General features: G+C 42.2%; 2 long non-coding RNA genes across 2 annotated transcripts; both read right to left on the bottom strand.

Moving 5' to 3' along the window:
• Window positions 1-25,907: 25,907 nt before the first annotated feature.
• LOC122892068 lies at window positions 25,908-43,235 on the bottom strand. The gene is made up of 6 exons (XR_006381355.1): window positions 43,104-43,235; window positions 32,199-32,269; window positions 31,048-31,230; window positions 30,747-30,797; window positions 29,739-29,867; window positions 25,908-26,098 (listed from the first exon to the last, which is right to left on the bottom strand). It is a non-coding gene; the product is annotated as an uncharacterized LOC122892068 (long non-coding RNA).
• A 429-nt stretch (window positions 43,236-43,664) lies between these two features.
• On the bottom strand, window positions 43,665-47,181 carry LOC122892069. Its single transcript, XR_006381356.1, has 3 exons — window positions 47,132-47,181; window positions 44,234-44,241; window positions 43,665-44,144 (listed from the first exon to the last, which is right to left on the bottom strand). It is a non-coding gene; the product is annotated as an uncharacterized LOC122892069 (long non-coding RNA).
• Window positions 47,182-72,089: the final 24,908 nt, after the last annotated feature.

Raw genomic sequence — 72,089 nt, 5'->3', positions numbered from 1 at the left:
GCACCCAAGGGTGTGCACAAGACATTGTAGGAAGAGAACTGACCTTGAGATCCAGAATGATTTGCCAAATTTCCTGGATCTGTGTGTCCAACAGCACAGTAATGTTTCTAATAACATGACTCACAAAAATCTAACATTTCTTCAAGTCTTGCCATGAACGTATCTGAAAAAAAAAATAGCCACATTAATAGAAATCAGCCCTGGAAAGATCTACCCAAGGTCGTTTTAAGGACATTCAGGTTAGGGAGTTTAGGAGAGTTTAGACCCTTAAACAAAATTTTCTGACCAATATTAGGCAGCCCCCAATTGCTAAATGAGACCCCCTAAACTGTCACGGTCCTGAGCAAGAACTCGTGGCCCCAGGGGCCATTTTCAGCCTCAGGGTGAAACAAAGAGGGGGATCTCTGAGCCCCTGACCCCTTCCCAACCCTCCCTCTGCTCATGCTGGTTGGCAGCTTCATAAAAGCCAAGCACACATGGTGCCAGCTAGTTAAACTTTGGCCAAACAGTAACCTTAAAGTGGGCACATTCAGCATCTGGGTATGAACACATAATCGTTTCTTTTAAAAGGTTTCAAACCTGAAGGATACTGAATAAACAGGTATTTAAGAGGAGTGGGGAAGAGCAGATCTTAATGCCAACCTTAGCTTCAAAGACAATCAGTAAGCTCATACATGGCAATGTTCTACTAGTCACGATACAAAACAAGATGCGTATACACATAGTAGTCTAAAGTTTTAATTCTAATAATTTGGATCTTTTCTTATTTCAACAGGAATACATGAACATAATACAGACTTTGGGGAAATACCGACACACAAAAAAAGAGGAAATTGTTAACAACCCTAATCTTAGGATACAGAGGAACCCAGTGTTAACATTTTGATGTATGCCATATATTCCTTAATCCCTTTATTACTCTTTTTTTTTTCTGAGAGAGAGAGAGAGAGAGAGCATCAGTTGGAGGGTGGGAGGAGTGGGCACAGAGAGAGAGCCTTAAGCAGGTTCTGCAATCAGCATGGAGCCCAACACAAGGCTTGATATCACAATCCTGAGATCATGACCTGAGCTGAAATCAAGAGCTGGACACAACCAACTGAGCCAAGGCTCCCCAATTACTCATTTATTTATTTAGCATCCATTACGGGCCAGGAACTGTGTGTATCCTTTCTGTCCTTTGCCTACACATAAATTTGCATACTTTTTAAACCTGATTTGTACTACTATATCAAGAACATTTTATTTCATCATCGATTTTGTGCCATATTATTCCAGATTTATCACTGTTTACTTATTTATTTTTTGAAAGATTTTATTTTTAAGTAATTTCTACATCGTGTGGGTCTTGAACTCACATCCCTGAAATCAAGAGTTATGTGCTCTACTGACTAAGCCAGCCAGAAACCCCAACAATAGCTTATTTAAGCAGACCATCATTGTCAAGTATATGTCTTTTATGTAAATATGTAAAGTACCATGCTAAGTAGAAAATTTTACACATATCTATGATGGGTGTATGATCATAAATTCTTATAGGTAGATTTATGACGTCGAAGAATACATTTTTTAGGACTTTCCAAACTTATTGCCAAATTAGCCACCACTTTTTTTTTTTAATTTTGTTTATTTATTTGACACAGAGAGAGAGGGAACACAAGCAGGCGGAGAGGGAGAAGCAGGCTTCCTGCCGAGCAGGGAGTCTGATGTAGGGCTCAATCCCAGGACCCTGGGATCATGACATATCCTGAAGGCAGACACTTAATGACTAAGCCACACATGGGCCCTTAGTCACTACTTATATTTTTACATTCCCATCAACAATATATGATTTCTTGTACTCTTGCAAAGACTATGCTTTTTTAAAAAATTTTATCAATTTGCTAGGTAAAAATAATACATTGTTTTGATTTGCAGTGTTTTTAATTATTAGTAAATTTTTACTTTTTCTCATTTCACAAGCTTGTTGCTTCGATGAAAAAGGAAAGATATTTATTGGGCCTGCTATGTTACAAACCAATCCTAGGCACTGGGAAAGATAAACAGTTTGCAAACCACGTAAAGAATAACCAAATACCAGGAGGCATAATATGAAGAAAATAAGACTTAGAAGCGACACTCATTTCAATAGCTACAATAGAGAAAGAAAGTTAGAACAAATGTATTTCTTTTCTCCTTGTATCCTCTATTTTTAAACTGTTTTGTATATATACTATACACCAAAAAATGCATATAATGCATGTGTACATTTTAAAGAATTATCATTTAAAAATAAATGAAACAAATACCTATGTACCTATTACTCAGTTTAACAAACAAACATGGCTGATTACCCTGAAACCCTGTGAATGCCTCCAAAAAGCCACGTTCCCCTTCTTCCTTCTAAGAGGTAACTACTGAATGGGGCAAGGAGCAAGAGGGCGGAGGAGTAGGAGACCTAAATTTCTTCCGTCTGGGGTTCAGCTAGTTATCAAACCATTCTGAACACCTACACACTCAACAGGAGATCGAAGAGAAGAATAGTAGCAATTTTAGGAACAGAAAAAGGACCACTATCAGGAAGGTAGGACGAGCGGAGAAGTGCATCGGAGGCAACAGGTGGGAAGAGAAACTGCAGGGGGGGGCCGGCTCCCAGCAAGCTGCAGATCAGGGGAGCACAAAATCGGACTGAGCACTGAGGGACATTGCTCCCAAGGCTAAGGCGATTGGGGGGAGAGGGGGAGCCCTCACGGGAACAGTGTGGTCTCAGGTCCCTCGGGGTCACAGAAAGACTGGGGGTATCTGAGTGTGGCAGAGCTCCCAGGTATGGGAGTGGGGAAGCCGGCAGAGAGACAGAGCCCAGGCGGGGCCCTCGGCTGGGGCTTACCTTAAACCGTGATCCGAGGCACAGTCCAGCCTGCTCTTCAAGCAGGGACCCCACAAGTGGCAGATCCGGAGAGACCCCCTCCTTCCTCCTCCAGGAGAATCAGCGCAGCAGGAATCTGCTGGGTTTGGAGCCTCCAAACAGGGCCGCGCACCACAGATAGAAATGGTCCCAGGCTGGGGGAGCTCAGAGCGCAGCCGAGACCAGGGAGACGGGAGGGACTGACGGCTTTTCTCCGAGGGCACACTGAGGAGCAGGGGCCAAGCTCTCAGCTCCTCCAGGCCGGAGACTGGGCGCCGCCATCTTCCTTCCCATCCTCCAAAGCTCTACGGAAAGCGCTCAGGGAACAAAAGCTCCGATAACGAAACTGCCCAGAGGACCCGCAAGGGCGGTCAATTCCACCTGAGGCAAAGACATTTAAGAATCACAGCAACAGGCCCCAGAAGATCAGCAAGAACATCCAGCCGAGCCCAAGTTCACTGATCAATGAGAACTGCTAAGGAAAAGCAACACATAGAATTCATGGCTCTTTCCCCATGATTCTTTAATCTTTCAAAGTTAAATTTTTTTTATTTTATTTTTTTCTTATTCTTTTTTTAAAATTTTTCCCCTTTCCTATTTTAACCTCTTTAATTATTTTATCTTATCAATACCTTCTTAAAAATCTTTTGTAATTTTCATTGTTATACTCATATTCTATCCCTTCATTGTATTTTAACTTTTTTGTATGCATTTAAGTTTTTCTTTCTTTAAAATTTTGGGATATAGTTTCTTCTAACAGATCAAAGTATAACCTAAATCTAGCATATGGCTTTGTTCTAGTCTCCAGCCTGATCATATTCTCTCCTTTTTTTTTTTCCTTTGTCAACCAACTTCATATCAATTCCTTTTTTAAAATCTTTTTTTTAATATTCATCTCTATAGTCATATTCCATCCCTTCATCGTGTTTACCCTTATTTTTGTATATATATAAGTTTTTCTTTCTTTAACATTTTGGGAGGCATTTTGATAGATAGACCAAAATGCACCCAAAATCAAGTGATCAAGTGTGTGCCTCTGTTCTATTCACCAGTCCAAATATACGTACACATATATGTGTGTGTGTACATATATATATATACAGATATATATAAAAGGTAGCAATGCCCCCAGAAAATAAATACTAACCAGATCAGAAGAGATGCAAAACCAGGGGGAGAAGAAAGGGAACAAGAAAGGGAAAAAAAAAAAAGAATATAGATATATACAGATATATATATAGATATATATTTTTTTAAAATATATAGGTATATACAGATATATATCTGTATATATCTATGTTTTAAAATATATAGGTATATACAGATATATATCTGTATATATCTATATTTTAAAAAAGAATATAGATATATACAGATATATCTATATTCTTTTTTTTTTTTTTCCCTTTCTTCTCCCCCTGGTTTTGGGTCTCTTCTGATCTGGTTAGTATTTATTTTCTAGGGGCATTGCTACCTTTTTAGTATTTTGTTCTCTCATTCATCTATTCTCTGGACAAAATGACAAGGTGGAAAAGCTCACCTAAAAAAAAAACCAACAACAACAACAACAACAAGAAGCAGTACTAACAGCTAGGGACCTAATCAATACAGACATTAGTAAGATGTCAGAACTAGAGTTCAGAATGATGATTATAAAGATGCTAGCTGGGTTTGAAAAAAGCACAGAAGATACTAGAGAATCCCTTTCTGAACAAAATGACTAAAATCTAACCAACTGAAATTTTGAAAAGCTATTAATGAGGTACAATAAAAAATGGAGGCTCTTTCTGCTAGGATAAAATGAGACAGAAGAGAGAATTAGTGATATAGAAGACCAAATGATGGAGAATAAAGAAGTTGAGAGAAAAAGGGACAAACAACCACTGGACCACGAGGGGGAAATTCAAGAGATAAGTGATACCATAAGATGAAATAATATTAGAATAATTGGGATCCCAGAAGAAGAAAGACAGAGAGGGACAGAAGGTATATTGGAGCCAAAAAAAGCAAAGCTGGCAGCACCACAATTCCAGACTTCAAGTTCTATGACAAAGCTGTAATCACCAAGATGGTATGGTACTGGCACAAAAACAGACACATAGATCAATGGAACCGAATAAAGAGCCCAGAAATGGACCCTCAACTCTGTGGTCAACTAATCTTCGACAAAGCGGGAAAGAATGTCCAATAGATAGTCTCTTCAACAAATGGTGTTTAGAAATCTAGATAGCCACGTGCAGAAGAATGAAACTAGACCATTTCCTTACACCACACACAAAAATAGACTCAAAATGGATGAAAGACTTCAATGTGAGATAGGAATCCATCAAAATCCTTGAGAAGAACACAGGCAGCAGCCCCTTCTACCTCAGTTGCAGCAACTTCTTCCTAGAAACATGGCCAAAGGCAAGTGAAACAAGGACAAAAATGAACTTTTAGGACTTCATCAAGATCAAAAGCTTTTGCACAGCAAAGGAAACAGTCAACAAAAACAAAAGACAACCGACAGCATGGGAGAAGATATTTGCAAATGACTTATCAGATAAAGGGTTGGTATCCAAAATCTATAAAGAACCAAACTCAACACCCAAAGAACAAATTTCCAATCAAGAAATGGGCAGAAGACATGAACAGACATTTCTCCAAAGAAAACATCCAAGTGGCCAACTGACACATGAAAAAGTGCTCAACATCACTCAGCATCAGGGAACTACAAATCAAAACCACAAAGAAGTTCCACCTCACACCAATAATGACTAAAATTAACCATCAGGAAACAACAGATGTTGGTGAGGATGTGGAGAAAGAGGAACCTTCCTACACTGTTGGTGGGAATGCAAGCTGATGCAGCCACTCTGGAAAACAGCATGTAGTTTCTCAAAAGGTTGAAAATAGAGCAACCCTATGACCCAGCAATTGCACTATTGGGTATTTACCCCCAAAGATATGAATGTAGTGAACCAAAAGGCCATGTGTACCCCAATGATTATAGCAGCAATAGCCAAACTATGGAAAGAGCCTAGGTGTTCACCAATAGATGAATGGATGAAGAAGCTGTGATATAGATAGATAGATAGATAGATATAGATATAAACATACACACAGTGGAATACTATGCAGCCATCAAAAGAAATGAAATCTTACCATTTGCAACGATGTGGATGGAACTAGACGGTATTACGCTAAGCAAATTAAGTCAATCAGAGAAAGACAGTTATATGATCTCTCTGATATGAGGAATTTGAGAGGCAGGGAAGGAGGTCATGGAGAGAAGGGAGGGAAAAATGAAACAAGATGGGACCGGGGAGGGAGACGAACCATAAGAGACTCTTAATCTGATGAAACAAACTGAGGGGTGATGGAGGGGAGGTGTGTGGGAGGGATGGGGTGGCTGGGTTATAGACATTGGGGAGGGTATTTGCTATGGTAAGTGCTGTTAGTTATGTAAGACTGATGAGTCACAGACCTGTACCCCTGAAACAAATAATACATTATATGTTAATAATAAATAAATAAGAGGTAACTACTGAGTTTTACACAAAGCACTCCTTGATTGTCTTTATAACTAATATGTGAAGATGGGAAGGTATCCCTGTATCACATACTATTGAGTTTTGCCTGTTTTTGAAGGCTGTGTAGGTTCTCCCACAATTTAGTTTTTTGTTTGTTAGGTTTTGTTCTATTTTGGTTTTGCGCACATTGTTTTTGACTTGATCTGTGTTGAGTAGAGGCTCTTCATTTCCACTGATGTAAAGTCTTCTGTTACTTAACACACCCTAAACACTTATCCACCCTACTGTCATAAGACACTTGGGCTTAGGTTGTTTGCTTTTTAAAGCTATCACAAGCAATGTTGCTAGGAGTAATCTTTGTCTCCCGATCAACAAGTGTGAGGGTTTCTTTAGGATGTATATTAGATTGAACCACATGAAGTAGTGGCTTTTGTAAGTCAAAAGTGGTTGGATTACTGGCGTATAGGGGATGCATGAGTTCGACCTAATTCCCAATAAATCGTTTTCTTTTTTTCTTAGTAAAAAATTTTATTTATTTATTCATCAGACAGAGAGAGAGCACAAACAGGGGGAGTGGCAGGCAAAACGAAAAGCAGGCTCCCCACTGAGCAAGGAGCTGGACATAGGACTCAAACCCAGGACCCTGAGACCATGACCTGAGCTGAAGGCAGACACTTAACCAACTAAGCCACCCAGGCATCCGCTAATAATTCATTTTCTAAAATGGTTTTCTAAAGCAGTTTCACCAACCAGCATATACACAGGACTGTTTGAAAGTTCCTTTGATCCATACTCTGGACAATGTTCGGGACAACAAGACATTTTAATTTCAACCAATCTGGAGGATGTATGATGATATTTCATAGCAGACTGTCCTGATAATTGATGAGGCTGAGCATTTTTCATGTGTTTATTGGTCACTCGTGTCCTCTTCTGTGTCTTACCTGTTCATATCACCTGCCTCTTTTTTATTGGGGTATTATTGTTTCCTTATTAATTTGTGTTTGTATGTATCTTCAGAGTGCTAATCCTTTGTCAGCTACGTGTTGAAATGTTCCAGATTATAACTTGCTTTATCACTCTTACTTGATGTCTTTTGAAGGACAAAAGATCTTAATTTTATTCTGGTTGAATTTATCACTCTTTACCTTAATGTTTGTGCTCTTGGTGCTCAAGAGATCCTACTGTATCCCCAGGGTCATCAAGATGTTCTCCTATATTTTCTTCTAAACAATTATAAGTTTTACCATTTATATTTTGGATTTTAATCCACCTGGCCTTCTGGTTTCAGTATTATCGTTTGACTAGGGATGAAAGGAGAGCTGGTAAGATTCTCCCATATGCATAACCAGTCTCAGCTCCAAATGTTGAACAACCCGCCACGTCCACATTGATCAGCTGCTGTCAGCTTCCTTCATCGCTCAGATTTCTGTCTGATGGGCCTCGGGCCAGGCTTTCTCTCTTCCTTTGGTTTCTCTTGCCAACAGACACTAACTTAATTGCTAAAACTACATAAGAATACTTGACATTTTTTTTTAAAGATTTTATGTATTTATTTGACAGAGAGAAATCACAAGTAGATGGAGAGGCAGGCAGAGAGAGAGAGGGGGAAGCAGGCTCCCTGCTGAGCAGAGAGCCTGATGCGGGACTCGATCCCAGGACCCTGAGATCATGACCTGAGCCGAAGGCAGCGGCTTAACCCACTGAGCCACCCAGGCGCCCCAAGAATACTTGACATTTTATAGAGTTCTGTGTCCTGTCTGGTTCTTCTTTGTATTTTATTTCTTTAAGATTTTATTTATTTATTTGACAGACAGAGATCACAAGTAGGCATAGAGGCAGGCAGAGAGAGAGAGAGGAGGAAGCAGGCTCCCCGCTGAGCAGAGAGCCCGATGCGGGACTCGACCCCAGGACCCTGGGCAGACCCGAGCAGAAGGCAGAGGCCCAACCCACTGAGCCACCCAGGTGCCCCTCTGTCTGGTTCTTCTTAAGAATGTCTTGGTTAGAGGTGCCTGGGTGGCACAGCCGGTTGGGCATCCAACTCTTGGTTTGGGCTCGGGTTGTGATCCCAGAGTGGTGGGTTCCCACGCTAAGGGTGGAGTCTGCCTGAGATTCTGTCTTCTTCTGCCCCTCCCACTCATGCTCTCTCTCTCAATAAATAAATCTTTAAAAAGAAAAAGAAGAGAATGTCTTGGTTATTCTTATCAAATTAGTTTTCTGTTGTTGTTGTTTTTTTTAAGATTTTATTTATTTATTTGACAGACAGAGATCACAAGTAGGCAGAGAGGCAGGCAGAGAGAGGAGGAAGCAGGCTCCCTGCTGAGCAGAGAGCCCGATGCGGGACTCGATCCCAGGACTCTGGGATCACGACCTGAGCTGAAGGCAGAGGTTTAACCCACTGAGCCACCCAGGCGCCCCTCAAATTAGTTTTCTGTTCAAATTTTAGAATCTGCTCATCGAGTTCTGCAAGAAATATTCTGTTGGAACTTTAATTAAAATTGCATTAGGGGCACCTGGGTAGCTCAGTGGGTTAAGCCGCTGCCTTTGGCTCAGTTCATGATCTCAGGGTCCTGGGATCGAGTCCCTCTCTGCTCAGCAGTGAGCCTGCTTCCCTCTCTCTCTCTCTGCCTGCCTCTCTGTCTACTTGTGATCTCTGTCTGCCAGATGAATAAATAAAATCTTTTTTTAAAAACTGCATTTAATCTATAATCACTGGAGGGAAATTTGACACTTTTCTATAAATCTTTCTACCATGAACATGGTTATCGCTCCATTTATATAGTTTTTTCTTATAACCGAATAGAGTTGTATGATTTCCTACATAAAGGACCTGCGCGGCATATGTTAAATGTACGCTGGGTATTCTTTTCTCCCACCGACCTTAAGAGCACCCTCCATTCTTCCCATCATGGCCTGTGTCCATGAGACAAACTTCGGAGACTACACCAACAAGTCCCTATGTCCTGACTCCCAAGAGAGTTGGAAATAGGAAACAATGGCCAGGAAAACAGAAAGAGAGTGAGACTGTGTGTTATTCCCTAGGCCCTTCTCCTTCAAGCAGAAGAGCTGTGCTCTTCTACTGAAACAAACTCACACCTCCACCCACAACTCTTGCCTAGACCTGCAACTCTCTGCAGTTCTGGGAACTGCTCACCTTTACCCACTCAGCCCTCTGGTGTTACTTACCCTTGGAGTGTGGCCGTCTTTGTTGGTTTCTCTGTAATTTGCACACATCTTTGCAGCCATTAAAGTCTGCATTGAGAATGCTACCACCTGTTTCTTGTAGAAAGCCCACCCAATAAAGCAGTGTGTAAGTGTCTGTGTGTGTATAATTTCTCATAAGTAATAGATTATTTTCCATTTTCTTTTTTTTTTAAGATTTTCATTTATTTAGTTGAGAGAGAGACAGTGAGAGAGGGCACGAGAGGGGAGAAGGTCAGGGGGAGAAGCAGACTCCCCGTGGGCTGGGAGCCCTATGCGGGACTCAATCCAAGGACTCCGAGATCATGACCTGAGCCGAAAGCAGCCGCCCAACCAACTGAGCCACCCAGGTGCCCCTATTTTCCATTTTCTATAGGGAAAATCATATCATCTGCAAATAGTGATATTTTGTTGTTTCCTTTTTGATCCTAACACTTTTTCTGTTTGTCTTACTACATTGACTTATACCCCAGAGCAATGTCCATTAGCGGTGGTAAGAGCTGCTACCTTTGTTTTAGCCCAAATTTTAAAGGGATTGTTCTTCCCAATTCTCTACTAGTAAGATGTTCAATGTAGATCAAGGAAGTTCCACCCTAAACCTAGCTTGCTAAGTTTTATCTCGAATTATTGATGAATTTCGTCTGATGTTTATCTCGATCTATTGTGATCACAATTTTTCTCCTTTAAACTGTCAATACGATGAATTACCAAATACATTTTATAATGTCAAATTAATCCTTTCAAAAATGCATGCTGATTGATCTTTGCTAGGTCTAGTTTGCAAACACTTTATTTAGAATTCTTGTCTTTAGATCGATGGAGGAGATTGGTCTGTTTTTCCTTTTTCCCAAATGTCCTTGTCTGCTTTTGGAATCAAGATTATATTCGTCTCATAAATATGACTGGGAAGTGCTCTTTTTTTTTTCTGTTCTTTAAAAGAGTTTGTGTAAGCTTGGAACTATCTGTTCCTTAAATATATAGTAGAAACTACCTGTAAAAACATCTGGTACCAGTATTTATTCTGTGGAAAGATTTTTAACTACTGACTCAAATTCTTTAAAAATTACAGGATCCTATAGGTGCTTATTACTTCTAAAGTCAACTTTAATAATTTATACTTCTTTAGGAATTTTTCAATTTCACTGAAGTTGTAAAGTATTTGACATCAACTTGGTTATACTAGTCCCTTAAAATTTAACCTCTGCTACAGCAGTACTGAGGACCTTTATTCATTCTGATATGTTTTTGTGAATTCTCTTTTTCCCTTGATCTGTCTTGTTGGGAAGTCATTTCAAGCAACATGGACTTTGGTAATTTTTGTTTGCTATCTCAGTTTCTTCTATTCTTTTTATTTTTTTTTTCCCACTATTTGGGGGCTTATTCAGTTTTGTTTTGTTTTTTTCTGTCTTCTTGAGACAGACTCATAGCTCATTCCTTGTCAGCCTCCCTTCTTTTCTAATGTAAGTATTTAAGGCTACAAATTTCAGTCTGAGATTCTATTTTTTGAAAAATCTGGAGGGGCCTCTGGGTGACTCAGTCAGATGAACATCAACTTTTGGTTTCTGTTCAAGTCACAGTCTCAAGGTCGTGAAATGCAGCCCCACATCTGGCTCTATGCTCAGCAAGGAGTCTCTGAGCTTCTCTCTCTTTCCCTCTCCCTCTGCCCCTCCTCCAGCTCACACACACAATCTCTCTCAAATAAATAAATAAATCCTTAAAAAAAAAAAGACGAAGTCTGGGTCACATTGACTTCTTTCATTGTCTTCATGGCACATCTGAAATCATCTAGTTTATTTTTTTATTCTTTGCTTATTTTTCTTACCAACAAGAAGATGTTCCATAGGAGTGGGGACCTCTCCCTATCCCAGAGCTTGCCACTTACTAGTCACTGAAGAAATTATTGTTGAAACACTGAGTGAACAGAGGGACGATTACACCCAACTGACTGCCTGAGCAGACAGACACCCAGTCAAAACAGCTTTTGACTGAAGAAAGAACTATATGACCACTGTGTTGTTGTTGTTGCTGCTGCTGCTGCTGTTGTCATATCCTCAAACAAAAACCACCATGTTTTAACCTATAAAAGCCAAACCAAGAGTCTACCCATCAGCCTATTTCATGAAAGGGGCATCCACCCTCCTTGCTCTTGCCTAGGAAAAGTATTTGGTTGGTTGAAAATTGGATCAAGCTGTCAATGACTCCGGGACTGGTGAGGAGCTAGACTTACTGCCCATGATCGAAAATCAAAACAAACTTAGAATCAAATGTTGTCTTGTGCTGTAAAATGCATCTTTGGGAGGATGCAGAGGAATAGAGAAATGGAAATCACGTAAAAAACATTTCCTTTCTCTTGCATCCGATTGGCTCGCTGTCTATGACTTTTCAAGATAAAATAACTTTGGTTTTCAGAGTCTGTGTCACATGCCCTCCTGTTCCCTTCCCGTCCCCCCCACCCCGCCAGCTGCCTGAAGACCCCTCGCTAGCTCTGGAAGCCTGCCCGCACAGAGGCAGTCCACGATCACCCAGACGCCCAAAGCGGCAACTTCTGCCTCGTCCTCCCTCAACAGTATGAGGAAGCAATGAAGAGAACTCTTGCTTCTGGAAGAGAAAAGGGAAAGCTGCACATTCTCAGAGTTCTCACAGAGCCAAAGAGATCCATCAAGATCCACCAGTCATCGTAGGCATTTAGTGGCCGTTAACATCGACAGAAACAGAGCATGTGTCCCAGCCCTGCTGTACTTGAAGCAAAGTTACTTGTCTTTGGAACTCTGCCCTCTTCAGGCTGCCAGCTCATGAGGGAAGGTGCAATGCCTGACCCGTTTTGCATCCTCCAGAGCCTGACAAAACAGTCTTTTCCATAGAAGTGCTCCATCAACTCCCAGTCGAATTGAACCTGGGGCCAAGCAGGAGGTCGCACAGCTCATTAGTGGTAAAGCCGTGGTCCTCTGGGATCCCACTCCAGGGCTCTTTCAACTTGACCACACCCCTCCCACTCAAAAACTCCGCTGACATTCCTTCTTTTAGATGGCAAGCGTGTTCACTAGCGTTTCACCAATAACCATCTGCACCCAAATGGGTCTGGTCTCTTTCTTCCTGATTCATACCGAGCGATATCTACAAGCCACGCACACGGTGTGATATCTACAAACCATCGCTCAGCCTATAAAACACGGAGAAAATCATCTCCTGAATTAACTAGGCTCTTTGACGTTGAAGGATGCGCCACCCACAAATCATCTTCAGTGAAGGGACTTGGCTTTAAGAACACACAGAGGGGGCACCTGGGTGGCTCAGTGGGTTAAGCTGCTGCCTTCGGCTCAGGTCATGATCTCAGGGTCCTGGGATCGAGTCCCCCATCGGGCTCTCTGCTCAGCAGGGAGCCTGCTTCCTCCTCTCTCTCTCTGCCTCTCTGCCTCCTTGTGATCTCTCTCTGTCAAATAAATAAAATAAAATCTTTAAAAAAGAAAAAACACACACACACACACACAGGACTGAGGTAGCCCGAAAGCATGAGAACTGTCGTGCACGCACCGTTGGAGACGCACGCATTCTTGGAGGCGCACCCCGGGCCTCAGGGCAGCTCAAACAGTGCCGGCTCCGTGCTCTTCAAAACGTGCCCCGAGCTCTAGTCCCACATCACTTGATTTTCCTGGCCCAAGAGAATTCCGTTGGGTCAGTTTGCCTCCGTCCAGTAAGAAACCATCTTGTTAGGCAGAATACCTCACCTGATGGTTCTCCCTGATATAGATCCTTTGGTTTAGTCACTGAATCTGGACCTGATTATCTGGATAACCTAGAAAGCAGGTCTGGCTCTTAAAGGAGTCTATGACTCCTCTCCAGGACATCCTGCGTGATAAACAGAAACTCTGTTTCAACTTTCCAGTAAGCATTAATATCTGTTTTCTTCCCAGTTTTTCTTCACGTCTTCATTCAACTCTTTTTTTTTCAAGACTTTATTTATTTGTCAGAGAGAGAGAGAGCAGAGCAGGCAGAGGGAGAAGCAGGCTCCCTGCCGAGCAAGGAGCCCAATGCAGGACTCGATCTCAGGACCCTGGGATGATGACATGAGCCGAAGGCAGATGCTTATCTGACTGAGGCACCCAGGCGTCCCTCAACTCTTCTTTCTTCACATCACTTCTATCTTTTACTCTTCAAGACAACTGCTCACATTACTCTGTCTCCATTCTCCCGGTTTCAAGAAGGGCCTTCTTCCATCACGTCTAAACCAGCACCCGGAATCCCCTGGGCCTGCATCTGCAGCATTTCCTTGCCCTGCATCAATTCATCATCCATCTCGCCAGAAGCTTCTCAGAAATCTGGGGGTGGCTTCCAGCATGAAATTCCTAATGAAGGCTCTCTGGGTTCCTGTGCCAACTGGTGCTTCTGTTACCCCGGCTCACTGTCAAATGGGGAACATACTCTTCACTCTAGATAAGCAAAATTGTCTGCCACACCCTGGAGCTCACTTACTCATTCTTCTCAGAGCCCTCACGTTCAGCCAATGACCTTCCTCCCCTTCACCATTTTTTAAAAGCCTACTGAACAGGATAGCCACGTGGAGGGCCTCCCCAGGGATCTCCCATCCATGCAATAGCCAATCTGTGCAAGGCTGCATTCGGGATCGTGAGTTCTACAAAGTAACTCTACTAGCCTTCTAGTCTCTCCACCTCCACGTAAGCCCATCACCAGCTCTCTCACCCGAAGAAACAGGGAAAGGGGAGCGATGAGGAGACCTTCTCCCAACGAGGTGACTTGACTAAAGTTCCAAAGAAAAGGAAGAGCCACTCACATGGAGACCTAGGGGAAGAATATTCTAGGCAGAGAGAACACTGATGCAGAGCCCTCAGCACAGAGATGCCTGATGTGATAAAGAAATGGCAGGGGACCATGTGGCTGGGATGGAGGGAAGAAGATCAACAGATGAAAGGATGAAAGAGAGGTGAGACAGATAGATAGATAATGGAATATTACTTGGTCATGAAAAAGAATGAAATCTTGCCATTTGCAATGACACAGACGGAGCTAGAGAGTATAACACTAAGCAGAATTAAGTCAACCAGAGAAAGACAGATACCATATGATTTCACTCACAAGTAGAATTTAAGAATCAAAACAAATGAACAAATCGAAAATAAGGAGACAAACCAAAAAATTGACTCAACTATGGAGAACAAACTGGTGGTTACCAGAGGGGAGGTGTGGGGGGGGGGAGTGGGTGAACAAGGTCTTGGGGATCAGGAGGGCCCTTACCGCAGTGAGCACTGAGTAATGTATGGAAATGTTGACTCAGTATACTGTATACCTGAACCTAATATAACACTGTATGTGAAATATGCTGGAATAAAAATAGCAATAATAATAATGAAATATAATAGAAAATAGCAACAACACACACAGGAAATGAGGTCACAAAGGCCTTGGAAGTCACTGACAGGCTGGAGCAGACAAGTGACAAGATCTGATTATCACCAGAACCTTCTACTGACTGTCAGGGAGATCACGGCAGGAGCAGGGAGATCTGCTAGGACATCGTTGCAATCACTTTGGTGCTTTGGACTAAGGCGGTTGCATGGGAAGCCATAGGGAAGGGTGAAACTCTGGGTATACTTTGGAGGGAGAGCCAACACGATTTTCTGGATTGAGGACAAAGCGTGAGAGTCCAAGTCAGGTGTCAGTACAACTCCCAGGGCCCGAGATTTCGGGCTAACAGAATTGCCATCACTGCCCCATGGCAGATCGCCCCACTTCCCCATCACACCGACACTTCCTTGATTTGCAACCCTGGAAGTAAAGGGAGACAGCTCATATAAAAGAGACCCATGAGGGGTACCTGGGTGGCTCACTGGGTTAAAGCCTCTGTCTTCGGCTCAGGTCATGATCCCAGGATCCTGGGATGGAGCCCCACATCGGGCTTTCTGCTTCGCAGGGAGCCTGCTTCCTCCCCTCTCTCTCTCTCTGCCTGTCTCTCTGCCTACTTGTGATCTCTGTTTGTCAAATAAATTCTTTAAAAGAGACCCATGATCCAAAGAAACCCGAGGGAGGAGGCAAAGACCCCACAGGTTTTTCTGGCCACAGTTGCTGGAAGAAGAGCGTTGCCTCTAACTGAGGTTAAAAAGCTCATCTCCCCCTGGGAGGAGCCTTCGTCCCTGACTGCCCAATATTCAGCTCCAGAACCCACAAGCTCCAGCCCGACTTCCTAAAATAGGGGTCTGGAAGATCAATAAAGCCCTTCAGTAAAGTTCTTTTCCTTCGGCTTATTTGAGCCGGGTTCTCTTCCTTGGAATGACACTGCTTGCGAAAAGAGAGTCTGAAAAAGAAAAAAAAAAAAATGCCAGGGACGCCTGGGTGGCTCAGTTGGTTGGACGACTGCCTTCAGCTCGGGTCATGATCCCGGAGTCCTGGGATCGAGTCCCACATCGGGCTCCCAGCTCCACGGGGAGTCTGCTTCTCTCTCTGACCTTCTCCTCCCTCATGTTCTCTCTCACTATCTCTCTCAAATAAATAAATAAAATCTTAAAAAAAAAAAAATGCCAGGGCCCCTGCACTGTCGATTCATCTTATTCCGTGGTACCAGGCTCTGTATCTGCTGCATCAGCTTTCAAAGAGAACGCAATATCCCCTCAACCAGCAGAATGAACAGTAAATATACAAAACAGCCCACATGCATCAAAGTTGAAAGCAACAGAAATGTGCCTCTGACTGGCTTAAGCTAAAAGGCGAATGCACACGGCCCACCAGGTGAGAAGTCAGAGCTGACGCTTCCAGTAGGGTGACTTCAAGTTCAAATTATACCATCAGGTATCTGTCTGTCTGTCTGTCGTCTATCCATCCATCCACCCATCCATTGATCTCTTGGAGGGCCTTCTTCTGTGTTGACGTTCTCAGACAGATTCTACCCACATGGCAAGAAAGACAACGCCCAGCATCTCTGGACTTTGATCTGTCGTGGAGAGACTATCCCCTCTCACAATCCTTATCATGCTGGGGGGAAGGTTTCTGTCTGGCCTGCTTGGATTCCCTGTCACCTCATGGGGAGAGTGGCACTCCAAGCCCTTCCTTGACTGACCCATGGCAGGGGTGCAAGTGTGGCAAATTCCAGAAGGGAGGGGTCATCAGAGTCAGACAAAAGGGTAAGAGACACTGGTTGCCTATAGGTCCTTATTCTAATGTATGAAAATGGTTTTCTCTGTGATTTGCAACTGACATTACAATGTATGTGTGCGTACACATCACCGCAAAGAATGGCAGATGTTTCAGTATGTTTAAAGGAAGTTTTCCTTTACACACACACACAAATACACAGACTCCAGCCAAGGTATTAACTTAAAAATTCATTTGAAAGGGTACAGGTAAGCATTTCACAGGGATGTAAATCAAGTGTGACTTCCATAGCTCCTAGGGTCAGCTAGCTCTTCTTTTTTTAAAACTGTGTGTAAGCTGTGAGGGAAACACTCCTTGGGCTGGACTGGGAATGGGTTTCAGTGCTGTCTTGCTCAAGGGACATTTTTTTAGACCCTAAACTCTTTCTGCTTAGGACAAAAAAAGCAAGGATTTTACGAAATGAATGAAACACAAATGAATTTCCCAACGCTAGGAAAAGAAAAGCCTCTGGGTCTGAAATACAGTGTGGAGAGTCCAGGTCATTAGAAAAAAAGGAGAGTCATTCAAACAAAGATACTCAAGAGACCTCCAAAAGTGTCTCATTTTGTGAGCATTACACATATGGGGGAGGGGGAGATTTGTCGGATATTGATTTATGCACAAGGCCACCAAATGTAATTTTTTGTGGGTTTGGGGTTTTCTTCCTTTTTTTTTTTTTTCTGGGAAATGTGGTTGTTACCTTTGAAAGGAGAATGAAATCCAACTAGCCAACCCTCAGTCCCTCAGGCACTAACGGCTCTGCTGTGAGCCACCCAAAATCCTTCCCCTCGGTGACAACTTCGCCCAGAGGTAAAGCTTTAACACATCAGCTTGGGCAGGGAGGAAGGAAATCCACCTGCTAAAATGAGAGTTAGGGGCAGACGACTTAAGGCTATCCTCAGTCCCCAGATCCTTCTGTAACTTACAAGATTGTCAGTTCATCTCCTGGGAGCCTTCCCCAGCCTTCCTAGGAGACGAGAAGGGCTGGGGCTGGACTGGGGAGAGGAACCAGAGGTAGATGCTCAAGGGAAATAAAATCCTCTAGAAAAAAAGGCATAAAGTACTAACAACTAAGAATTCCTGAGGCCCTTTACATTGCTTAAGTTTGGATAAAATGTCTTCTTTATAAAAAAAAAAAATACCAGCTATTTACATGTTGTTTCTTAAAACAACGTCTACTTACTTAACTAAGAATGAATATATTCCTTTAAGTGTTTATAGAATGGGGGCCCCTGGGTGGCTCAGCCCGTTAAGCATCTGTCATGATCCAGAGTCCCAGCATCAGGCCCACAGGGGGCTCCCCGCTCAGCGGGGAGTCTGCTTCTCCCTCTGCCCCTCCCCCCACCTGTGCACGTGCACCCTCTCTCTCTCTCTCACCCTCTTTCTCTCAAATAAATAGGTAAAAAAAATAAAAATAAATGTTCCCAGAATGCAGAATTAGGTGGCGTACAAAAAGAGCCGCTGTTACCTTCTCCGCGGTAACCCTGTAGCAGGCCAGTGTGTAACTTCTAGACATTCTTCCCTGTAATTGTACCCGTGCAGACAGGCACGCAGATATGTGCACACACCCATGTATGCATCCGTGCACACAGATAAATAAAATCCTCTAGATTTTATTTATAAAATCTATATGAAGGTATATGAATCTATATGAGGTTTATCAATAGAATTAAAGCATATGGATGGTTCTATGTACACTTCTTCACCGAAAAATATTTCTTATAAATCTTTCCGTGTCAGTTCTGCAGACCCACCTGTTCTCTAACACTGAGGCATATTATTAGATAGTATTATCTACATCACAACTTATTCCCTTAATGATACACATTTAAATGGTTTCTAATTTTTTCCTATTATAAACAATGCTGCCCTTAAAATGGTTATCGATGCTTCTTTGTACACATGTGCAAAGAATTCTCTCAGACAAAAGCCTAGAATTGGAAGTAATGATATCATTTTGACTTTTGAGGCACCCTGCCAAATACACATTTTTACTTTTGATTACGTGGCCAAACTGACCTCCAAAAGACTACATTTTATACTCCCTCAATGTTGAATGCAACAGAATTGTTTTCTTTTTGATTTCCAATCTAACGGCTGAAACTTTGATCATTGTTCACTGCTTACTAATTAGATTAAGTATCTTTCACATTTGAATTGGTCACTCTGAAGTCCGTGACCTCGCTGTTTCTATTTTCCCCATCTTTCCACTTTTTTTCTTTTTCTTATTTATTTGTATGAGCTCTTTATGTATGGTGGATAATAATATTTATCTAATTGTGTAGCTTGCAAACACTTTACTCAGACTGTTGTTCATGTCTTAAACATTTCACTGTATTAAAACTTCAGATTTTTAATGTAACTTTTAAAAAACTTTCACCTGTATGGTTTCTGTGTTTTAGATCTTAATGCTTAAAAAGTCATTACTGGGGAACAGGGGCGGGGCAGGGGTGGTGGTTGGTGCCTAGGTGGTTCACTCAGTTAAGCATCTGCCATGACTCAGGTCATGATACCGGGGTCCTGGGATTGAGTCCCATGTCCAGCTCCCTATTCAACAGAGAGCCTGCTTCTCCCTTTCCTCTGCCTGTTGCTCCCCTTGCTTGTGCTTTCTCTCTCTCAAATAAATAAATAAAATCTAAAGGAAAAAAAAGGCTGAAAATTACACTACGGTTTTGAGCTTTTTTTCTAATGCTTACATAGTTTTTCCTCTAGATTCAGTTTTTTAAACCATATGAAATAACGGGAGATTGAAATGTTCTTTCCTTCTTATTGTCCTGACATGATTAACTGAATTGGTCATCTTTTCTTTGAAGTGTTAGCTTTGTTATACTCTAAATGCCTATGAAAACACAGTACATGTATCCGTGTATAGATTCAATCCATTAATCTATTTCTCTGTTCTTGAGTTACAAACACACTACTTTAATTACCACCATTTTAAAGTATGTTTTGATATAAAGTAGGATAACTCTGTCCCGGTTAGCTTGTTTTCAATAAGAATCAAAAGATTATTAGAAACAAGCTATTTGTCATGAACTTGTACATGAACTTGTCAAGTTTCATGGAATATCCCCTTGTAGTTTTTCTGAGAATTGCACTGAATGAATAGATTACTTAGAGAAGAACTGACAGCCTTCACAATTTTGAGTCTACCATCCAACATGGTGTGTGTCTTTTTATTCAAGTTTTCTTTTGTCCTTCAATAAGATGTTACAGTGTTCTTCATACTGGGTTTTTTTTCTAGACTCTTTTACTACTATAATTAAGATGTTTTCGTGACATTTCCTAATTGTGTATTGGAGTCACACGAGATTACTAAAATTTCATCCATGCCCCCAGCAATTATTGTTAAATGATTACTCCGGGACACTGCGCAATCCTGATTACCTAGTGGAGGTGTTCAGACAAATCATTGACTTCTGTGTTGTTTAAAGATAAACCGAGGCACGTTAAAAAACGTGTAAGAGCTTATTTTTGCAGAAATCAACTCAAATCAGGCCGAGCCAAACCAGAAGTGGTCAGGAATGATCCACTGACAGGATCGGAAAAGATTTACACAGACGTTATGGAAGCCGAGCAAAAAAACAATTGGACTGGCAACAGTTTAAGTGTTTGCCTTATTTGGAAAAGCCATACTTGGTTATTTGTGATTGGTTGTCCTCTGGCTTCCAGCTCTTAACCTTGAAGCATTCACAAGCTTGGCTTTTGGTTTTGCTTCCATAGACTATGAAGGCATCAGAACTACCTCTGCCTAATGGCTTCCCTGTTTCATGAATTTAACAGTATTATTAATCTCTATAAGAGAAGCTACGGGATGAAATATCAGTGAATAAATTTTTTTTAAGACTTTATTTATTTAATTGACAAAGATCACTAGTAGGCAGAGAGAGAGAGAAGCAGGCTGGCTGCCGAGCAGAGAGCCCGATGCGGGGCTCCAACCCAGGACCCTGGGATCATGACCTGAGCTGAAGGCAGAGGCTTAACGCACTGAGCCACCCAGGTACCCCATCAGTGAATAAATTTTAATAACCCAGGTTGGATGGATACATGAGCCAGAAAGCTGAAAGAAAAAACAAAGGACTTAAAAAAAAAAAACAAAAAAAAAAACACCTCTTGAGCACATTTCAAGCTCATTTCTAGTGTCTTCTATAGAAAGTCAGACAGTAGACATTTCTTCACTACGAGTGGTAGAAAAGGCTTGGCTTTCCCTGTGGTCATGTGCTTTTTCCTCACAAAGAACCAAAAATATGCAAGGGCATATATTCTTCCCCAACCCGCCTTTCTTCTGCATCCAATGCCAGGAAGTTCAGAGTTAACTTGCTTGGTCAACCGCAGCGAGTGTCCATTATCCCTAGCCCTCTCCTCCCCACCTACCCGGCCCAGTGTTTGCTTTTGTTCATGTTTTCAGTGTGTATTTCCTATAAAATTGCTTGATCTGGGAAGCAAGGCAAGGAAAGAAGAGAAAATATTTCTCAGCATCTAGGACACTAGTCGGTAACAGAATTGAGGACAATGTCAGTCAGCTCTGCGCCCTCCCCCCTCAGTCCCCAGTCTCAGGCGCCCCCCCCCCCCCCCCACTGCCCCAGCCCAGGTTCAGGGAGACCAGAGAGCTGCTCTGTACTGACTACAGGGCCCTCTGTCTGGGGCTGCTCCTCTTGCCCCAAATTACCTCTGGCTTCTCAGTCAGCAGCCAAGTTCTCATGGAGCCACAAAGGACAGACAGCCCTGAACCCTTTCATCATGAAGACAGTATTTTCTTGAGTTGTTTGTTGTTGTTGTTTTTTGTTTTTGTTTTTTCATTTTTCTGGGTGTTTGTAAGGAGAAAAAAACCTTCTCTCCAGGCCCGAAACAGCTTTCAAAGCTGCGTGTTCACAGCAAACAGCTTTACTCATTCTGTTTATGTGTTTGGGCCCCACAATTTTGAGTGACTCAGACGTCAAAAACCAATTCCGATCTGGGGGAAGGTCTCCCGTGCCCTAATTTAGCAGATTTTTCACATTGTGAAGCCAAGGAGACAGAAAATGCTGAAAAGAAGCTGGGGACCAATTTCAACCTGAGCTACAGCTTTGCATTTTTCCATGTCTCCGCACTCCCTTCCTGTCTCCACCCTGCCATCCACACCCCCCCCAAGTTAGCTTTTCTATTGCAAATGATCGGGGACCCGGGATTTGAATCAAAGCAGAAACTACTTCCTCTGTTCCCGACCTACAGAAGACTGCATCACAATCTGAAAAATTTTGCACACTTACCACCAATTGTGAAATAAAGGAGCTTATCTGATGTATGTCATACGAGTAAAAGAAAATTACAAAATAATAGATAAAAATAAAGATTTATTGTGCATGCGGGGGAAGTAGTCACTGGATGAATAAATGGCCTTTAGGTTTTCATTATCAACTGGGCTGGAACAAGAGGACAATAACAAAGGATTTACACACACCCCAACCCCCACCCCCAAAAGTGATCACCACAACCTTTGCAACAGATTTCTGACCCTTGAATAATACAGAACCCGGAAACTAGCGAAGCTAAATTTCATCACAGATAGAGAGAGATGATTCTTCCACTACGAAAATTTCTAAAAGAATCAACTAACAAATTTTCAACCCAAGTAGCTCCAAGAGAGCTCTCCCGCGGAGTTCAGTGAATGACAGTCATTGTTCCTTAAAACAGACTCCTCTGTTTGGAGACTCCTGATTGCAGGGTAAGATGCTTTTTTCTTTTTTTAAATCTGAGGACGCCCAAAGTGGCTTGGGAAGGGAGAACGTCCCAGCGTTTTCATAACCGGCTCTGTTTAAACCCTGACCTTGATAAAGAAGTCTTTTTTTTCTTTCCCCCTTGGCATCTTTATTCTTTAACAGCGTTGGACCTGCCTACAGAAGCAACACGTGTACCCTTAGACGTTCTGCAAAATGCTGAAAATCCCAGGGAGGAAAAAATTCGAATCGCTTGCTCTTCTAGCACTCCTCCATTAATGTTCTTAACTGACTATTGACATTTAAATGTTGAGTCTTTGGGCCTGTACGTTTCAGTGTATATGTTCGGTCTCCCACAAAAATGAGAACATGCCATTTTTGTTTTTTTTTTTCATAAATGGTTAAAACTCCTTACCATTGTGGTTGCTGTTAGATGCCATTGAAAGCTGCATCAGAATGTCTTCAATTCATCCCTTCTCATGGGGCATTTGGGTTTTTCTTGTCAACATAGAGGTCATGGCTAAAGTCGTAAATGATGTAAAGTCTAACTTAATTCACTCCAAAGGGATATTTCCACCCCAGTGACCAAGAATCCTCCTGGGGCAGAGGCCTGATGGGGGAAAACAATAAAAGGAAAACATTTTACACACTTCTAGGAGATTTGGCTAAACCAGAATCTAGTGCCATTTTTAAAATGCCGATGACTAGCATCTTGTTGGCTTAGATACACAAGGAAACAACCCACCAAAATGAAAAAAAAAAATTCTCTCTTTCTCTATGAAAGTGCTCTTTCCCCTTTCTCTGAGGAAGAAAGAAAGAAAGAAAACCATCTGAACCTTTACATCCTTTTTTGGCAGTGAACTCCCAACATTTTAATGTCACCTCCTCTGTAAAACATCCCCGAGTCCCCTCTGTTAGCCCCTGTTCCCCCCACCCCTCCCCCAGCCCCACCCACCCCTCCCTACAAAGGCTGGCTCTGCTCCTGCTCTGGCCGGTGATCACTGCTTTCTGCTAAACTGGGGGGCTTTAAACGGACCTGTTTCGTGTTTCCTCCCAGCTTCCTTTCCACCAGGGTCTACATCCCATTCAATCTGGCAGCCCAACACAGTAGGCACATAAATATTTGTTGAATGATTCTTTCAAGGCACCTTGGCAAGGGTCTCAGGGTGTTTCTTCTGCATTTAGGTCTCTCACAGGCTGGAGGCCACAGTTTAACAAAGCCAGGGCAAGGTCAAGGGGAGCCTGAGAAGGCAGCTTTCAAGTTGAGTAATGAAAGGCGATGTTAATTACTGACATGGGCCATTTAGAAGGAAGAAAAATGCTATCTCTTATTAATTTTGCTGAAATGGACACACTCTTGTCAGTGGCTAATAGTTAACAAAGCTAATCTTTTCTGAAGACAGAGCAGGGAAATCCCAGTAAAGGACCTGAGTGGACACAGTGCAAGGCAGCTTCCCGCCCCCACATGTCTGCACTGGCCAGAGATAACGTGTTTTTCTTTTTTGGTGGTTCACGTAGAAAGTTAGACAGAAAACCATGCATGGGAGGTTAGGAGGTTCATTTGTACCAAGATGTTTATGATGGGCTTATAGGGGGCTTCGGTCACAAAAGACCAGCTCAGGAATCAGGTTTACATGTTAATGGAGGTTGGGGGGAGGGGTGGGTAGAAAGAGAAGAGAAATCAGCATGTGGAATGGGAATTCCTCCTCCTGTTAGTGGGAAACGCTAATTTAATCAAGAAGAAAGGGTTTGTGGGCCCTGGCATTTTCCCTGGGCTTTCAGATTCCTGGATAATCTTGGGTAGAAGTTCATAAATGCTTCTCAAATGCTCCCATGCTTTCAATCTGAACACTGGTTTTGGCAGTTGTGAACTTCAAGTGGACCTATTTAAGCTGATCAGAGGAAACAGGCTGACAGTGAGCTGATTAGAAACCTCTTAGAGACCCTTCTTTAAAGAGGCGAAGGCGTTCTTAACTTTTTTTCCATGGGCTTTGGAGAGGGCCCCGGGAGTGGGTCATAAAGAAGAAAGGGGAGGGGGAGGGGAACGTCCATCCTAGAACACGAAGAAAAACAACCTCCTTGCCAGACCTTTGCCAACCTTCCTGTTCTTGTCAAGCTCTGCTCTGAGGGAATGTTTGAAGATAACAGGAAAGGAAATAATGAAATGATATGGCAAAGACGAGCTAGACTTGAAAAGACGAGTACAAGCTGTTTCCTTGACCCGGGCTTATCTCAAGCCTGCCAAAAACATAACCATCTATCAGGGGCCCATAAATAGGTTAGAAACATCAGAGTAAAACGTCTCCTTGAATAATAAAACAATATCCGAGTTCGTTTAGAAAACAACAGGACCTAGAGGGCCGCCAGTGACACCGCGTCCACACAAAGGTGTGTGTTTGTGTCCAGGGATGAAAGGTTGGGTGGAAGGGGGAGTCCTTTCCAAACGCGACTGTTTATTAGGAGGGAGGAGTTCCATTTGAGAAATGTTATAAACATACTCAACATTCAGAGGGAACATTTCAAAACCTCGGGGTGGTGGGGGCTGGATTAGGAGTTGCTGGCGGTCACACGCGCACGGAGGAGAAGGAGAAGTTTCCATGGCAAATTCTCAATAAACGAGTAAGTTACCCTCTTGCGATCCGCAGGGCACTTATCAGCAACAAAAAGCGCCCGTGAAGGTTTTGTTTTCCAAACTGAGAGCCCACAGCGGACCTGAAATAGAGCAGGTCCTCGGGAGTGGGGGAGACCGGCGCCCCTGGGAGAAGCCCGCAGCCCCTCGAGCCCCTTGGCAATGCCCCGGCGGCCTCGGGGTTGCCGTCTGCGAGAACAGAATGGCAGTTTAGATTTTGAACCCAAAACTGAAAATGAAGTTTACAAATTAGCTTTGAATAAATATTATCCTTCCCGTCTCCAGAGAAGAACTGCAGCCAAATTAGAAAAAGACGCAATTCAGCTCCTAAATACAGAGAACCAAACCTAAGCTGACCTAACCTGGCAGAGGGTTCTCACTCTACCAAAATAGCATGGTGATGTCATGCTTTTCATCGCCCCCGCACCCAAAAAACCAACCACCTATCCTTCCTAAAAATAGCTTGATGCAGTTCTAAGGGAAAAAAGGAAGAAGTCGAAATAAAAGGAAAAAAATGTTTTCAACTTTAAACCAAAGAACAATAAAAGTCAGTCTTTCCTTCCTGTTTAATCATCTCCCTGACTCTGTGAGTGTGTGTGTATCTGTGTGTGTGTGTGTGTGTGTGTGTGTGTGAAAATCCCCTGAAAATTGTACAAGGAGGAAAAACCACTTCCAAAATAATTAAATTTATGGAGTCTTCTTTTCTTTTTTTTTTTTTTCTTTTTTTTTTAGAGTTTATTTATTTGTTTGACAGACAGAGACACAGCGAGAGAGGGAACACAAGCAGGGAGGAGTGGGAGAGGGAGAAACAGGCCTCCTGTTGAGCAGGGAGCCTGACGTGGGGCTCAATCCCAGGAGCCTGGGACCATGACCTGAGCTAAAGGCAGACGCTCAATGACTGAGCCACCCAGGTGCCGTGGAGTCTTATTTTCTGAAGTCATCTCATTTTAGTAGACTTTCCCTCTGTTTTTCGCCAGTCAAGGCATTGGCTTTGGGATTTTACCAAATTCTTACTGTGGAGCTCTTTGAAAAATGTTATCTGTGGAGGAAAAGGAACAAGTTACGGAGATCGCTAAGTGTCAGGAACCTAAATCAATGGTTCTTGATGCTGTTGGAACCTCAGGGGACATGTCAGGATTATCAAACAGGGAGGCACACCTGTTACATCATTAAATAAGGCCCAGGCATCCGCATTGTTCAAAAGGATGAGAGCTGCTGAACGGACTGGATTCTAGAGAGCAGGCTCCTGTGTCCCCGTCCCCACACCTGGGGCCCAGGTGTTGTCCCAGCCCTCACCGATACAACAGAGGTCAGCTATTCTGCGGGATCCACGATTTTATTTGATTTTTTAAAAGATTTATTTTATTTATTGGGGTGGGGACAGGGAGAGAAAGAGAGGCTCAGCGCAGAGCCCCATTTGGGCCTCCACCTCATGACCCTGAGATCACCACTTGGGCCAAAACCAAGAGCTGGACGCTTAACCGACTGGGCCACCCAGGTGCCCTGAGATTCATGATTTTAGAATCACCCTCCCCTCAACATAGCTTAGCCTCCCTCTCCCACTTCCTTTGTTTCTCCTAAATTGCTGCTGATATTCTTTGTCCCAAAATCGAGCTCCCTATGAAAAGGAGGGAAAATGATGGAGATAGAGAAAAACCTGACCCAAGACTCCAATGGAAGAGGAGCCAGGAGGCCCCCTGCCAGAGATGGAAGACTGGGCTGGCTGAGTCTTATCTGGAGACAAGCAGAGTGAGGGGCCACAGGGAATCACTTGGGGCGCCCCACCTACCCTGCCCTTGGGGAGCCTGCCATTTACCGGATGGCTAAGTGACAGAAAACCCAGGTCAGCAAAGTGATCCCTAGTAATAAAAATCTCTCTCCTTTTGAGACTTAACTATATCAAAGTCCTGCCACATCTATTATCTATTTTTATAACGAATCCCATAAATAACCATATGTTCATACAAGATCTACAAACCAAGCAAATATAATATTGCTATCATTTCCTAGCTGGATTAAGAGAAACACAGGAGAATTTTCCTGGGATTGTGAAATTGGTTTTTAAATAACAGTGTTTATAATTTATTTTTTAATCCTCACTTATCAAATATCTGCCCAACTTATCTTGAAAGCCAAATTGTTTGGCTACAGTGGATCATGGCCGGCAGAGTGTGCACTGGCGGGTGTAGGGGGGCGCGAAGCCTTGAAGGGTGGGGTCATGTTTTCCAAAATTTCTGTCTTCAGTCAGAGCTTCCGTGAAACTTAAAGACACAGAGTCCAGGATTTTTGACCTCCTGCTCAGGCATGCGTCCCTCTGTGGACATGCAGACTGGATGCTGAATGATATGCTTAGATTCATGAAACTGCCTTCTGCTCTGTCTCCTTCCAATGAGGTCCTTTTCCTCCCAAACTCCCAACCATCTTGGCTTCCAGCCTTTCACCACCCCCTTGGGCTCCTCAGACACCCTCAAATTCTATGGGACTTATTCAGGGGTCTCTACCACATGACTGGGCGAGTGGGGACAAGGATGGGACAATGTCACGCAGACGACCTGTGACACAGAAAGTCAGAGGAAGGTGGGTTCCCTCCACCACGGACCTACTGGGGAGACGTCAAGAGATGAGGCAGATTCAAATGTGGGCTTCACAGGAAGGATTAGGCTGTGGGGAGGGGACCTTGGCTTTGCATCAGGACGTGTTCCAGGCTTGCCCCACAGTAGCGCTGGGACACGAGTGAATGTGGGGTGGGGGTGGGGGTGGGGGTGCCCCAGGAAGGAATAAAGCAATCAGATGACTCTTCTCGTTCAAGAGGTGGACCTTCTCTGGGAGACTATTAGAAATAGAGATGGGTTGGGGCGCCTGGGTGGCTCAGTGGATTAAAGCCTCTGCCTTCGGCTCGGGTCATGATCCTAGGGTACTGGGATCGAGCCCCACATCGGGCTCTCTGCTCATCGGGGAGCCTGCTTTCCTTCCTCTCTCTCTGCCTACTTGTGATCTCTCTGTTAAATAAATGGGTAAAATATTAAAAAAAAAAAAGAAAGAAAGAAAAAGAAAAGAAATAGAGATGGGAGGAAAAGGCTGAAAACTTGGTGAAGCCTGAATGCCAAGCTGAGGGCCTCGGGAATCATCCAGAAGGCAACTGAGAAGGCACTCCTGGCTTTTAAAGAAGAGAATGACATGTAAGAGACTCACACTGGCAGCCAAGCACACAATGTGTCAGAACACCAGTAAATGTGCCATCTGGGTCTGAGGCAAAAGGACCTCTACCAAGGTTTATCAATAAGTGTGTTGCTTAAGACTGAGTCAGGGGCGCCTGGGTGGCTCAGTGGGTTAAGCCTCTAACTTCAGCTCAGGTCATGATCTCAGGGTCCTGGGAGCCTGCTTCCTCCTCTCTCTCTCTGCCTGCCTCTCTGCCTACTTGTGATCTCTCCGTCAAATTAAAAAAAAAAAAAGACTGAGTCAGAAGTCTCACCACAGTCAAGCTAGATTAGGGCTGTCCCTGGCCTTCAACCTAGCAGGTGCACCAAGACAGCCACCGAAGAAATAAAGCTCATCAGACCCAGGCCTGGTTTCTGAAGCTAGGTGAGTTGTTACTCACAGGACTGAGTCTCTCAGAATATGCGCGCTGGCTGATGTGGTGACTGCTTGCCCCCTCCCACCCCCAGTAACTTCAGGACAGAACTGCTGAAAGATATTAAAATCATAGACCGTTGGGATTCGACACAACCGGAGGAACCAGGTTGTGGCCATAACACACAAGCACGTCATTTTACACATCTGCGCAGAGAGCAGACCACAGCTCCAGCAGAGGGAGGGAATGCAGCAGAGGGGAAGCACCTCCCCCCCAAGAACACCAGCTCCTTCAACTCCCCTATCTTCCAGAGGCCCCAGCGGAGAGGCAGGGACATTACATGGTGTATCCGTGATCACGCAGGTATCCGGGAGCCCAGGGAAGTACGCGGGCAGATGGAAATATACAAGGAAAGTTCATGTTTGTATCCGTAACGCAGGAAGCTTATATATTTATAACCTCCCTATGTAGTTCCATTATATGCATACACGTGTCTGTCTATAAATACATATTATATCTGCAAAAGTCTCCATGGTAACTGAGGCCATCAAAGAGTGAATAAATGCACAACCTAATTTGGTATCCAGTCAAGGCAGATAGCAAAGCTCCCCTTTGATTCCCTTCTTAGAGGGAAAATATTAGCGATCTTTATCACGGGGCTCCCTGAGGAGCTGCAGTCTGGGAGCAGAAAGGGGTGAACTTTTAAGTAGCAGTCTCATTTATGAACACGCCACGCTTCCCCCCCAAGTACAAGGAACTACAAAGCATTCCACTCTTAGAATGCACGTTCCCATCCTGGGATGTTTTCACTTAAAACAGGCAAGAATGGGTTGCATTCGGCACCAAGGGGCAGCCCTGCTGAGTGAGGCCGTGTGGTTTGTTTCCAAGGTATAACCTCCAAGACTTCCCATTCACAGGATTCCTGAGGATTTGGCTTTATCTGTGGTCAAGGGACCAGGCTCTGACAAGCTACAGAACTTGCTCCCTTCTCCCCGGATAATGAGAAGATTTGAAAAGCCGTTTAGTCATAACTCAATCAGCCAGTTTTCCTCACGAGTGGGCCTTCATTTCTCCCCTGGGTGGGAGGGTGGGGAGGGCTGTGGCTTACAGGGACTCCAATGCCATCTGCGTTAAGGGACACTGCGTGGAGGGCTTGCCGCTGACGGGACCCAAGCCGTGGCCCTCAAGGTCTTGGTAAAAATGGTGAGTTCTGTTTTAGCTCAGGCGAAGACCAGACCTGGAAGTGAAAAGAAAATGCACACAGCCACAATGTTGGGAATCCTGAAATAGAAAGCAGCTGTCTTTAAAGGAGACTTTGGCTGCCCCTTGGTACCAAGGGCGGCCGAGCAACAGTTACCCCTCCTGGCTGCTTTCCCCGCAGAGGATTAGTGTTCCTGAGAGAGAAACAAAAAGGAAGAAACCAAGAAAAAGCAATTCTGGAGGGAAAATGCTATCAAGCTCAGGACGGCGGAACAACTCCAGCCAGTAAGCTTGTGAACGAAGGATCTAGAATCCAGTGCTTGTGATCCCTTAGAGATCTTGGATCGGTATCATTTCAGCGCTATTCTGTAGAAATTTGGTCAGGTATTTAAAAAAAGGGTCTTTGGCAGAGAGAGGCCAGCTGGAGGAGCGTTCCACTGAAATGCATATGGTTTGGATGACTTTCAGCCGAAATGAAAATGTAGGCTTTCAAGATATACTTAAGAGATTTTTTTAAAACCGTCCCCAAAATATAGCTTGAAAGAGCAGAAAAACAATTGCACCAGGAAAGTAAAATAAAATAAGGGGGAGGTGAAGGAAGAAAATGGGAGAGAGAAAGCAATGTAAAAAGGCAAGTGAGACTCTGAAATTTTCCCCCAAGGAAGCCCTGGTTTTCATTTTTAATATTTAATAAATCTTTCCATATCACAAGAGCTCTGAGGACCAAAAGTTGACAGAATCAAGAAGAGCTTGAGAGTTGGAGAAAGTAATCTCCAGGGCGGTTTTGGTCTTAGGAAGAAAAGGTTAAGTTCTGGACGCACAGGCTGAGGCTCCAGGCCCAGGCGCACACCAGTGAGCCTGCTTGGTGACGCCCTCCCACAGTGGTCACACGTTCCAGAACCGGATCTGTACTTACACAGCCTTGCTTGTTACCCATGCTGTCCCAGGACGTGGGGGACCAAGATGCCTTTATCCATTTGTGACAGGGGGGTCACATCGACAAGGAGCCAGGGGTGAGGAAGGAATGGAAGAAAATTATATGTTTGAAAGAAGACAACGGCAAGGCAGCAAAGATGAACATTTAAGACGGAGGGGGAAGGAATACAGATCTAGAATTTCTAAATTACGCTTGGCTCAAGGGTCTGGTTTACCACTAAAACAGTATAATTATAAAGTTGGCTTAAAACAGACCAGGGATCTAGTTACTAATTTCTTACTAGCAATAGCATCAGAACTCTTTCAGCTGGTAGCTGGTTTTCTTGACAAAAACCGTGTGTTTCATACGCGGTGGGACCTATAGGGAGAGCTGGTTTTCATCAGGCAGATCTATAAAACGGTATGCAGTTGTGGTCTTCCTTCTCAGATGTCGATCCGAGCAGAGGAGAAAGTGAGGGCTGGAACTGTCAAAGTAATGAGGAGAGGGGAAAAAAAAAGAAAACATTTTACATAAACGCTCCCTTGTCGGGCAGATGCACCACAGAGGCTTAGTTTGTCAGAAACGTCAGTGGGAACCCTCTGGTGGATTTGAGAAAAATGACCAGAAGCATTCCTCTTGTGTTCATGTTTTTGGACCGCATTCTGCATGGCCTCAAAAAAGGAAATCCTGGCCTGGTTAGAGCCTTCAATGGGTGCTCAAATGCCCTGCACATTCATCGCAGAAATGTGTTCATTCTTACCTATTTTAGTTAGTAAGAACAGCAAGAATCAAAGGCACAGAAGGCTTGACTCTTGTTTACCTTGGCAATTACACAGAATTCAAAATTCAAATTCAAAAGAAGACTGTTTGCTTCTAAGGTACAAAATTCCTGTTTGAAGTTAAAGGAAGGAAGGAGAGAGGAAGGAAGGAAGGAAGGGAGGGAGGGAGGGAGGGAAGAGAGAAAGGAGGAAAGAAAGAAAGAAAGATGGAAAGAAAAAAAGAAGAAAAGAAAAGAAGGAAGGAAAGAAGAAAGAAAAAGAAAAGGGAGAGGAGAAGAGCAGAGAGGAGAGGAAAGGAAAGGAAAGGAGAGAGAAACCTTCTCTAGAATTTATACATAGTGGGCATAGGTCTTGCTTTAAGTCCACCTTCTGTTCCCAAGGAAAATATGCAAATGTAGCTGAAACACCACCACTGCCAACATTTCAGCCTTTTTTTCAGAATCAGGACCCCCAATTTTTTCCCGATACAACTTATCAGTCAATGATTCCTCAGGACTGACACTCACCCCCTTTTAAAAGGCAGGTCTCTGGCGGGAGGATACAGGAAGTGGGCCAGAGAGGTCGGGGAGATTATCTGTGGAGAGCACAGGGAGGGGGCAGATGACTGTTGGAGGCTCAGGGAGGTTGGAAGCAGAATTAGATTTGGCCTCCAGGAAAGAGAAGTTTCCCATACCTGGGTCTCCTAAGATGCTGCAAGTCCTCAAAAAATTGTGACTGCCCTTGTCTCATCTTTGGTGCGGATTCCTGGGACAGAGATCAAAAAGTAAATATAAAGAGCAACAAGAACAAACTTCAGTGAATACTTGGACATTCCCACGGTACGTTCCCATAATCAAATATCATCCATTCATTTTTTTAACAAATATATACCCGCCACATACCGGAAACTATCATAGTAGTGATTTAAAAAAAATTTTTTTTGCCATATGAATCATATCATAATGTACAATCGGATGAACAAGGGGCATAAAAATGGTTATAATGAAGAGATCAGAATTTATAATTCCAGGAGTGATATTTGAGACAGACCTTAAAGGAGAACCAGAATCTGCGGAACTGATAAGCTGATTGTGGCCAGGAGGGCCAGCTCATCATGCATATTCATGATCTGCTTTTTCCCTTACTCGCACATTTCCCAGCCTCCCTTGCAATCAAGTGTGGCCATGTGACTGAGGTCCAGCCAATAGAATGAGAGTGGAAGGGATATGCATCATTCAGTCCTGACCATAAAAATCTCCTTGGTGTGCTTCGTGGGGTGCGTGATTGGCTCAGTGGGTTAAAGCTTCTGCCTTCAGCTCAGGTCATGATCTCAGGGTCCTGCAATTGAGCCCCACATTGGGCTCTCTGTTCCGCAGGGAGCCTGCTTCTCTCTCTCTCTGCCTGCCTCTCTGCCTACTTGTGATCTCTATCAGTCAAATAAATAAATAAATAATCTTTAAAAAAAAAAAATCTCCTTAGTGTGCTCCTCCATGCTCTTTTCTCTCTTCATGAAGTAGAATGGAGGTGACCCCCAGGGCCACTCTGGAAGCTATATACCAAACATGGCAGATCCTCAACCAGTCTAGGTTCCCGAAAGACTGGTCACAGACATGTTCAGCCATACCATGCTGTTAGGTGAGCCAAAACAAGCTTCTCTTACATCTATGCAACATGCATTTTTCTATTCAATGTGGCGGTTGGCCTTCGTTATGAATAAAGTGTTGAAAGCACAGCACATGAAAAGCCACCCGGGTGCTAAGGTAGAGGGCACATTCGAGGAAGTTCAGGAGAGGTCAAAATGAAGCTGGAAAGATAGCAGAGTAAGACCGACGTGCTAAGTTTTGACTTCTTCCCACAGGCCAGTGTTTTTGAACCAGTAGTGATATTTTGCCCATCACCCCCATCCTACAAGGAATATTTGCCAATGTCTGGAGCCATGTTTTGGTTGTTACCCTAAGCAGGGTGCTGCTGCTGACATCTATAGTCCTACAAATCGAAGAATTATCTGGGCCAAATGTCAGCAGTACTGAGATGGAGAGATCTGCTATAGTCAATGGGACATGGGCAACAATTCTTAAAAGAAGAGTGTTCCAATCATATTTCTGTTTTGGAGAGTTAATTCTAAAAACAGCATTGAAGATTCATGGGAGAGGAGAGAGACAGGAGATGAGAAAAATAATTTCATCCTTTGTTTATCAAGTACCTATTATGTGTCAGTCACGGGGTACAAAGATGATAAACAATAGTCTAGCAAGGGAAATAGTAATGACTTTTACAGGACTTGGGAAACTTGAACTCTAGCCTCAGGTCTATCTCCAGCAGGCATCAGCTTCTTTGGGATTTTAATACTAGTTAGGAGCCTCCTAAAATAAAGCAAGAGAACATTCCAAGCCAGATCAGTAGGTAAAGAAGTGACAAAGAGGAACCTCTATGAGAAATGTGGTGAAAATGAAATAAACATGACCCGGTCTGAGAGTGGCTGGAGAAGTGGAGAGAAGTGAAAGCCATCTCTGAGGTCTATATCCTGGCAGCAGAATGGAGAGTAATGCTAACAACAAAATGGAAGATTAAGAGCTGACTCAGAATAAAAAATAAATAAATAAAATCAGAGCTGACTCAGAGAACTGTGATATGTGTCTTTCTTTTTGAGACCTGTCGAAGTCTGAGATTCCTATAGGACAGGTACAAACAACTCACATAAGAAATATTAACTTTTTAAAAAATTTTATTCATTTATTGGTGAGAGAGAGAGAGAGAGAGAGAGAGAGCGCTCTGGCGGAGTAGAAAGGCAGAGGGAGAGGGACAAGTAGGCTCCCTGCTCAGCATGCGGGGCTCGATCCCAGGACCCTGGAATCATGCCCTAGCCGAAGGCAGACACATAACCATTGAGACACCCAGGTTCCCCCAAGAAATGCTAATTTCTTATTAGAGGTGCCTCTGTGGTTCAATCAGTCGAGTGTCCAACTTTTGCCTTTAGCTCAAGTCATGATCTGAGGGTTGTGATCTTGGGGCTGTGAGACTGAGCCCCACGTCGGGCTCCAAACTGAGTGGAGAGTCTGCTTGTGATTCTCTCTCTCTCCCTCTCCTTCTGCCCCTCCCCACCCCACTCACTTGCTCTCTCTTTCTCTAAAATGAATAAAGACAATCTTAAAAAAAAAAAAAGTACTAATGTCTAATAAACATTTAAAAAGATGTTTTATTTTGCTAACAATCACAGAGAAGGATATTGAATCCAAATGCTCTTTTGTACCTTTCAGAGTGGCAAAAAAAAATTTTAATTATTACTATCTAATATTAGCCCTGATATGATAAAACAGGAATTCTCATGCCCTGTGGATGGACAAGAAAATTTATAAAATCTTTAATGAGAAAACTGATTATTGGCAGTTGAAAAATAACAAATATATATGCACATATATTTATATTTACATTCCAACGTATATGTTGGAATCCAGCAACTTCAATTCTAGGAATAAATCCCAAGAAAATAACCAAATAAATATTTTCCTGAAAGTATGCATATCCCAAGCATTTAATATAATATTGTTTAGATTACACTGAAACAAATGTCCATAAATAGGGGACTGGTTAAATAAGTTACAGTACTTTTTGAACTAATAGAAAACTAGGCAGTCACTAGAAAGAACATTTATTGAGTGGAAAGATATTCACAATATTGACAATATTCATAACTTGACAATATTGGAGTGACAAGCTCAGGTTGGTAGGATTATATAACTATATGTATATATAAGAGGAATAATTAAAATTCAATTGGTAGATAACCAAGGGCCATAATGGGTGTCTCTGGTCGACGGACTCGTATGTGATCTTTCACTTCCTGATGAAAGAATGAACATGTGTGAGATTTTCACTTTTTCAGTTACACAATTTGTCTGATGATTTTTATGAGCATTTTTTTCTTCATTACAGCAGAAATAATGCAGATCCTTTAAAATGTTCATAAGAACCCCAGTCCCCCAAAGAGAAACAAACTGAAAGATGATGGTCTGTCTAGTCCTTTGTGTTCAAAGAAATGGTGACCACATGGGCCAGATCCCCCGCCATAGACCTGGGGTCGCCTGCTGTCCTGACATTTACTACAGCTGTCCACCTCCACTCTCAAGTGTCCTGGTTGGAGGATTAGTTCTATGACATTCTAGTCCAGGAAGAAACCTACAAATGTATCATCGCCTAATTTTTATTCTCACAAGCAGTTTTTTCTGGTCTCCCAGATGTTCTGTTTGCCTCCCCAGCGATCTCAACCTTGTACTCTAATCATTCCACGTACTATTTATAAAGAAAGAGAACGAGCTAAACTATCTTGCCCCTTTGATTCCCTCCAGCCAGCAGCTACAGTAATTGATCGTAGCCTTTTCTGAAGACTAAATTGTATCATTTAAGGCTTTCATCTAAATCCTGTTATTTTGACTTTTTGACTCCCTTTGCACCCTCTAATATATAAAGTAACAACAATTTCTACAATGAACAACTGTGTTTGTTCATCAGAAATTCTTTCTGTTCCCCAGACTTCTTTCCTGTTTCCTAAAGGTTATGCATGTGAAAATTTGATCAACGGCCTGGCACGGTCTGAGTTTAATGGGAGCATTTAAACCTACTTTCCCTGCAAAGCTTATCAGTTAGTTACTTAACCTTTATGAATAGGTTAAATATTTTCCACAGTATTTATATAAATATGATACCTGGTTTCAAGTTAAACCTAATAAAAAGGAAGTTATTCTTTGCTTAAATTCCTCCTATTTCTTTTCGTTTTTATCTTCCCCTTCTTCATGACCACTTGACGAAGAAAGAAATTCACAGGCAGATGTGGGAATGTCATTTTATAAATGCAACATTCAGCCAGCGTACTGTTGTTGTCCTTGTTTTAAGTAAAGAAAAGGTAACTATTCCGCCAGGATGTATGCTTTGGCCATGAAATTGAGGTCTCAAGTCAAGTCAAAGGGCTATGTTGAGTTAAAAAAAAAAAGAAATCTTGGAAATAAAACAATCTATGTGTTGAATTCAGAGTGATGATGCAGAGGCTTGCGTGATACACAGAAAGCATCCCCGTGTGTTCTCAGTTCTTTACAAAGCATTCCTTGTTTCCGTATTTCCCAAAGGCTCCAAGCACACACACACTACCTCTCTCTGCCAATGGAGAAACGCTCACGAAGTGCTTCATTCATTCCCACATGCTATATTTATTCATTTTTCCAACAAAAAGTGGCATATTGAATATGTATTCCTGGAAATTCCTGAAATCCATTCATTAGGCTTTCAGCTAGCTTCTCATCCACCTCCACTTCCCAGGAGCCGACCCCAGCAAACCCCAGTCCCGGTCCCTCAGCAGTCTAATGCCTTAGGGCAGAGCAGCCAGGCGAGAAAACCGTCATTAGGCCAAGTGCACGTGATGGTAAGTAATCAGCTAGCCCTGTCACCTTGTAACTCTCAGTAAAACCCAATCACCTAACTGTGATGCCACCCAAATTATTAGCCTTCGTCTGGGGGCCCTATGCACCGCGCCTTCTATTTCCTTCCCTGAATTCATTCAGGGAAAGAATTAGACCAACATATGACTGACCCACTCTCGTGATCAGGGTCAGACCCTGAAAGGTAAGCGAGTGGGAGGGAGAAGCTTCAGGCAAGTCTGAGGTTGGCCGCCTGACCTTCATCCATTTCATGAAGCCCTTGACACGCGTCCTTGACCTTCAGAGGAGATGTGGCAAAGACACTGACAGCTCAAACCTCACACCCAGCATGCCTGACCTATTTCAGGAAATGGAAAAACAAACTTCCTGGAAATGCATCTGAAATTGTGCAGTTTTCAACAGAACTAGAACAAAAGAAAAAAGTGTTTAGGGGCACCTGGGTAACTCAGTTGGTTAAGTGGCCGACCCTTGATTTTCTTTGGTGGGGTTTTTTAATAATTTTAATAATTTAAACATTTAATTACTTTTTTATTTTTTAAGTCATCTCTATACCCAATGTGGGACTCAAACTTACAACCCCAAGATTAAAAGTCACATGCTCTACCCACTGAGCCAGTCAGGCACCCTGGCTACTACAACTTCGTAGCTTATCTTGAAATCTGAGATTGTGCTACTTCCAGTTTTTTCCTTCTCAGGATTGCTTTGGCTATGTGGGGTCTTGTGGTTCCATACAAATTTTAGGATTATTTATTGTAGTCTGTGAAAAATGCTGTTGGTGTTTTGATAAGGATTATAAAAAGAGTAATCATATTAAAGACTTTTAAAACTAGAATAGCTATCAGAGAGAGTGGGGTCTCGTATGTGATTGGTAAATGACCAGACATAGAAAGCAAAGAATCCTAGATAAATACAGAGGGAAAGTCTGAGAACCCAAGCTCTGGAAAAAAGTTCATTCTCTTGGTCAATCATAATAATAGCAACAATATAACAAATATTTATTGAATTCACACCATATGCTGGGCTCTATTCTAGAAGCTCCCGTTGTTTAACTCATTTAATCCTCAAAACAACTGGATAAGGTCAATTACAGTGAATACTCCCACTACACAGATGAGAAAACCGAGGCCCAGAGAGGTCTACTTACTCCCCAAGTTCCACAGCTTGTAAGTGATTGAACCAAGTTCCAACCCAAGCACTGTGTTTCTAGACCCAGTGACTCAATCCTAAACCAGGACTCCACATACATTTCAAAAGATTACAGGCAAAAATTCAGGGCATGAGTTCAGTGTTGCCTGAAAATAAAATACCTTTTTATTTGGGTGGCTCTGATCAAGTCGTTTGGTTAAGACTTTTACATGCTACTTTCCTGCATAGTCTATATTTCAGATACGGCTTCTGGCCACTTCTGCAACTAAGAGGCAGCTGGAAAAGAGAACTAATACCAGCTGAACCCTTATTCCGGATTAGGATGGTTGAGTTTCATCTCGCCTTGATGCTAGTGAGGAAGAGGGTGCTCCAAGGAGATAAGCAACTGTCCTGATAGAAGTGCCCCAGGAACAGGGTGTGACCCTGTGATTTCTCTCCCGTCCACGCTGAGGAGACGACCTAGAAGAGAAGTGAAACTAGGAGGCCCAGAGCCCCATGTGGGCTCCACGCATGGCTGGCATGGCCCTGTTGTGACTTTCGTGGGCCCTGGTGTTTTTGCCTTCGTGGGTTTCTTCTTCAATCAATCAATTAATCAAGATTATCATCTATGATTGCATCGGTATAAGGACAAATATATTAGTATTACATATTAAAACATTTTTCAAAGATTTTATTTATTTGTTTGTCAGAGACAAAAGCACAAGCAGGCAGGGTGGCAGGCAGAGGCAGAGACAGAAGCAGGCTCCCCGCCGAGCAAGGAGACCGATGCGAGACTCGTACCCAGGACCCTGGGATCATGACCTGAGCCAAAGGCAGCTGCTTAACCAACTGAGTCACACAGCTGCCCCTAAAACATTTTTTTTTTTTTAATCTAGAAGTTCATTTTTCGTCTTCTGATCTTAAAAGAAATTGCAACATTGTTTCAGTCCCTGAAAGTCTCCTGGGCTGGGGTACTATGCCTCCTGCTGAAGTGTCAGCCTTGGTTGCTCCTTACCCAAAGGGAAACTTAATCCCAGAAACAGTGGAGATCCTGAATTATACTCCTTGGGAGGGATGAGTGCTGAGAACACAAAACGGCACCAACCCAAGCATTGTGACTAATATTCGTGTGCTTGACAAAACCTTTGATGGTGCCTAAAGAAAATGCATCTGTATACATGGTGATCCAAACTGGGGACAAATGTCGCGATAAGTACAGTTGAATGCCGGGCCATCATCCAGCCTTGGGGAACTACATTAATCTCTCTAAGCCTGTTTCCTCATTTGTAAAATGACAGGATAAAAGTCTGTAACTCAGGGGCGCCTGGATGGCTCATTTGGTTGGGCATCTGCCTTTGGCTCAGGTCCTGATCTTGGGGTCCCGGGATGGAGCCCTGCACTGAGCTCCCTGCTCAGCGGGAAGTCTGTTTCTCCCTCTCCCTCTGCTTCATGTCTCTGCTCATGCTTCCTCTCACTCTCTCACATAAATAAATAAAATCTTTTTTTTTTTTTAAAGATTTTATTTATTTATTTGACAGACAGAGATCACAAGGAGGCAGAGAGGCAGGCAGAGAGAGAGAGGGGAAGCAGGCAGAGAGCCCGATGTGGGGCTCGATCCCAGGACCCTGGGATCATGACCTGAGCCGAAGGCAGAGGCTTTAACCCACTGAGCCACCCAGGTGCCCCTTAAGAGGGTTGCTTTGAGGGCCACATAAAGTACATGAACGAAGAGCTTAGCACAGTATCTGGCCTATGATAAGCACGGGATAAATGTCACCAAAAGCGCTTATGGCCACCATCATCATTACTGTCACCACAGGGCCCCTGAGGACCCCAGAACAGAATGTTCCTATTTGGAACTTACTTGGCTAGGTAAGATGTCGCTCACCCTATCTGTACCGTCTCGGGTGAAGAGTTTAAGGTCCAGATTGGAATATCCGACTTCCGTGCTTAGAGAGATTCATAAAATGATCCCGATAATCAAGTACATAAACAAGAAGGAAAATAAAGACGGGCCCTGACTAAAGCAGGTATGGCAAAAGGAGGGAACATTCTTGGCCAAAAACTTTGCTACCTGTTACGTAAATGAGGGACCTCTCCACCAAAACAAAGACCCATCAACAAGGATCGGGGGCTATATCCTGAGTCTGGCACCCCTCTCCCATTCAGCTGAAGGCAAATCCTTATATCCCCAAACCCCGCAATGAATTGTTACGCCAGGGAAACAGCAGAAAAAAGGAAAGTAGAAAATCTCTTCTGTGGTCATCTATATTTGAAGCATTCGAAAACACACACTGATCAAGACGTTTAAGCCACTTATTAGAGATGTAATTCAAGAAATTGCAATAAAGCATTTGAGGAGGAAACAGAGGTAAAAAGGGCACGAATTCTACCCTGGGAACGGCAAGAAAATCTTGAAAAAAGTATCCATGTCCTGGGGGGAGAAAGATAACCCTGAAGAGATGAAAGAGGCAGTTACAGAGAACAGGGACGGACAGATAAGGGAAGAAGAGATGGTCCCCGGGATAAAAGGGAAACGGGTCAATAAATAGCAGCAGAAATCTAAGTGACAGAAAACATGCAAAGAGCGTGTACACAAATGGTCTGTTGGGAGGCGGCCCCGTTCCCACAAGAAGGGACGATGTAATCAGCACCCGGCGAAGGAAAAGACGGGACTTAAACCCTCTTCAGGGTCCCTTTGCTCCTGCCTGATCTTTTACACCTGAAACAGGAAACTCTTCTTGGCCCCGAACAAAAGAGATGGGGAGAAAAGCCCAACACTTGAGCTGTACTCCAGGCAATTAGAATGAAGTTGGAACAAATGCCCAAATGTGGTGCTGCCAGACACAGTAAGATAATTCTGTGCAAAAGCTTATTTCAAAGAGAAAACGAGCGTCTTTGACCCCAAAGGAAAGAAGAGTCAGCATAACCCAGTATGAGCCTGAGCAGGAGGCGGGAGACCTGAACCAGACCCCACCATGTTCCTGTGGCTACAAGGAAAAGGGGGGTCCTGCTCAGAGGGCTTGTGCTGTCCCCCAGGGTGAAGCTGTGCCCAAACAGAGGGGGCCAAAGCTCATGACAACACTGTCCCCCTCACTCCCAGTAGACAAGAAGAGTGTCCCAAGAAGCTTGTGAGAAGGAGGGAGAGAGAAAGGTAACACCACATCTGGTCATTCTTGCATGTCTGCAAGGGACCCAGCTGCCAAGAAGTGAGGTCACCCCCCTGGTTCTGGCCCTCATTATTTCTCCCTGGACTATCATGATGAACCTCCTTAGAGGTCTTCTTGGACATATCCCCTCCCACCTAACTCTCCCTACAGCCCCCAGTCTCTCTGTCACCAGAGTTCTCTTTCCAAAGCTCAGATCTGATCACGTCATGTCCTGCCTAGAAGTCTCCAATGGCCAGGCAAGCTGGTGCAGCCTCGGGGGAAGACAGCATGGAGGTTCCTCATAATATTAAAAATAGAATTACCCTGGGATGCCTGGGTGTCTCAGTGGTTAAGCATCGACCTTTAGCTCAGGTCATGATCTCAGGGTCCTGGAATCAAGTCCTGCGTCAGACTCCCTCCTCAGCAGGGAGCCTGCATCTCCCTCTGCCTCTGCCCTTCCCCTCCTATGAGCCCATAATCACACTACTGCACAAGAAAATGAAAACACTAATTTGAAAAGATATATACACCCTTATGTTTACTGCAGCATTCCTGACAATAGCCAAGTTCGGGACACAGTCTCAGTGTCCGCTGAAAGGTGAATGGATAAAGAAGATGCGGGGTGTGTAAGTATGTATCTGTATGATGGAATATTTCTCAGCCACAAAAAAGCATGAAGCCGTGCCGTTTGCAACAACGGGGATAGATCTAGAGATTAGTAATACACTGGGTGAACTAAGTCAGAGAAAGACGAATACTGTACGATTTCACTCATGCGTGGAATTTAAGAAAAAAACAAATGAACAAAGGAAAAACAAGAGACAACACCCCGCAAAAAAAGAAACGAAAAAGAAAAAACCCGGACTCTTAACTGTAGAGAACAAACCCATGATTCCCAGAGGGAAGGTGGGTGGGGGAATGGGGGAAATGGGTGATGGGGAGTAAAGTACGTACACTCATCATCCCGTCACGTTCGATGCTGCGTAATATCCAGAATGGTTGAATCGCTCTATGGTACGTCTGAAACTAATATAACACTGTATGTTAATTACACTTCAATTTTTTTTTTAAGATTTTATTTATTTATCTGACAGACAGAGATCACAAGTAGGTGGAGAGGCAGGCAGAGAGAGGGGGGGAGGCAGGCTCCCTGAGGAGCAGAGAGCCCGATGCGGGGCTCCATCCCAGGACCCTGAGATCATGACCTGAGCCAAAGGCAGAGGCTTTAACCCACTGAGCCACCCAGGCGCCCCTACACTTCAGTTTTTTTAAGAGTAGAAAAAAAATATCTCCGATGGCTTTTCATTGCCTACACAGGTTAGCAAACTATGACCTGTGAGCTCAATCCGGCTTGCAAGGTACGAATGGTTTTTGCATGGGGGCGCCTGGGCTGCTCAGTTGGTCAAGCCTCAGCCTCTTGATCTCAGCTCAGGTTGTAAGTTCAAGCCCCGCTTTCGGCCCTATGCTAGGCATGAAACCCACTTAAAAAAAAAAAAGGAGGTGGGGGGATGGTTTTTCATGTTTCATGAGCTGTACAAGAATACAACAGGATTACGGGTACACAGAGATAACGTATTGACTGCCAAGCCTAAAACATTTGGTGTATGGCCCTTTCCAGAAAGTTTGGGCTTACCTTTCTGTAAAGAAAAAATAACCCACCCAGGTACAAGACCTTTCCTGATCTTGCCCCTCTACTTCTCAACTTCCTCGCCGACTTTCCCCCTGGTTCTTACTGCTCCGCAACTACAGACCCGCCCCCAGAGCCCACGGTCCGCCGGGTGTCCTCGGGCAGGTCTGCTCCCCTGTCCTGGGACATCAGCTCCCGACGCACGCGAACTCATCTGTCACACTTCACTCGTAGCCCCGTGCACCCCGTGAGACCGGCCGTTTACTTACTGGGAACTTGGCCTCTCGCCCCAGGCCCCCTTGTCCACCCCTCTCGACAGCAATCAGGTACTGGGAGCTCCTTTGGAGCAGGCCACGCTCCTCAGCTCTGCGGCCCGCCCAATGCCTGGCATGCTGTCCCCGCGCAGGGAGACCTCACTGTGCTTCATGGGCTGCACTTGGCACTGACCATGAGCTCATCTCATCCATATTCATCTGTTTCCTCAGCTTTCCATATTCATCTGTTTCCTCAGCTTTCAAAGGAGAAGTCTGAACACGATGATTGCTAAGTCCTCCTGCCTCTCAAATGACAATACCGTCCAAAAAACAGATCTTCCAATGGAAAAGCAACTAGAAAAAAACGTCTTGCCTACGACTCCTCAAAGAATTTTGGGAAAAGCGGTGCTATCTGCCAGAGCTCAGGAGAGGGTTTTCTTTGCCTTCTGATGAATCTTGGCAAAGAGCCTCTTTCAAGAGAAGTTGGGCTGAAGGCCCCAAGAGCTCTGCCCTCACAGAGGGTCCGTGCAATGGAGAGCAGCCGCATAACTAAACCCAGATCTCTGCCCAGTGTGCAGCAAAGCCGGTCCCACATTTGTCAGCCAACTGGACATCAGGCTGGTAGCAAGGAAAGAGTTTATTCTAGGGCAGCCAAACCGGGAGACTGGAGGGCAAACCTCTGATCTGCCGCCCCGCAGGGGGCAATGACAAGTTTTTTATGATCCTAGGGGTTGAGATTACAAACATGGTGAAAACGGTGGGGATATATGGCGATTCATGAGGAACACAAGTAACAGACATCCCGTGTTCATTTCAGGCGGAGACCAACATCCCACGGAGGCTCAATTCATCCCCTGAGCCGGGAGATTATTTCCGGACAGGGAGAGGGGACTACTGGCGAGCTCGGAGAGCCAGTATAAACCAGATCAGGTCGTGGGGTCCTTATCTCTGGGGAGGAATGCAAGGCCCTCCTCGCTGATTTAGAGGCCGGAACCCTATCAGTTGACCTTGAGTCCAGGCTTCTGCAGAGACAGCTAGTAGACTTGTTCGCAGGCTCTGAAAAAAGACACACAATAGCAGACTGGGGAGAAACAGTTCTCTGAAAAACAAGCTTTCAACTCGGCACGGTTTCAGTTGTCTCTCACCTGGAGTCCTGAAAGGGAAAGGCAAGTCAATATTCAGTTATCCTTGGTACTGAAAACCAGTTCAAGGATTATCATTAAACCGGGTTTTTCTACCTTTCTTTTATTTTCTCTCTCTCTCTTTTTTTTTTTTTAAAGATTTTATTTATTTATTTATTTATTTGAGAGCGAAAGAGCACGAGCTTGGGGCGAATGCCAGAGGGAGAGGGAGAAGCAGACTCCCCGCTGAGCAGAGAGCCCAACATGGGGCTCAAACCCAGGACCCTGGTATCCTGACCCAAGCTGAAAGCAGACACTTAACCGTCTGAGCCACCCAGGGGCCCCTAGTTTCTCTCTTATTATCATAAGTTAGTAACCAAAAGGTAAAACCGACAAGGACCTGCCAATCAAAATTCTTGTGAAGGTTTGGTAAGAAAGAGACCAGAAGAACCATGGTTTAGTTTGTATAGAATAGAAGCCTATTCTATTTAAAAAGTAAAAAAGTTACAAAAGGCAAATTTTCTTCCCATTCATGACCCCCATTCAGCCCCAAATTCTCTGTTCCCAGATTCCCAGTTGTCTTTTCAGAAACACCTGGGAATATATATGCATATGTATATAGACTTTCTCTGAAAAGACACTTGGGAATACAGATATACATATATATGTATACACATACACACACACACACACACACACACACAGATTAGATACCTATCCCATTTTTTTTAAACACAAATGATAACGTTCCATTCATGCCATTATGTACCTTGCTATGCTTGCCTAAAACTATATTCTAGTTTGTAAGACTAAGTAATAGCCCCCCAAAGATGCCCACATTTCCAGACACCGTGAACTTTACTTGGCAAACAGAACTTTGTAGATATGATTGAATGAGAGATCCTGAGGAGAGATTATTCTGGATTAGCCTGGATTATCTGGGCAGCCCAACACAGGAGGGAGGCAGAGAAAAAGATCAGAGGATGGAAGTGAAGATCAGAAGGTCAAAGATTTGAAGATCAAGGAAGAAGTTATGGGCCAAGGAACACAGGCAGTTAAAAGCCGAAAAGACAAAGGAAAGGATTCTTCCCCGGAGGCTCCATAAGGAATTAGCATGGCCAACACCTTGACTCTGGCCCGGTGAAACTGATTCTAGACTTCTAACCTCTGTATATGAATTATAATAAAGTTGTTTGTTTTAAACTACCAAGTTTGTGGTCCTTCGTTACTGCAATAATAGGAAACTAATACCCCTGTGGGTTACTCTATACCTACGGATCCATTGCCTGGCTTTTTACTGGCCATATAGCATTCATGTGTATGACTGACCCACAATTCATGAACACTGAGGTTGTTTCTGTGCTTTACCATTACAAATAATGCTGTAAGGAATGTCCTATATATAAAAGGTACGCATCCAGGTGAGCATATTTGTAAGAAAAAGTGAAATTGCTGAATTACTTTTTTTTTTTTTTTGAAGGTAACTCTACGCTCAGTATGGGGCTTGAACTCACGATCAAGAATCACATGCTTCACCAGCCGAGCCAGCCAGGGGCCCCTAAATTGTAATAAATATGGTCAAATAGCCTTAAATTATGTTTTGTTTTTTTGCATGTTCCAATATAACATTATTTATGGAAATTTGAGTTTCATATAATCTTCACCTGTGTCAAAATATTCTTTTTTTTTTTTTTTCTTTTTCTCTATCTGTTAAAAATTTTAGTCTCAGCTCAGGGGCTGTATAAATCAGGTGATAAGCCAGATTTCATCTACTAGCTAAGGTTTGTCAAGTCCTGGTTTAGTCTGACTAGTCTAGTTTAACTAGAAGTTACCAAATCAGAGCTGAATTTGCACTTATCCCAACTGAAAAGTTTCATTAAAAAAGACATGTTTTAGACTTACACAAAATGTTCTTTAAAAAAAAAAAATTAAATCTAGTCTACGAATGTAAGTCACTCTGAAAAAAATCTTTACCAATTGGTTCAGAAAAACTTGCAATGGATTCATTTCAATTACAAAAGTCAATAAGGCAGACTCTTCTGGCTCTATCTCATGTTCGGCAACATTTTGTTATATGAGACCATCTTTAAGGTTATTTAAACTTATTAACCCCCAAACCACTAAAACTTTCTGCTTCTGCTGAACTAGTAGAACCTCAGAGTGGGGTCCAGGTAGAAAGGCAGGCTTGTCTGTCTCATTTTTCTAAAAGATTCAGAGATGTACAGGTTTATCATACTCTCTCTGAATTGTTTTAACATTTGGTATATTTCCTCGTTTTTCCTGTTCCTTGAAGTCTTCCCATTTGAAGAAGCAGTCCCCTCCTTCAGGCTTTACTGACTGATTGCAGGAGAGAAATCCCTCTTATCTGCTCCGTGAGGGATCCCAAGGCTGTGCAGATCTTTTCTACAGTTACCCCTGCCTCACACCTTTTGTCCACTGTTGGCAAGGAATGCTCAAGATTGCATGTTCTTAGTGCTCGGCTCTGTGAGCTTCTTCCCAATCAGACTCACTAGCATCCACAAAGGCTGGAATGCAGTGCCCTCAGGGCGCACGGAGCACCAGCCACAGGATGGGGGTGTGCAGGATGAGATGTGTGCAGCACTGGAGGTGCCTGAGAGCCATCTGGGGAGAGTCACAGGCAAGGTGACCCTCCTGACTGAGTCTGCAAAGCAGTTAGTAGGATTCCAGTCCCGTTGTTGCCCTCCGTCTACGAGCCGTGGCAGCCATTGCCCTGACCCCGGGCCCCTCTCTGTGCCCCCCTCAGCAATCCGGGGGGTATCAAGCAGTGCCACATACACTTGGGAAAGCCAGACACCCACTCCCACACTCTCACTTTTTCTTTCTGGAGAAATCTCTGGCAAGAAGGGCCCTCTTGGCCCTTGGCTGAGGGAGTCACAGGTGAAGTGAAACTGTTCCTCTTACCCTGTTTAGTGCATCCAGTCTCAGGCTGGTGTCCTCCGCCAGACTCCCAGATCCCCACCACGGCACTCTCCTCTGTGGTCCTTGTCAAAATGAGTGTTCTTCGTGAGGTAAGATGGCAGAAAACTCCTGCTTTTTTGAGAGTGTCACCCTCCTCAATAATATTTTCGTATCTTTTGTTGCTTTCCTTTGTGACTTACCTGAACCAATTAGCAGGAGAGCTCAAGAGTCCGGTGGCTGGACTTTGTTCTGTCTTGTTTTTACTTCAATCATGAGGAAGCATCTTTGGGATCTATTGGTGAGATGCCCCCAAAAAGTCACCTCAAACCTCCAGCCTGTCATAGTCACCTCACAAAGCCCCCTCCTTGAACTAGAGAAGCATGGAGTGAGCCAGTGAAGTGATGCCCACACCCAGGGGCCTCCACCTTCTTGTCGAAAGTCCCTGGAGTGTCCTCTTGGGGCAGCCTCTCATTTCCTGATTAGAGCCGCAAAATGCCAGTCAAAATCCCTCAGTCAACCCTCTCTGCCAAAGAGTGCGCCAGAGCTTGTGTTCTGCCCTACTGAGCTCTTCTTTGAACAGTACTCCCAGAGGGCTTCACGGAAGGAAGAAAATAATCTTGGAAAATTCAAAATGGAAAAAGCTGGATCCGCATTTTTCAATGCTTGACTCTTGCTGACTTAAATATTAGAATGCACTGCAGAAGAAATGTAAATTTGAAGTAATGTTTTTAAAAAATTTCGTGCGGCCCCTGGGTGGCTCAGTCAGTTGGGTGTTTGCCCAGATGATGATCTTCAGGTTCTGGGATTGAGCCCCGTGCCCGGCTCCCTGCTCAGTGTGGAGTCTGCTTCATCCTTGGCCCCTTTCCCCCTTGTGCTCTCTCTCCCTCAAGAAAATAAATAAAATTTCTTTTTAAATTAATTAATTAATTAATAATAAAATAAAAATTTGAGATATACAAGGAAAATATGATACATATTGAGATATCTAAGAAAACTCAGATAACTAAAAAGAAAGAAAAAGGAAGGAAGGGTTGGAAGGAAGAACAGAAGGAAGAAAGAAAGAGAAAGAAAGAAAACTCAGTGAATTCTCTGCTTCCTGATCAGGAATATAAGGCTAGGGAGGGAGGTTAAGTGATTTGTGGATAGACATATACTATTTAGTGACAAATTATATTTATATATATACATGCAAATATATACATAATTTTATTTCTACACATAAATATAAATTTATATTTTTATATGGAAACATGTATGTAATTTTATATGAAATATATTCATTTATATATAAACATAAAATTAAATTTTTGTATCTGCATATATATACACAAATATATATTTTATATGTATATAAAATATACATTTTACATATTTTATATATATATAAATGTATATATACATTTTAAATAGAGAGGATTGGTTTCCTCTAGTAAGTCCATTGGTAAAACTTTACTAAGGGACTATTAAGTCTGTCTCTGAGAAGCTTAACTTAAGACATGGATAATTTTTTTTTTTAAGACTTTATTTATTTATTTTACAGACACAGATCACAAGTAGGCAGAGAGGGAGGCAGGGAGAGAGAGAGGAGGAAGCAGGCTCCCTGCAGAGCAAAGAGCCCGACGTGGGGCTCAATCCCAGGACCCTGGGATCATGACCCAAGCCAAAGGCAGAGGCTTTAACCCACTGAGCCACCCAGGCGCCCCAAGACATGGATAATTTAAGTGAGGTTCCAAAGCAGGTGACAAACTTTGATAAACACATGAATCTAGAGCTATCCCTCGTTATCTAATTTATTGGTGGAGAGGACAGTAAGAATAATTGTTGACAAAAACAACTGTCAATTGTTGACAATTAAAGTTCTCAAGAATTGTTGACAATATGGGCACCTGGGTGGCTCAGTGGGTTAAGCCTCTGCCTTCCACTCAGGTCATGATCTCAGGGTCCTAGGACTGAGCCCTGCAAGGGGCTCTCTGCTCAGCAGGGATCCTGCTTCCTCCTCTCTCTCTCTCTCTCTCTGACTGCCTCTCTGCCTACTTGTGATCTCTCTCTGTCAAATAAATAAATGAATTCTTGGGAAAAAAAAAAAAAGAATTGTTGACAATAAAAGTTGACAAGAACCGGCAATAGCTTTGCTCATGTGGCAGAGAAGTCATGATCAAAGAGTGACCTTGAAGAACTTGCTAGAAATGGGAGGATTCACTTGCAGTTGCTGCCCATGAAAGTGAAATAAAGTTGAGGAGTTGACACCAAAGTATTTCTGTGGTTGTTTTTCTAAATCGTCCCAGTCTTCCACGTAGAAATATGCTTAAAATTAATTTACAACACAGGGAGAACAAAATGCATCAAACTGTACAATATTTGCTTTGTTAAAGAAAGACAGCTCCAAGAAACAGGGTCTCTAGTAATCCTGTCTGACTGCTAAGGCAATTAGTCTGGATTGGGTTCTGCGAAGGGTGGGTGGACCAAAGGATCTCCCCAAGAGAAGTCTCAGAGGTTTTCCATAAATCTCCTCTCCTGGCAATTTAAATACCAGAGATAAATGAGTGACAGACCATGACAAACCATGCCTGTCTTCATTGGGACTAAGCCAGGGCTAACATCCCTCTAATCAGCAGGAGGTAGTATCCTTTCTCTTTTACTTTATTTTCTTTATTTATTTGATAGAAAGAGCAAGAGCGTGAGCTGGAGGTGGGGGAAGGGCTAGAGGGAAAGAGAGAGAGAGAATCCCAAGCAGGCTCCACACCCAGCACAGAGCCCAGTGGATGTTGGATCTCAAGACCCCAAGATCATGACCTGAGCCAAAATGAAGAGTCCCATACCCAACCAGCTGAGACACCCAGGCACCGCCCCCTTTCTCTTTCATGAGGTCACCTCATTAGTCCCTCCAGTGTTAACACCTGATACAATTATGATTCTGTTACAGACTGAGATGAGGTGTGGCTAGACTTGCTCTGCATCAGAAAGATGATTCTCATTGCTTTCTTTTTTTTTTTTTTAAGATTTTATTTATTCATTTTACAGAGAGATCACAAGTAGGCAGAGAGAGAGAGAGGGAAGCAGGCTCCCCAAAGAGCAGAGCACCTGCATCGGGCTCGATCCCAGGACCCTGAGATCATGACCTGAGCTGAAGGCAGAGGCCTAAACCCTGAGCCGCCCAGGTGCCTTCCTTTCTTGATGAATTAAGCTTGAATAAGCCTGGGTTCCACCCCAGGACCCAGCATTCAGACAGGCAGCCACACCCCCACCCCAAGCTACTGAGAAGTTGTCTTCACTGCATATAGATAGTTATGAGCCCTTGACACAGGCACAAAGAGATAAATGGCTCCATCAGAACATTCTCCTCACCCGTCCCCTTGTTGACACTCAGGAAAAGTCGTCTGTAACTGCAGCTCAGTCGATGAATAATTACCCACTTTGAGATCCAAGATCCAAGCCAAGTTTCCCAGCACACTGCTCTCTCTGGCCACAAACGTGATCTGTCTCAGCCTTTATGCCTTGAGAGGAAAAGATGGGGAAAATTCTTGTCCTGTTCCAGTTCATCTCCTCTGATGACTTCAAAGAGTACAGTGAATCTGTTGACAGAGTTTTCAAAGTTAGCAAGTTTTTTCTTTTCTATTTTTTAGCCAGGTGCTTTATTGGTCACAATTATTGAACATTAGACTACTTTAGTATTTTCAAGGCAACTTCCAAAAAACAGGTGCCATAACGTGTGTGCTTGAAAAGTGGAACTTGCTTTTCTAAAAGTTACTTGCCTGCATTGTTTTCAGTGGTGACATGTTTTTCAACCCCTCCCCCCAGTTAAATTTAAACTGTTCTGTGCTCACTGCCTCATCTTCATACCTTGCTGAAGCATTTCTCCTACTAACTGGGGAGATTGTCCCCACCCCACCAATCCCACCTGATCTTTAAGTGGTCCCAGATTCTTCCACCCTGTTGTCTATAACCTGAGAGTACATATTACCTGTGTGTCTCAAACTCTGCCTGACATTCCATGTAACTGTTTCATGGGGGTCTATCTTATCTGAAATTAGCTAACTAATTCCTTGAAGACAAAAATGTTTATTTTTCCACTCCTTTCATATGTGTGTCCCCACATACCCCTCCCTGATTACCATGGATTACCACATACCTTCACATGTGGAAAATTATGAACTTCTTCTTAAACTTGAAATTACTCCAAGCAAGAGAGCAATAAATATGAAAGCACTTCTATAACTTTCCCTTTGTGATCTTTTCAATTTGTACTACATTCCAAGAAACATGATTTAAAGCCAGTCGTTTATTTTTTTCTGCTGGTCCAACATTTAGGGAAATTTTTATGCAAAGAATGAGATCTAGAGACTTGGAAAAATTATTCAAATTCCATTTTCTCCACAGCTGACATCCTATCCAGTCTATGACAGTCTCTCGTGCCTGATCAACCCCTCATCGAAGCATGCTTTTTATCATAATTATAGTAAACATTTCATTAAGTCATTACTATATGCTAGAAACCATGCTAAGTGCTTTACATGCATTATCTCATTGAATTCTCAGAATAATCTGAGAAGATAAGAACCATGAAAAGCCTTGTGTCACAGATGAACAAACCTAGATACATAAAAATTCAGTAACTTGGCCAAACTCTGACCTGCAAAGGGTAAAGCCAAAATTCAAATCGAGGTTTGTCTACACCCTCAACCAGCAGTATCAACAGCCTGTGGAACTTGTTAGAAATGCAAATTCTTCACTCCCATTCCAGCCCTGGGGGCTGGGGGGAGGGGCCCAACAATCTGGGTTTAACAAGGCCTCCAAGGTGATTCTGATGCTCTAAAGGAGTCAGTTTTTCCTAAAGGGTCTGGTAGTAAATATTTTGGAATTGCAGGCATCTACAGAAGCAGCCATAGAAGATATATAAACAAATGTATATGACTCTTCCAATAAAGCCTTATTTACAAAATTTTATGTACAAACTTTATTTACAAACTTGAGGGCTGTGATCCACCCACCCTGTAATTCTTATATAAGAAGTGTTCTGAGAGTAGCTAGGGCAAAACGTGACTTTATTAAAGATAGATAACATCCTCAGTACAAAAGTTTTAATTAATAGTGTATCAACCATATTTCAATAAAAAAGGAAAAAAATGCTTTTAATCATAGACATACCAAAAAAAAAAAAAAAGAGAGAGAGAGAGAGAGACCTGGAAAAAAGTAGGGAAAGGATTTTATTTTTTATTTATTTATTTTTTTAGGAGGGAGAAGATTATACTTAACAAAGATCAGAGTGGTTCAGAAAAAAATTTTATAAAACTTTGTCAATTTTCTTTTCAATGAACTTGCCCAATGAAAAATTATAAATATATGTTTCACAAATTGACTTTACTCCTGATGACAGATTAAAACATTTTTAAATGGCCTTTAAGCTATAAGTTAACAAAGTCTCCAACCCTAAATGGATTTTTCATAGAATTATTTTTAAGTATTGTGTTGTAAATTAAGGTAATATCTGTATGTGATAAAAATTTCAAAGTATAAAGAAAGAAAAGTTCCATTCTGCCATTTCCCTTTGCCCACCATCACTTCATTCACTAGAGGTTCATAACATTGTTACTCAGCCCTCCTGATGATGGCCGTTATAATCCTAGTACAGTACACATGTACATGTATTCCTTGATTCCACTCTCTCTGTACCAAAGGTAAGACATTTTGTGCACCCACACTACTTCCCACTTCACCTCCCATGTTAATCATCCAATTGTGTTCATTTTATTACATTTATTTTGTTAAAGTTTGTGTACTTACCTCATTTAGTGATTATGATAATGTTACTAGGACTTTGTCTACAAATTGATTCTAAAATTTAGATCTGATAATACAGTACTTACATTAGAATTCTATAAATATGGTACCAGGCAGAACTAATTAATGTGATTGAGTCCTTAGAGAAGGAAAGATGGTCAACTCTAGGTCATAAACCAATGCCATTTTAAAAACAATGTTCCCTGGGCTTGAAAAAATCTTAGACTATACTAGGGAATCCCTTCCTGGAGAAATAAAATCCAACCAAGTTAAAACCAAAAAAGCTATCAATGAGGTACAATAAAAAATGGAGGCTCTAACTGCTAAGAAAAGAGGCAGAAGAGAGAATTAGTGATATAGAATACCAAATGACAGAGAATGAAGAAACTGAGAAAAAGAGAGATAAACAACTATTGGATCATGAGGGGAGAATTCAAGATAACTGATACCTTAAAGCAAAAAATATTAGAATAATTGGGATCCCAGAAGAAGAAGGAAGAAAGAAAGGGGCAGAAGGTATACTGGAAAAAATTATAGCAGAGAACTTCCCTAATTGGGAAAGGAAGTAGGCATCAAAATCCAGGAGACACAGAGAACCCCCCCCACAAAATCAATAAAATAGGTTAACACCCCAACATCTAATAGTAAAACTTAAGTCTCAGTGACAAAGAGAAAATTCGGAAAGCAGCTCAAGACAAGAGGTCTGTAATCTACAATGGTAGAATCATTAGATTGGCAGCAGACCTATCCACAGAGAATTGGCAGGCCAGAAAGGATCAGAATGATCCTTATATTCAGAGTACTAAATGAGAAAAATATGCAGTCAAGAATACTATATCCAGCTAGGCTATCATTGAAAACAGAAGGAGAGATAAAAAGCTTCCAGAACAAACAGAAACTAAAAGAATTTGCAAACACCAAACCAACCCTACAGGAAATACTGAAAGCTGTCCTCTAAGCAAAAGAGAGAGCCTAAAAGTAACATGTGCCAGGAAGGAAAAGAAACAGTATACAATAACAGTCACATTACAGAAAATACAATGGCACTAAATTCAAATCTTTCTATAGTTACCCTGAATGTAAATGGGCTAATTGCCCCAATTAAAAGACACATGGTATCAGATTGGATTTAAAAAAATCTATCTGTATGCTGTCTTCAAAAGACTCATTTTAGACCCAAAGACACCTCCAGATTTTAAGTGAGGGCGTGGAAAACCATTTACCATGCTAATGGACATCGAAAGAAAGCTGGGGTAGCAATACTTATATCAAATTAGATTTTAAGCCAAAGACTGTAATAAGAGATGAGGAAGGACACTATCCTAATTAAAGGGTCTCTCCAACAAGAAGATCTAACAATTGTAAATATTTATGCCCCTAACATGGGAGTGGCCAACTATGTAAGTCAATTAATAACAAAATTAAAGAAACACATCAATGATGATAAAATAAATAGGGGAATTTTATACTCCACTCACTGCAATGGACAGAGCATCTAAGCAGAAGATCAACAAGGACATAAGGGCTTTGAATGACACACTGGACCAGACGGACTCCACAGATATATTCAGAACATTCCATCCCAAAGCCACAGAATACACATTCTTCTCTAGTGCACATGGAACATTGGAACATTCTCCAGAACAAATCACATCCTGGGTCACAAATCAGGTCTCAACTGGTACCAAAAGGATCATTCCCTGCATATTTTCAGATCACAATGCATTGAAACTCAAACTCAATCACAAGAGGAAAGCTGGAAAGAACTCAAATACATGGAGGCTAAAGAGTATCCTACTAAAGAATGGATGTGTCAACCAGGAAATTAAAGAATTAAAAAAAATTCATGGAAACAAATGAAAATGAAAACACAACTGTTCAAAATCTTTGGGACACAGCAAAGGCAGTCCTAAGAGGAAAGTATAGAGCAATACAAGGCTTTCTCGGGAAACAAGAAAGGTCTCAAATACACAATCAAACCCTACACCTAAAGGAGTTGGAAAAAGAACATCAGATAAAGCCTAAACCCAGTAGGAGAAGAGAAATAATAAAGATCAGAGCAGAAATCAATGAAACAGAAGCCAAAAGAACAGTAACAGATCAATGAAAGTAGGAGCCAGTACTTTGAAAGAATAAGATCAATAAGCCCCTGGTCAGACTTATCAAAAAGAAAAGAGAAAGGGCCCAAATTAATAAAGTCATAAATGAAACAGGAGAGCTCACAACCAACACCAAAGAAAACAAACAATTATGAGAACATATTATGAGCATCTATACGCCAGCAAACTTGACAATCTGGAAGAAATGGATGCATTCCTAGGGATATATAAACTACCAAAACTGAACCAGAAATAAACTGAAAACTTGAACAGATGCATAACCAGCAAGGAAATGGAGGCAGTAATCAAAACTCTCCAAACAAACAAGAGCCTGGGACCAGACGGCTTCCCAGGGGAATTCTACCAAACATAAAAAAGAATTAGTATCTGTTCTTCTGGAACAGTTCAAAAAATAAAAACAGAAGGAAAACTTCCAAACTCATTTTATGAGGTCAGCATTACCTTGATCCCAAAACCTGACAAAGACCCCATCAGAAAGGAGAATTACAGATCAATATCCCTGATGAACATGGTTGCAAAAATTCTCACCAAAACACTCACCAATAGGATCCAACAGCACATTAAAAGGATTATTCACCATGGCCAAGTGGGATTTATAACTGGGCTGCAAGTTTGGTTCATCATCTACAAATCAATCAATGTGACACAATACATTAATAAAAGAAAGGACAAGAACCATATGATACTCTCAATAGATGCAGAAAAAGCATTTGACAAAGTACAGCATCCTTTCTTATCCAAAACTCTTCACAGTGTAGGGATTAAAGATACATACTTCAATATCATAAAAGCCACCTATGAAAAACCCACAGGAATATCATTCTCAATGGGAAAAAACTGAGAGCTTTGCCCCTAAGGTCAGGAACATGGCAGGGCTGTACACTATGGTCACTGCTTTCAACATAGTACTAGAAGTCCTAGCCTCAGCAACAAAAAGAAAGAAAAGGTATCCCAATTGACAAAGAAGAGGTCAAACTCTCACTCTTTGCATATGATATGATACTTTATGTGGAAAACCCAAAAGACTCTATGCCAAAACTGCTAGACCTCCTACAGCAATTCAGTAAAGTGTCAGGATATAAAATCAATGCACAGAAATCAGTTGCATTCTATACACCAACAACAAGACAGAAGAAAGAGAAATTTAGGAGTCAATCCCATTTACAATTGCACCCAAAACCATAAGATACCTAGGAATAAATCTCACCAAAGAGGCAAAGAAGCTGTACTCAGAATACTATAGACCACTCATGAAAGAAATTAGGAAGAAAAAAAGAAACGGAAAAACGTTCCATGCTCATGGATTGGAAAAACAAATATTGTGAAAACGTCTATGCTACCTAGAGCAATCTACACATCAAAATGCAATCCCTATCAAAATACCATCAATTTTTTTCAAAGAAATGGAAAAAATAATGCTAAAATTTGTATGGAACCAGAAAAAATCCCTGAATAACCAAAGGAATGTTGAAAAAGAAAAGCAAAGTTGGCGGCATCACAATTCCAGACTTCAAGCTCTATGGCAAAACTGTAATCGTCAGGATAGTATGATACTGGCACAAAAACAGACACATAGATCAATGGAACAGAATAGAGAGACCAGAAATGGACCCTCAATTCTATGGTCAACTAATCCTTGACAAAGTAGGAAAGAATATCCAATAAGAAAAAGACAGTCTTGGGGCGTCTGGGTGGCTCAGTGGTTTAAGCCTCTGCCTTCGGCTCAGGTCATGATCTCAGGGTCCTGGGATCGAACCCCACATCGGGCTCTCTGCTCAGGAGAAAGCCAGCTTCCTCCTCTCTCTCTGCCTGTCTCTCTACCTACTTGTGATCTCTATCTGTCAAATAAATAAATAAAATCTTTTAAAAAAAGAAAGAAAGAAAGGAAAAAAAAAGAAAAAGACAGTCTCTTCAACAAATGGTGTTGGGAAAACTGGACAGCCACATGCAGAAGAATGAAATTGGACCATTTCCTTATACCCCACACAAAAAAAAGACTCAAAATGGATGAAAGGCCTCAATGTGAGACAGGAATCCATCAAAATCCTTGAGGAGAACATAGGCAGCAACCGTTTGACCTCAGCCACAGTAACTTCTTCCTAGAAACAATGCCAAACACAAGGGAAGCAAGGGCAAAAATGAACTATTAAGACTTCATCAAGACAAAGGCTTCTGCACAGCAAAAGAAAAAGTCAACAAAACCAAAAGATAACAGACAGAATGGGAGAAGATATTTGCAAGTGACATATCAGATAAAGGGCTAGTATAAATCTATAAAGAATTTATCAAACTCAACACCCAAAGAACAAATAATCCAATCAAGAAATGGGCAGAAGACATGAACAGACATTACTGCAAAGAAGACATCCAGGTGGCCAAAAGACACATTAGAAAATGCTCAACATCACTTGGCAGCAAGGAAATAAAAATAAAAATAAAACACAAATTAAAACCACAATGAAGCTCCACCTCACACCAGTCAGAATGGCTAAAATTAACCAGTGAGGAAATGACAGGTGTTGGCGAGGATGCGGAGAAAGGAGAACCCTCCTACACTGTTGGTGGGAATGCAAGCTGGTGCAGCCACTCTGGAAAATACTGCCAAGTTTCCTCAAAAAGTTGAAACTAGAGCTACCTACAACCCAGCAATTGCACTACTGAGTATTTACCCAAAGATACAAATATAGTGATCAAAAGGGACACATGCACCCCAATGTTTAAAGCAACAATGTTCACAATAGCCAAACGATGGAAAGGGCCTACATATCCATCGACAGATGAATGGATAAAGAAGATGTGGTATATATATACACATGGAATATTATGCAGCCATCAAAAAGTGAAATCTTGCCTTTTGCAACATTGTGGATGGGACTGGGGGTATTATGCTAAGTGAAATAAGTCAATCAGAGAACAATTATCATATGATCTTGCTAATATGTGGAATTTTAGATGTAATGCAGAGGATCAAGGGGGAAGAGAGGAAAAAATGAAATAGGACAAAACCAGAGAGGGAGACAAATCCTAAGAGACTCTTAATCTCAGGAAATAAACTGAGGGTTGCTGGAGGGGTCGGGGGTGGGAGGGATAGGGTGGCTGGGTGACGGACACTGGGGAGGGTATGTGCTATAATGAGTGCTGTGAATTGTGTAAGACTGATGAATCACAGACCTGTACCCCTGAAACGAATAAGATATTCTATGTTAATAAAAAATATAATAATAATAATAATAAATTTTTTAAAAATAAGGAGAATGTTCCAAACTTCTAGGTCACACTCAGCTGCCACTATTTCTTTTACTTCGTGTCATCCTCATTTATTCCTTTTCTCTTTTGCTTCAACAAAACTTCTTAGGGGCACCTGGGTGGCTCAGTGGGTTAAAGCCTCTGCCTTCGGCTCAGGTCGTGATCCCAGGGTTCTGGGATGGAGCCCCGTATCAGACTCTCTGCTCAGCAGTGAGCCTGTTTCCCCCCTCTCTCTCTTTCTCTCTGCCTCTCTGCCTACTTGTGATCTCTGTCTAATAAATAAATAAAATCTTCAAAAAAAAAAAAAACTCTAAAAAAAAAAAAACTTCTTAAATATTCTTTTCACACGGTTATGAAACTTTCTGAGTTTTTGGTTTTTTTGCCTAAAAATATCTTTATTTTGCCCTCATCCTTGTTTGGTGGTTTAGCTGGGTATAGAATTCTATATTCAAAAATAGGTGTTGGCAAACTATGGCCCACTGGTCAAATCCAGCGCACCCTTTGTTTTTGTAAATAAAGTTTTGTTAGAACACAGCATCGCTTATATCTCCTTTCATGCTACAGCTACAGGGTTGAATAGCTGTGAGAAACCACATGACCTATAAAAGACAAAATATTTACTTTCTGGCCTCTTACAGAAAAACTCCGCCTCCCTTTATTTAAAATCCTATCTCAAAATGTCAAGTCCCAACTCAATTGTTTTCTTGCTGATGAGGACTTGAAGGATTCTGCTCTTTTGTCCTGTATTACTAATGTCAATCTGATTATTAAGCATCTATAGTAAGCTTGTTTTTTTCCTCTCCAGAAACTTTTTTGAATTTTTTCTTTACCCTTGTATACCTCAAGCATCACTAGGTTTTTGGGTTGGTTTATTTTGTTTTTAATTTACCTGTTTCAGTATTTGGTCAGACTTTTCCAATTAAAGAGTCATATCTTCCTTTATATGAGGAAATTTTCCTCTCCTATATTTTAATTTATCCTTTTTGTTTTTTAGTATTAGCCATTTCTTTCCTATGAGATGGATATCAATCTCTATTCCTGTCTTCATACTTGCCAACTTTTCACTCATTCACATTTTTGGGGTTTTGTTTCATATATAAGAAGATTTCCTTTATTTTTATTCCAAGATATTTCATTAGTCCAGTCCAATGTATTTTTCAATCCAGCTATTGGTTTTTTATTTCAACAATCACATTTTAATTATCCAGAATGCTTCTGGTTTTCTGATTGCTCTTGTGTCATAACAACTTATTCTTCCTTTTTTTTTTTTTTTAAGACATATTTATTTATTTGACAGGCAAAGATCACAAATAGGCAGAGAGGCAGGCAGGGAAAGAGAGGGGGAAGCAGGCTCCCCGCTGAGCAGAGAGCCCAATGTGGGGCTCGATCCCAGGACCCTGGGATCATAACCTGAGCCGAAGGCAGAGGCTTTAACCCGCTGAGCCACCCAGGTGCCACTCTTCCTTTTTTTAATATAGTTATTTATTTGAGAGATAGAAAGAGTCCAAGAAGGAGAAGGCACAGAGGGAGAGGAAGATAAGCAGATTCCCCACTGAGCAGGGAGCCCAGCATGGGGCTCCATCCCACCCTGGATCATGACCGGAGTCAAAACCAAGAGTCAGATGCTTGACCAACTAAGCTACCCAGGTGCCCTACAGCTTATTCTTATTTTAAGGATATAATATCATCCTGAATTATTCTAAAAATGCAGAAAACAATTTTTAAGTTCTTTTTAGCTCTCTGAGTTAAATCTGTTTTCTTCCGGATGGCTTGTTTTGTTATTCATATTAGTCCTTCTCTCTCAGGAAGAGGGTGTTATCAGATATCTAGTGTTATGTCTGTGACCAAAGCTAAAGCTGACCTGCACGGGGGCATAAGCTTCTCAGGACTCTGTTAAGTGACAGAGTTCTGTGGGCTCCCAGGTAAGCAGAAGTACAGATGGGCAGGGTTCCCGACTGTGTAGAGCAGGAAATCTGGAGACCCCTAAGGTTGCATAGGGCTTGCAGAACTTTGGTGAAGATGTCTGAGCAAAGCTGCCTACCCCCAGCATTTGCTATGGAAGCCTGAGGGTTAATTCAGCTCTTTTCCTTTAAGCTTAGCTCCCACACTTCTTCGGTCTTTCAAAATTATTTGGTTTCATCCAGTGGCACAATTTTCCCATATTTGTTCTGGGATTGAAGAGTGGGGGGAAAAGGAGCAGAGAAGGGGAGCTCTAGTTGAAGAAAGGTGTCTCAAAGATCTGAATTCAGAACTTAAAATTAGTGAGTATCTTTCCTCCAACTGCCACCTCCTCTTGTCATTTCTGTTTGATAACTCCAAGCTTGGAGCTTTTCCAGCAGTCCCTTATCTCTGGAATCCCCTCCTCTGCCTTCGGTTTGTCTGTTTGCTTTTCATATAAATCCATCTGTTTTCTGTCTACTAGCATTTACTCATACTCTATGGTTCCTTTATTGATACCCAGCATTGTTGTGGTTTCATTAAATAGATTTTTACATGGACAGACTAGGGACAGTTAATCATTTCAATGGGATCTTGAGAAAGGGCGAAGGTTGATATATATGCTCAGTCCGCTATCTTGAACCAGACTCTCAGTAAAGTTTAAAGTACACAGAATTTGTCTTTTGGGGATCCATCTTTACACTTCCCTCCTTCCCCCCATCAAATGACATTTTCAGGAAATTATCCAATAAATATATCATTTAGTAAATACTTCTTTTATATACATACATACACACACATGAAAAGAATGGAAAAGTTTAGAAGCTAAATATTAATAGAAACAAAAGCCTCTGTCTTAAAAAAAAAAAAATGAAGAATCACTTTAGAATTTTGGGTACCATGAAGGTACAAACTTTCAGAGGTGCTTGGGTGCCTCAGTCAGTTAAGTGGGTGACTCTTGATTTCGGCTCAGGTCATGATCTCAAGGTTCTGGGATAAAACCCCATGTGGACCCCACACTCAGCACGGATTCTCTCCCTGTCCTCTCCCCCTACCCCTGGTTGTGTGTATACCATGTTTCTCTCTCTCTAAAATTAAAAAAAAAAAAAAAAAAAGAAAGAAAAGAAAAAAGAAAAGTACAAACATGCAAACATTTTAGGGGAATTTTCCTTTTATGGGAAATCTGACTGCCTGTGATCAATGAATTTTCAATCTGAACATTCCTGAACCCCAATACATCTCCCAATCAGCTGAACTAATGACTTTTTAGTGATATTTTTGATCAACTAGGGAAGCAAGGTAGTATTTTAAGAAAGACCATAGATCATACCAAGCTAACCACATCAAGGTAATTTTAGACATCTCATTTTTCAAAATGTCTAATACTGTAGGAATCTTTGAAAAGTGCATAGAAAAGAATTATACATACATACATTTCAAAGAAACTTCTAAACCAAATATATCCTGCCTGATCATAAATAATACCTTACCCAGATGTGAAAAAACCAGAAACAGAGTACACAGAGCTGGAAAGGATAAAGGTGGGCAACACATGTAAACAAATCGTTCCAGTGTAATGACCGAAAGGAAAACCGCGCATCCACTATTAACTCTCCCTTTTGTTCTAATCGTAAAGGAAAACACATACGCTAACGCTAATAGTTGAATTTTTGTAATTTCATCCATTATTCAAAACATACTCGGTTTTCCTGAACAGACATGTATTACGATGCATTTGTGTTAAGCTCCTATAAATAGAATCGTAGGACAATTAAGATACAGGAACCTTTTGAAAACCTGGCAGTTGATATAATTTGGCCCTGTTCACTTTGCAAATAAATAAAGAAAAAATAATTTCTTAGTTCCCAACCTAATCTTAAGTTCTGACCCTTTTTGACTTTGAAGCTGCTCCTGTCTCTTTTTCAAGCATGTGCGCTCACACGCGTGCACATGTGTGCACACGCCTACCCCTTGCTTTCCATGTCAGTGGCCGGGTGGACCAGGCCGATGGCCAGATTCAGCCGCACTCTACCGTTATAAAGCATGACAGAGCTGGAAGGAAAACATCTGGTCCAAGGTTGCTGCTTGCCTTTGCCGCGGAGCATGTTCTTTGATCTCCAGCTGGAGCTCCCTATAGAGTCTAGCAGATCAATTAGTGAATAGACCTTTCCCACTGGTAGTCTCCCGAGCTGACTACCTAGGGTTTAAGTAAGTTCTACTTATCAGTCCTTCTTTTCCCCCTTTTACTTTAGGCAGATCCTTTTTTCCCTTGAAATAACATAATTATTAAACCACTTCAGTCACTTCTGTGGTTAATGATTCCCTTTCGTTGGTTCTGCTCTCAGGCTGAAACCTCTCGGTGGCTTTTAAATACACCACTCCCTGACTAGAGTTCCACCCCATACTACAATTAAGGTTAGGAACAGCCTGAAATACCATTATTAAAACCAACATCTTGTCCAGGTTTTCTTAGTTCCCTTGGGGAACTGAAATTATCATCTTAGTATCTGTTTCTCCAAAGAGTCAGAGAAATAATAGAACGTGTCACCTGGATTTCATTCTAACAAACTTGGTTCCTTTTCCTTATGTTATGAAGGTCTGTCTAGGAATTTAAACAAACACATATAATCTTTTCCTAATAATCTTCTTATCCCCTTTACAATTACATTACTTTCAGTGCTGTTTAGAAAAAGCATAATTACTTGCCAGAAAACCAAAAGGAATTATTTGGGGTCTTACATAGAGAACTCCAGTTGGTTTTAATGATTTTAGTGGGGTCGAAACATTTTAAGTGAACTATTTTTCACCTGAACACAAAACCATTGTCTTGTACTATATTTACCAGTCCAAAAAAAAAAAAAAAAGCTCTAAAATAATTCCTTTCTTAAAAACAAGATTAGCCAATTGGCTGTACTTTTCAAGCACAATTAAACCAGTTTTGCACAGGAGACAGACACATAATGCTCCAGTGAACCGACACTTGCTGCCCAGCCCGATGCATTTTCTTGCAAAAGACCCCAGTCTGATTTATATACCGGGGCCAAACTCAAACTGTGCGGTGTTAACCCTGGCCATGACCGAAATACCTAGCTGGGAAGAAAACGTGGCAGCTCCTTCCCAGGGTGCAGCAACACCCCCCAGGCAATTGAGAGAGCTTCACCCAGATGAAGCTGCAAAGGGAATTTCAGGAGGCAGAATGTAATTATCCCCTTTGGACTTTGGCATGGACAGGAGGATTAAACAGTGCTGTCCTTTGTCCCCCAGACAGAACGTGCCAGCACATCTGTGACAGACACAGACAGGAATATGAGGAAGGAGCCTGGAGTCTTGTTTGTTTTCAGTGCCCTATTTTTGGCCTCCATAGGTCACCAATTCCTATGTCCCCCCAAACTGGGACAGTCCTCAATGTACCCCCTTTTATGTCATATTACTACCCCTTGGAATGTTTTTTAGAAGAAGCTAGATATAAATACCCAGTAATGGCCCTGCGAGCCACTGTTTCTCAGCTCAGTTAAAATGAAGAACCACTTATAACACAAGTCTCCAAGCTTTGCCTTGTGGGAAGCTCTACCCCAGGCTTTGATATAGAACCTTCCAAAGTTCTTTTTAGATGGTGACCACTCATGTAATTATTCTTTAAAACAGAAATAAGGTAGCTGTAGACCCCAAAAGATGTCTTAGATCTCATTTCCGTAAATTTTGTAATAATGAACACTTGTAATTAAGGTTGATAGGAAATTAAACTGCTGTGGGTGGGTCTCGACAGGTTCACCATGCTGTACTTGCAGAGAATTACTGAACGTCACTTAACTGTTTGGTTTATGCCAAAGTTCACCCCCAAGATCAGCAAGGCCAGGACACAGCAGAAGTTGGCTTACACCTTTACCCCCATGCTGTCCTGACTCCACTACCACTCTCCAGCTCGAGGCATTCTTGACATGACTTTCCCACTTTTTCATTCCTATTGACCCTTCTGAGAATGTCATCAGCCTAAAGGATTTCATCCCAGGATGTAACACTCGCTCCTTCTAACATCTTTTGACATTGGTCCAACCAGCACCCCAGTGACAACATGCCCAAGGCATGTTGACTCAAGCAAGGCACAACTTGGTGACAAAAGCCAGGAAATAGAATTCTAGAAGCCCCAAGCTTCACTCCAACAAACGCCTAAGCCCTCACTTTCAAATCCATCCATTTCCCGAAAGAAAAAATATTTTCCAAGCTTCGCAGTCAGGGTTAGTCCTGAGCCACCAAATCCTGATAGGTTATAGCTGCTGAGTGAACCAGAAGCCAAACCTAGATCAGTTCTCTGAGGTGACACACTTTCTGTTAGTGTTTGCTCTAGATAACAAATATCCTCTTAAGGATGAAACTAGTGAATTCCTCTCTCCCAAGAGCCACACTTCACCAAGTGGCCGAGGTCACCTTTTATGATGTGCAAACTTGGTAGGGAATAAACATCATCTAGAAGTCGGCACATTTCTTAACTTGGGAAATTTTGTCACCTCTAGTAAAAATGTTCTGGGTCACTTTCCTACAAAAAGAGTATAAAATTGTCATTCTAAGTCAAACTTAAATGAGGTCTCTTCTGGTCTTTTGGGTCAATATTTTGCTTTCCCATATTGATTTTTCTTTTAAAAGGAAAAACCCTGAAGTTTTTTTTAATCCAAACAATGAAATGCTCAAAATAAGCAACAGATGGCTTCTACATGCTAGCCCCAAATCTGTTTGACTCCAAACACCAACATCTTCCCTCACTGCCTCCCAAGTACCTGCTGTGGGAAATCCTTTTGAAAGGCACTTGCTTGGTGATGAGGAAGATTTACCTGCTTTCCATAAACAGAAAAAAAAAAAAGCAAGGTACCCAAAATTTAAATGACTTGCCAAGAGCCACCATGTGAATGTGAAATAGCCATACTCATGTCCACTTTTTCTGTAGGGGCATGATCACAAGGAGCTCTTCGGGGATGCTGACAGTAGACCAGGCAGGGTGACCAGAACTTTCCACCCTGATGCAACAAAAGCCCGCCAGTTTCTCTTGTGAAGTCCTATCTCCAACTCGCTCATTACATCATCTCTAGAGGTCTGTCTCCCGTCAGGTCTGCGCTTCTCAACTTCCGTTTCCTGTGTCTTGGGAACATTCTGGATGGTGATTATTTCTCTCCAGTTTCACAGGATGCTCTCTGAATGTGGAGTTTCCTCACATACGGGCTGGCCTGAGAGACCCATTTCGAAGAGCTCCTCTGGTTCCTGGACTCTGACTGGAAAGCCCTCCATGAAACCAGCCTACTGTGAATGGGACTCTTACTTCCTGCTTTAGCCAAAGCCAGCTTCCCTTTCCCTCAGTGGCCCTAGAAATGTTAGTGTTTTTTCATCCAAAGTTCACAATGAACAAAGTTTCCTTTCCACCTTTTCTCAACATGCTTGTCTGATTCTGAGGAGGACTTGTCACTTGACAGCATCCAACTTAGATAAGACCACGTGACTCTAATCTATGCGTGAGGGGGAGACTCAGAAGTTAAAACAAGCTTTGAAAGGAAGACTAGAGACGCCCCCCAAGCCCCAGGGTTTGGCTGGGACTGCCTCTGCTCAGCCCCCAATAGGCTTCTCACAAAGCAGGGGCATCCGGGCATTCCTGTAACCCAGGGTGAAAACACATCTTCGCTCTAGTGGAACCGCTGGGTTATTTCCAATAGTCCTTTTTTGAAAGTGGATGGATGTCACTTGGCGATCAAGATTCAAACAAGGTTCAAAGGTCAAAATTTTGGGGGGGGGGCCTGTGTCCCCATGTTCTCAGTTTTGATGGAAACTTATAAATGAATTACTGCCTCATACATCATTTTATACAAATCAATCATTAGTAACTATGCAGCTGGTGGCTGTAAACTATGTGCAAGCATGAGAAACCCTAGCTTCTAGACTCAACCATGATGTTAGCTAACCAGCTGTCCTTGGGGAAGTGACACAACCAATCTGGACCTCAGTTTACCCATCTACAAAAGCAGCCCTTCAACAGGGTGATTTCCTAGGTCTCTGTGCCCTTAAGAAAACGGCTCTGTGTCAGCCTTGACAGCTGCTACCTGACACCCAATGCAGTTGTGTGGCAGGCTCCATTGAAAAGGCACAAACACAGTGAGTCTTCCCTTAGCGCTTGATCCTTCCTTCCATCACCAGATTGTGACGACCCCTTGGCAAGGATACCAGCCACCCCAGAAACAGGAGGGCACCTAGAGGGCTGCTCCTTAAACAGAAAACACCCACATATAAAAGCCTGCCTTGGAAAAATTAAGGTAAACATCTTTTGGACTTGTTGCTGTTGACAGCATGTTTTCAATTTGCAACGCAAATTCGTCGGAAGCCTTTCTGCCAGGGAACCGGATGGCCCAGGGAATTGGTAATTGGTAATGAATCGTGCTGCCTTTCAGGTCTGAATGGAGCCCCGCTAATCGTGAATTACCTGATGCTGTTGGAAACCTTTGCAACATGAGCCAAACCCCTGGATTCATTCCCTAGCTTAAAACAAGAGTTAAAACTGTCTGATCGGCATTGAGAAGGAGAATTAGGAGAACAGCCTGCACGGGGTTGGAAGTGGACAAAGAGAGAGAAAACTCGGGGGTTCTGTTCTGAAGCCTAAGGTTTTCCCCCAGGATGTCCCCGGAGGGGAGGGTTGGGGTGAGTTTCCCAGGAAAGGTCAGGCCTCAGGGAAGTGGAGTGAAGGCACATCTCATAGTCTGCAAGGGTCAAAAATTCCAGTCGTGGAATTTTCATTTCTTCTGATCAACTACCCTGGTCCAGAGGTTCAAAGCACTCTTGTAGCAATTCTCAAGGTGAAAGAGATTTCGCTATTTATTGTTTGCTCTCTAAGCCCAGCTTGTCTTTAAAAAACAGAAGAAGCTGATCATCAGAGCTTTACGAACTAACCCAAACAATGAATCTCCTTTTCTGAGCGTTACCACAATAAAGTTCTACGTTACGATCTGGTCTGCTGCATTTTATTTTCAGTATTTGCAATCATCCTAAGGGGACCATCTAGCAGAAAAACAGCTTTTACATCACTAGCTTTCCCTGCCTAGTCCCGCTCCATATTTATACCACTACTTTTCCTTTACACTCTTTGGTTTATAGTAGCAATAATTTTCCCTCATATATAGTCCAACGAACAACCAATTAACAAATGCCCAGAGCGGTAAGCATTCTTGGCCGTCTTGCCTAGTCAGTCATTAATTTGGTGAAGGAAGGGCTAACAAACTCATAAAGGGGAACGTGAATTTTAGAAGTTAGTTCAATTTTACATTATTAAAAAGGAAAATGTAGTAAAAATAATAAGAGCTTTGCCAAAACTCTACAGCAAAGTCAATTAGTCTCACAAAAAGCCTGGGAGTCTACGATCTGAACTTGCATTTGGAACCACTTAGCCTATTAAAACAACTCCAAACTTCATCTCTTGCAAATCATATTTCAGCGCTCATGGCTGGATCCTAATGAGTAAAATTCCTTCCCCATCCTTGATGCGACACAATTTAAAGTCTTTCATGGGTCTGTGTATTTCAAATATACACACATGACTGAACGTATGCCGAGTTCCTTGCATATATACGTACACACCTATCATAAAAATTTCATACACTAAGTATAGTCGTATACGACATATAGTAACGCACTGGCTGCGTCATATATTGGTACGCTGTATACTTTTAAGATGGCTTTAAAAGAAAACAAATTTCAAACCGAAAAATAGAGGCACTGACATTACAGGTCTATGGCAAAATATAACATGTCTGAATCAGAAGAGGAATCATTTTTATAATTTTTTAAAATATTTTTTAAAAATATTATTTATTTATTTATTTGACAGAGAGAGATCACAAATAGGCAGAGAGGCAGGCAGAGAGAGAGAGGAGGAAGCAGGCTCCCTGCTGAGCAGGGAGCCCGATGCGGGACTCGATTCCAGGACCCTGAGATCATGACCTGTGCCGAAGGCAGCGGCTTAACCCACTGAGCCACCCAGGCGCCCTCATTTTTATAATTTTCACCATATTTCAAGTGTGAGGGGGATGCCGTTTCTTTAAGACAATTTGGTAACACTACAGACATGTCATTCATTCAATCAGCATATAACCATGGGCAATAAAGGTTTTATTTTGCTCTGATTAAGGGGAAAAAGTTAAAATATTAAGTGAGATTACTTTCATAGATGATTCTACAAAATAGTGTTTTCTCAATCAATGAGTGAATAGCTGCTAGAGCTTTTTTTTTTTAATGTATCTTATTTTATTGAAATCTAACGTTCCTTAGATGAAAATGAAGTCGCACCTTTTGAGACCCAAGGCTCTCCACTCTGAGCCTCTATAAAAATCCCAAGCAATTTCTATAGGTTTTCCAAGGAAGATTCAGCTCTAATTAACAACAATTTTGTCCATATTTTGTTTTTCTACTGCACTGAAAGAATAGCAGGGGGTGAGCCCTGCAGAAAAGAAGATTATTAAAACTTTAATAACCTGAGCCTTTGAACCTTTCCAAATTCTTTACAATTTTCTCACATTTCCAGTCCAGATGTCTGCATGTGGTTCTCGTGCTAACGTGAATGTTTTGTTTACAATTTTATTCACCTTACTTACTACCTCCTTTTTAAAAAGCAGAAGAATGCACAGTAATTTTGCAGTTCTTCTGAGCAAAGGAGTTTAGCTGTTCTTACAAGTAAATTTGCAAGAATGATTTTTATTCATTTTTAACTGAACAATTTCCAACAAGGCGGCCATTTCTTCCCTGCTGCTAGAGGTAAATTGTTAGCCTAGCAACCAGGCCGCTGAATCAGAGCATTCTTTTTGATCAAGCTACACAGCTTCAAAAGACTGAAAAGCGAATCCACTTTAGAAACTTGAACTCTTGAGACTGTTACAAAAGAGAGACTGAAAAGGAGGCATCCTTTAACATAATCAGCTGCTTGCTGTTTTACCAAAGCGAGGGATATTTGCATACAACAAAAGCCACAATAGAACTGCCCTCCAGGGAACTCAATATGAAAACTGCATTATTCCAACTCCAGATACTTGGTAACCACGCCCCATAGCCAATTATGACTTTTCTTTTAATTAAAAAAAATTATTCTAGCAAACCCACTGCCACCTAAATGATTACACTTCCCCAATATCTTTGCTTTATAATCAAGTGCTAACAAATGAAATTTGAATAGATGTGTGGGATAACACTTGCAGGACATTTCCCACAAGGGAGCCCACAGACCTCTTCTTCCCTTCCTCTTCGTGCTGAATAGAATTTTAGTGTGATGGCTGGAGCTCCAGCAGCCATCTTGGACCACAAGTCTGAGGAACGAAAGCTAGGGAAGACAGGGCACTGAGGGAGCAGAAGCCCAGGTTCCCTGGTAATCATGGAGTTCCTTTTCCAGTTTTGCAAGACGTACTTGCAGAACTACTTCATATACAAAAAAGAGATAAACATCTTTATGGCTTAAGCCACTGTTATTTGGAGACGTTTATTTAATGTGACAAAACCTAGTCCTAACTAACATATTCTAACCTGATTTTAAAAACTCTATTTATAGCTATATTCTGCTATAGCTGAGAAAGAGAAAAGCAGTCCCTGACATGTAGAAGCTGGCCTGGTACTGTCAGTCAAGACTTGGTGTGGCTAAAAGCCACCCTGATATTCACCATTCAGTCTTGGTGTTGATTTCATAAAACACTAGCATCAAACAAGGCCACTCTGTGACCAGAAAGGATAAGACCAAAATAAGAACACTGCATATCATGTCAAAGCACAACCTCGAAACCTGAGTCATAAAGAGTGTCTGGTTGCACAGATTTTCAGAAAATCTGAATTTTGCTTGTGTCTTACTCTATTTTTTCAAATAAACTTATATTGGTGGCTAACACATACCCAGGAAAATACATAAATCCTAAGTTCATACAGCTCAGTGAAGTATCTCAAAGTAAGCATACCTGTGTAAACACCATCCAGATCAAGAAATCGAACATCACGAGTTTCAAAGGATAACCAAAGACCACAATAGAGTCTATATGGAGGCTGAATGCACAAGCTTACATAACAAGCAAGAGTCACATCACTCTAGAAGATCATTAGTCTCTCTGAGTGTGTGTGTGAGTGTACACAGGGGAAAAAGAAAGTTGCTTCTAAATAACAAAGTCTTCTCAAAGACACTTTGTAATAGATTAGAGAATATGATTCAGAAATCTCTCCTAAGCATCAGTCACCATCCCAGTGTGAGCTCATAGGGGCACCACACCTGGCTCTAAACAGGTTCAAGTTAAGGATCAAGCTGACTTAGGGTCATCCAACAGCCAAGCGCTAATGGACAAGTACAGGGTCTAAGAGGACCCCACTGTGATTTGAACATACCAAAACCTCTCCCTGTCCCTCTTCCAAGCACTACCCTAACTTCTGACTCCAAAAATTAGTCTTGCCTCTTCTTTGACTTGAGATATGTACTAACATACAAAGTATTATTTTTCTTTTTACTGAGGTAAAATTTACATAGCATTATCTTCAAATTACCTAGTGATTTATTCTGCCTACTCAAATCTCCTGTTGAACCCCTCTAGTGAGGTATTCATTTCAGCTATTGTACTTTCCAGCTGCAGAATTCTTACATGGCTCTGTTCTATAATTTCTATCTCTTTGTTGTTATTCTCTGTTCATACTCATTCTCCTGGCTTTCTTTAGCTCTCTGATCATAATTAGGACATTCTAGTTGGAGTCTTTTTCTAGTAAGTCCAATATCTGGGCTTTCTCAGTGACCACTGGTATCGTGTTTTCCTCCTGTGAATGAGCTATACTTTCTTGTTTCTTTGTGTGCCTTGTCATTTCTTTTTTTAAAAAGCTGACCATTTTTAATAGTATAATGTGGTAACTATGGAAATCAGATTCTCTTTCCCCAGATTTGCTGTTAATTACCAATGGTTGCAGTCATCCATTGGTTTGGCACTTTTCCAAACTATTTTTTAAGATCATATTCCTTGTCATGTGTTGTCACTGACAGCTCTGTTCCATTATCTCAGTGGCCAACCAGTGACATGACAGTGACTTCCTAAAATACATGGAGCTAAAAAGAGAAAGAAAGAAAAAATCCACTTCCCTGGTCTTTGCATCCTGGCGCTGAGCTGGAGCATCCCTTCAACACTAAGCCAGGCCACCCACAGCTCTCTGGTAGCCTCCACCTCCTGCCCACAGATCTACCACAGTTGTAAGTGTAAGGTCTTCTCAGGTCTTTTCCATGCACATACCCAGCCCTATGTGTACATGTTTCACTCCAGTCTCACCAATTATACGTGAGAGCCCTTCCAAGCCTTTATCCCCCAAGAAACTTTCTCCTCAGCCTCCTCTTTTCCAGGCAGTTTTTTAAACTTTTTTTTTTTTTTTAAGCTAAACATTGTGAAATTCATTCATGTTGTTGTCTATAGCTAGAGTTGAATTTTCAACAGATTCTGTTGCTGCCCAGAAAACCACTCTGGCCCAAGGTAGGCAGACAAAAGGGCAGCAGCCTCTGTGTCAGACCATCAGAGAACCACTGGAGATGTTAATACACACAGCCATAGTCCTTTAAGAACAAAGTCTGCATTAAGCCCAGGATGCCGGCAATTCATATCAGGAACACTAGTCACTGTACCCGCGGCTGCCACCATGCTAGGAAATGGATGATGTCAGGTAGGTGAGCAAAAACTGCAGTGCTTTTTTTATTTTTTTATTTTACTAAAATTCAGCAGCCTTTCTCTTCATTAAACATTCCCTTCGTTGCTATACATTTTTTATTAGATTCCTCCACTCTGAAAAAGTTTTCATATGCATGAACATCATCTCTTTTAAAAATAACAGCTTAATAAAATAATAAACAAAACACTAAC

This window comes from Neovison vison, chromosome 12 (genome assembly GCF_020171115.1).
Source record: "Neovison vison isolate M4711 chromosome 12, ASM_NN_V1, whole genome shotgun sequence".
In the NCBI taxonomy this organism is placed as follows: Eukaryota; Metazoa; Chordata; class Mammalia; order Carnivora; family Mustelidae; genus Neogale; species Neogale vison.
Note: the sequence above shows the minus strand (reverse complement) of the source record. Positions and strands in the feature narration are given on the sequence as shown.